This window comes from Panthera uncia, chromosome C2, assembly GCF_023721935.1.
Source record: "Panthera uncia isolate 11264 chromosome C2, Puncia_PCG_1.0, whole genome shotgun sequence".
Classification (NCBI taxonomy): domain Eukaryota; kingdom Metazoa; phylum Chordata; class Mammalia; order Carnivora; family Felidae; genus Panthera; species Panthera uncia.
Genome location: NC_064810.1, coordinates 79,730,442 through 79,802,530, shown reverse-complemented (window position 1 = coordinate 79,802,530; position 72,089 = coordinate 79,730,442). Strand labels below are relative to the sequence as shown.

Genomic DNA, 72,089 nt, shown 5'->3' with positions numbered 1-72,089 from the left:
GCATGTGTCAGAATTTCCTTCCTCTTTAAGGCTGAAAAATGTTCCATTGCATGTATATACCACATCTTGTTTATCCATTCATCTGTCAATGGACTTTTTTTGTTTTTTAAGAGAGAGAGATAAAGCAAGCTGGAGAGGGGGCAGAAGGAGAGAAAGGGAGGGAGGGAGGAAGGGAGAGAAAGAGAGAGAGAGAATCTTAAGCAGGCTCCACTCTCAGCCTGACACAGGGCTTGATCCCATGACCCTGTGATCATGACCTGAGCAGAAATCAAGAGTCAGATGCTCAACCAACTGAGCCACCCAGGCGCCCCTGTCAATATAAGCTGCTCTCACATTTTGGCTATTGTGAATAATGCTGCTATTAACATAGGTATACAAATAACTGTTCAAGTTCTTGCTTTTAATTATTTTGGGTAAATACCCAGAAACGGAATTGCTGGATTGTATGGTATACCAGTGCTATTCTGAAATGCATCTCAAAGGAAACAAAAAAAACTAAATCATCTTGGTTGATGAATTCTTCAAGAAAATGAAAAATACTGTTTTGTTCCTGAACTTATTAGCTTTACTTAAAAACAAATTTTTCCCATTCTGTGATGATGCATAGGGGCATGTGTACCCCAATGTTTATAGCAGTGCTTTCAATAATAGCCAAATTATGGAAAGAGCCTAAATGTCCATCAACTGATGAATGGATAAAGAAGATGTGGCTTACATATTCAATGGAATACTACTTGGCAATGAGAAAGAATGAAATCATGCCATTTGCAGCAATGTAGATGGAGCTGGAAGGCATTATGCTGAGTGAAATAAATCAGTCAAAGGACACATACCACATGTTTTCACTCATATGTGGATTTTGAGAAACTGAACAGAAGACCATGGGGGAAGGGAAGGGAAAAAAACGGATACAAACAGAGAGGGAAGGAGGCAAACCACAAGAGACTACTAAATACAGACAACAAACTAAGGGTGGATGGGAGGGTGGGGGAGAGGGAAGATGGGTGATGGACATTGAGGAGGGCACTTGTTGGGATGAGCACTGGGTGTTGTATGTAAGTCAATTTTACAATAAATTATATTCATTAAAAAAAAACAAATTTTGTGAGAACTCATTTAAAGGCTGTGTGAGGTAGAAGAAAAAGCATCGCAATGACAATGAGGAGAATGACTTTGTATTAATGTCCAATGTAACATTTTTTTTTTTACCTCTCTGGGCATTAAGGAGAGACAGTAGGAGGAGAGAGCGGTCTAGGTAATCCCTAAGGTCTATGGATTCTTTGGGTTCTAGGAATCTATGGAAAACCTTGGAGAAGTACTACGTTCCTTCATCATTTTTTACTTTCCTTTACTTCTGTTTAAATAAGCAGCATATTAAAAATTAAAGAACTGTTTCTAGTTAAAGAACTTAATGCATTCTTGAAACAAGAGTCCAAGGGCAAGGAGAACACTTGAGCTAGAAAAAAAATCATTGAGACTAATATAACAGGCAATAATCTTCCCTAGCAGTACATTGGATAATTGCTTTAGAATTTTCTAGAACGTAGTACCTGTATACTGAGTCACTGTGGATTCATTTAAGTCACTATGAATTTGTGGTTATTTTATAGTAGTTGATATCAATGCACACCACTGAGCTCAGAATCAACAGGGAATACCTGCCATGAAAAGTTTGAAACAACAGTTTGGTCCAAACAACACTTTAGTTACTGAGCAACAGACAGTCACCAAGATCCCTAACTGACAATGCGCTCAGAGTCAACATGCAGACCTGGCTACAAGTATGACAACACACTCAAACTCCAGCCATTCCTGGGCCTTTCCAAGACCCAAGCTATGGACGTTATTATTGTCTTTCTCAGGAAGGATTTGCACCTTGTTTTCCCTAGCTTCCCAGAACTCTATCTGCTTGAGTACCCATCAGGAAGCAGGCTTTCTACTCGAGGGTCAAGAGCGGCATTATACAGACAGAATTCCTCATCTATTTCCCCAGTCAATATTTCAACTACTTAAAGTAACTTCTATGGAAAGCTTCCCTTGCTGGGTACAATTACTTATATTAACCTATTCAATCCTTACAATTCTGGGAGTAAGGTGTGTTCTTGCTCACATTACAGGAAAAAAGAGAGAGGCTCAGAGAGGTGTTCTATCAAGAGCCACACAAGGGGCACCTGGTGACTCAGTCAGTTGGGCATCCGACTTCAGCTCAGGCCACGATCTCGCGGTTTGAGTTTGAGCCCTATGTTGGGCTCTGTGCTGACGCAGCTTCGAGCCTGCTTCAGATTCTATGTCTCCCTCTCTCTCTTCCTCTCCCCTCCCCCTCCCCGTCTCTCAAAAACAAATGTTAAAAAAAAAAAAAAAAGTCACACAGGTGCTAAGGAGCGCAGCCAGATTGAACTGGGTGTTCAGGCCCCAAGTCCAGGGATCCTTCCACCACACCATTCCCCCATACTCTCACCTCACTATGCCAACTGGACCACCCTGAAGAGAATATCTGAAGTCTCTCCCTCAAAAAGCAGGCCTTAACAATTTAACAACTTACGGCTTTTCAGTCAAATGTCAAGTGTACTGATCACATCATTTCTTCTCTTACCTTTATTTTGGCTGAGAGGCAGAACTTTGAAGGAACTAAGGCCAAGAGGAGAAATCTTAGATCAGTCCTTTCATTAAGAAGAGCTTTTCAGGGATAGGGGCGCCTGGGTGGCGCAGTCGGTTAAGCGTCCGACTTCAGCCAGGATCTCGCGGTCCGTGAGTTCGAGCCCCGCGTCAGGCTCTGGGCTGATGGCTCGGAGCCTGGAGCCTGTTTCCGATTCTGTGTCTCCCTCTCTCTCTGCCCCTCCCCCATTCATGCTCTGTCTCTCTCTGTCCCAAAAATAAATAAAAAACGTTGAAAAAAAATTTTTTTTAAAAAAAGAAGAGCTTTTCAGGGATAGAAACACCCACATTAACTACCTCCACCAACAGCAGACGGTGATTGGACCCCAGTATTTTTATCTACCCTCAAGCTTACTCCTGATCAGTCTACTGGTAGAAAAGGCATCCATCCAAGACTTCCTTGGACATTTTTAGAGACCTAGCCTATGTGAATCTTTCCTCTCCAAATTCTAAGAGTACATACAAATAGTGTTAATAAATATTTATTACATAATAGATTCAGGAAACTGTGTTTACCACAACCACATGCATTTTTCTATGGCCCTGAGACATCTGGGGCAATCCTAGGTTGCACACCACATTTATGATGATTTTATTGGACATGGAGCATAATATTATGATTTTAAATGACCATAGAGGTTTATAATTATTGTATCATTGATTTTATGATATATTATTGGTCCCATCTATGATTTATTTGATGCCAAGGCCTTGATCAGGAAGTTAACACCCAAATATGACATTATTCCTGTGGGAAAATACCACTGGCATAAAAACACTTGCTTTTTTATTAAGGCAGTGACATGAAAAATAGGGACTGCTTGTTCAATGAGACCCTGATAAGCAAAATATAAATGTAAATTTTTCTTTAGGTGAAAGAAGAATTATTTTGATTTATTTTTTAAGTTTATTATTATTATTTTTTAGTAATTTCTACACCCAGTGTGGGGCTCGAACTCACAACCCCAAGATCAAGAGTCACATGCTCCTCCAACTGAGCCAGCCAGGTGCCCCGGATTTATTTTTTAAGAGAGCTGCAGAGGATAATGTGGAGTAAGTTCCAAATTTCTGTTCCACCCCTACATCACTGGTTCTCAACTCTAGCTGGACATCAGAATCACCTGGGGGCACTTAAAAAATAGGTATGTTAGGCCTATCCAGGCCAAATAAATCAGAATTTCTGGAGATGAGCTCAGGGACTTCATTTTTCAAATAAAGCTCCCCAAGTAGTTACAATACGAATCCAGGATTCAGAACAATTGACCTATACCAGTGGCTCTTAAACTCAGTGTATCAGAATCACGTAAAGGCCTTGTTAAAACACAGATTATTGGACCCACCTAGGAATTTCTGATTCAGGAGGCCTGGGCTATGGTGGAAAATCTGCATTTCTACCAAGTTCCAGGTGATACTGATGGTCAAAAGACCACACAAAAGGACTGCCTTAAAGTTTCTCTAGCTGAACAATATTCTAAATTAATTTTATTCTAAATTAATTTGATGATTAATATATTAGACCACTCCTCCATACGGTGAGATCTAAGATTTTAGAAAGGCTTTCAACAGTGCAAGCCAAAGAAAGGATTTTCTGCTTAATCATCAGTTACCACAGATGACTTAGTTTATCAGAATGTACCATTCCCTAAGCATTTGAGTTACTAAAGTTAAACCAGGATAAAAATCGGACAATTCACTTCTACCATTAGCAAGCACCAGCTATGTGACGGCTGGGCACACACCGTGAGTAAATCATTATTTCCTAGAGCAGTGAGGAGACTATCAGACAGGCCTGCTGTGCACACAGCTAACTACACTGTCAGGCTGGTGACGGCTGAGGAAATAGTGAGAACCTGAGAGGAACATTTCAGAAGGAGCTGGGGGATCTTTACACAGGAGAGGACCTTACACCTGTATCTTCAAGGGGATCGCCCAGTTGCCAGTTTTCCACTGCCCAAACAAATTTAACAATAGCAGTGCAGTGTACTTCCTGCCCCACGAGGGTGCACCTGGACTTTGTCCTTGGGCATTAGAGGTGTGATCAGGAACTACAGGCTAATTTTACTACCAGCCTGAAGGCAGATTCTATGGTTTATCTACCTTTGTACTTTTTACAACAATAATTGCCTAACACATAATGCCTCACACATAAGTGTGGATGAATACCTGGGAGTAAGTGATGAAAAAATGTAATCTGAAAGGGAAACCTAACGCACCCAGGGATGCATACAGGTGGGGTGGGGAAGCTGGGGGTAGGTTCAATTTCAGGTTGAGAGTCTTGCTCTCTTCCAAACTTAACACACCACAGACATCTGAGAAGTATTCTTGACTAACCAGAAATATGGTAACCCGTTAAGCTGGTACAGGGACAGTAAGGGCGAAAAGCAGCAGTTTCCTCGTGGTTTGCTTCTGTGAATTTGGAAAGAGTAAGACTCCTCCAAACCTAGCTCATTAATGTGGAGACTGAGGGCTGGCTTCTTCTGCATCCTATATACTGTGCCCTGCACTCTGGCTAAACACACAGTAGGTGCTCAAGTAATGCTCTTCTGAGTTGAAATAACTTGAATTCCTTACTGAGTCTCAAAAACATTTTTTAAATTATTGGGACATTATGTGACATTCACCTGAGGTATTGAGAGCTGGCAGGCAGTGAATTTCAAAACCAAATGCAACATCACCAACTAGGTATGGAACTCTTACCCACCAGCCAGATTGAAGCACTATCAACAAAGCTTAGGTCTCTAAAGACCCCTGACAGAGAAAATAATCCAGAAGTAAAAGCTTTTCTCAAGATGAAAACACCCACAAACACTTTTTCGTTGCTAGAAGAACTGAAATGAATGTAGAAGTTAAACACCGGAAGTACCCTTTGGAGTGTTGATGTAGTAGGGGTTAGGAGACCACAGGCTCTATACCTCCCACTAGAACACAACTCCCAGGCAGCCTCTTCTACTTAACAGCTGGATATTGAAGGTTATCATCCTATCTCTAAAAATGTAGCTTGCTAGGCTCAATCTTAGAAGTTACCCACAGTATTTCCTTCAAAACTAAAATGTATTTAAATTTTACCTGTAAAGGTAGTACAGAATCAAATGTCAAATGATCAAATATTAATACAGCCCCCAGGGGCACCTGGGTGGCTCAGTCGATTAGGCTCCATCCAACTCTTGATTTTGGCTCAGGTCATCATCTCACAGTTCAGTTCATGGGATCCAGCCAGCACCCCCTCACCCTCACCCTCCCCACCGCCCCCTTCTGGCTCTGTGCTAAAACTGAGGAGCCTGCCTGGGATTCTCCACCCCCCTCCCTCCCTTCCTCCCTCTCTCGCTCTCTGCCCCTCCTCCAGCTTGAATGTGTGTGTGCACACTCTCTCTCAAAATAAATTTTAAAAAAAATTAAAAAGAATAAAATAGCCCCCAAACTAAAGTTCTATTGGATACTTTAAACAGCCTCCAAATTAGGGGCGCCTGGGTGACTCAGTTAAGCGTCCGACTTTAGCTCAGGTCATGATCTCAATGTTTGTGGGTTCCAGCCCCACATCAGGCTCTGCACTGACAGCTCAGAGCCCGGAGCCTGCTTCAGATTCTGTGTCTCCCTCGCTCTCTGCCCCTCCCCGACTCACTCTGTCTCTCTCAAAAATGAATGTTAAAATTTTTTTTAATATTACAACAGCCCCCAAATTAAAGTTCTATTGGGTTATTAGATTCTTCTTGATGAATATTAACCAAATAAAAGTACTGAAAGAGGTATTTCCATTTTATTAAGGTGTAATTACTCTGATCAAAATTACCTTCATTTTCTGGCAATTAAGTGACACAGGACTGCCATGATTTGAATTGAACTCTCTTCTGAATGGATGGATTTTTTTAACCGCTTTTTGTCATGTGAAAATTACAAAGGCATCATCCTAAATTCTTCTAGTACAGGATAATACTCAGATATTAAATTATTTGCATCTCAAGGGCACTGGAAACCTACAAAAAACTGAGATTATATTATAACCCACTGAAGAGTGAAATGTCATGAATTCTAATTGTTATAGCACAAAACTGGAATCTACTCTACCTTTTTCTTAAAAAGAGGGGAAGGGGTGCTTATTCAACCAAAGAATCAATACAAACAAGATCATAAGAGGGAAATTTAAAGTACTCAAGAGTATAAGCTATTTAAACACATTTCAGAAGTATTTACATATAACTGATATGATGAATAGAAATCATTTTTTATATCCAATAAAAAGGTCTGATAGGACTGCTCTTTAGCAAAATTTTGTTACTCAGGTTGCAATACTTAATTGAAGATAATATAAATTTTAAAAAAATCTGCCCATTCAGACATTTGATGAATTATCATTGATCTTCCCTAACCTGCATCAATGAAGCTTCAATGTATTTAATTCAAACCATAAACTCAGGTTGAGAACTGAACAGCATCAACCAAATTCAGAAAAATTGATACTTCTGTTTTCAGAGAGGACCCGATGCATCTGATGATGAAAAATGCCCAACAACATTCATTCTACATTATGTGGTCCCTAGGCTGTTAGACACAATAGTGAATGTCTGAGGGTCAGATAACAACTGAATTAGCCCAGAAGCACTTCTGAAAAACCAGGACATGTAAGTCTCCAAAAAACACACAACCATACACAAGGGCCACTACACATACCCAGGGACATTCAGAGGAATGATGTCCTAACTGGAACTATATGGACAGCTCTTATGTTGAGGTGTTTTGCAGGTAGAGACACCCACATGGCTCTGTGAGGAACCAGGCTCCATCACGTGACCAAGCAGGAACTATTCTCTTTTACCTGCAATTCTGCTTTTCTAAGACTTGGAAAACAAACCAACTGGAGAGGCAATTTGAGGAGGAATAACTGAGATTATATGAGATCCAAGCAGGTCATCTGAGGCACTTCAGCCCACTAGATGGCTTCTGACTGTTTCCCTCCTCCCTCTTCCCCAGGCTAGGATTATAACAAGAGGATAAGTCACTGAGGAAGAATAAGAAAAAATACACTTCTTTGGGCAAATATCTACTGGCATTTAAACATTACAGAAATAATAAAAAAGGTTAGAGTTACATATCACATTGGTCCTCTGAGCTCCCAGAATTGTTCATGCTCACCTTTAAACTCCTAACTCTTGAAGATGACAAAAATCTGAAATAAATCTTAAACTTGGTCCTTCCACTGAAGCAGTTGGTGGGGGGGGGGGGTCTCTCTAAAATCTCTGGAGAAAAAAAATTTTTTAATGTAATCATTTGATTGTTTTGTGAAAAAAAAATACATCAAGATTTTAAACTAAGGAGGGGTCAAGAACCCACTCAGGGGCAATCCTCTCTCAAAAAGGATAACTCAGAATAAACTTTGTTTAACTAGAATATACAGTGTGTAAAAAATTCAGTATTTACCCCAAAGGTTTTTTTTTTTTAACAACATAAAAAGTCTATCTTTCCTAGAGAGCAGTAACTCCTAAAGGACCCTAACACTCCATAAACCTCAGTCTACACAAATTCAGAAGGAAAGAACCAAAATAACTCCTCACTCCACACTATCATGTTATCAGGACCTTTAGGAGAAAAGGTTAAATGGGTTATGGGAATACGCAATGCAAGTAAAGTAAGCACCAAGATTCAATGAAAATTTAAAGATGGGCCTATTAAAATACTATATTTGACTGAAGTCATAGGACATTCTACAGGCAATGTTGATAGGATTGCATGAGTTTAGCAAGACACCGCTACAGAGTGAACCCTTCAGCACCAACATGGATATGACTAACACCAAAAACACTATCAAATTTCCTCAAGAGATAAATGTATAATAAAGGTAGATACCAAAGATCTGAAGGCCTGATGTTCTGCATTTTTAGTGGGGGAGAGAATTGGCCTTGTCTGGTATCAAAGTGACCACTGCATTTTGTCTCAGAAAGATTTACTCAGATTTGGTGTGGTAAATAGCATATTTCTTAGAAAACCAATGATTTTAAAGAAGGGTAAATATATTTTCCTCTTGTAGACTATGGCTAACCACAGTATGGCACAATTTTGGAGAAATCAGACCTCACCCATTACAAAAATAGCAAAAAGGCTATTTTACTGCTGGCAGAAAAGTAGCTAACATCTTTATTGATACAAGAACAGGGTTTTCAACTTTTCAATTAAACATTTAAAAACTCAGCTCTTTCAGATGAATCTGAAAGGAAAAAATTAAGTTGCGTTTTATAAAAGAGAAAGTAACTCACTCTTTAGAGGAGAGAAAAGAAAGAGTCAAAAAGGCGGGGGGGGGGGGAACACTTCGGGTTGAATGTTAAATATACGATCCCGTCTAAGTAATGTGAACAGTCTGGGCCTCAGTTCCCTAATCTGCGAAATAAGGACAGTAGTGTCTTCCTCACCCTAGAAGGTGTTGAGAAAAATTAAATAAGAATTATAAAAGGATTCAGTAATCCACAATTGTTATTACTGGTGTTTTATAAGGAATTCATTTTATTCCAAAAGGGGCTGAGTATTAATAGAAGATTATTCTCCTCAGTATACGCCCCAGACTAAGCAAGTCTCTCTTTGATTTGTTGACTTTTCCTGATTGACTTAGTTAAATCCTAGATGCTCCCCCCAATGATTCCCACCTCTTGGTATTCTCTTTTTGAGTAACTCCTTCCCACTGAGCATGGGGTAGACTAGTGTCTCATGTCTGACAAACAAAATAAGGCAGAAGTGCTGATGTGCAACTCACTGATTAGGTGGTACAAGGCAGTGTGGGGTCAGCTCTCTTGGGTTACTCTTGCTGCCATGCTGTGAGCAGACCTCAGGAGAGGCCCGTGTTGTGAAGAGCTGAAAGCTCTAGCCAACAGCCACAGAGAAACTGAGGCCTTTCAACAACCACATGAGCGGGCTTGATGGCAACCTCATGAAGGATGCTGAGCTAGAACCACCCAGCTAAACTGCTGCCATATTCCTGACCCTCAGAAAATGTGAGAGATAATAAATGTTTGCTGCTTTAAATTGCTAAGTTTTGGGGTAATCTGTATGCATCAATAGATTACTAATACAGAACAGCTGACAGTATCTTGTTTTGCAATTAACATTTAAGATCATTCATTTCCTTGGGTATGAATTATGTCAGCCATTGGTAAATTCTGCCATTTTTTGCACTTGTCTATTTTTTCCCACAACAACTTCAGATACTGTCTGCTTAACTTGATCATCTTTGAGTTACTACATAAAAACACAACTTAACTTGCTTGTATCTTCCTACTATCTTGAAATAAGAGGACTGCTATTTCTGTGTTTTGGTTTGTTTTTGTTTCTTAAAAAATATACATAGATTTTTCTTCTATTATTTTTTTTTTTAAGTAGGTTTCACACCCAACACGGGGCTTGAACTCACGACTCCAAGATCCAGACCCAAGCCGAGATCAACAGTCAGACACTTAACCGACTGAGCCACCAGGCACCCCTCCCAGCAGATTTTTAATGTAATTTGGGTTAGAGAAAGAAATACCTAGAGAGGAAGTTGTATTTTTGTGTAATCACATTGAGTCTAACAATACTAAGATCAACCCACCCTTAATTTTTTTAAAAAGACTGATTTGCAAAACTTATTCTGGTTACACCAAATCTAAAGTTCTGCTTTCCAATACTCATTTTGCAGCCCTGTACAACTGTTCTTTGCAGCATACCTCATGTTTTGGGTTTTTTTTTTAATTTTTTTTTAGTGTTTATTTATTTTTGAGACAGAGAGAGACAGAGCATGAACGGGGGAGGGTCAGAGAGAGAGGGAGACACAGAATCCGAAGCAGGCTCCAGGCTCCAAGCTGTCAGCACAGAGCCTGATGCGGGGCTCGAACTCACGGACCGTGAGATCATGACCTGAGCCAAAGTCAGACGCTCAACCAACTGAGCCACCCAGGCTCCCCACATACCTCATGTTTTAAAGGGCCTTTGTACGTAAAATGCCCATGAAGATTTCATTCCACTTAAGCCAAAGATTCAGTACAAAGACTGAAAAACCCATTCACAAGAGTAAAAACTTTGAACTGCTATTTCTCCCTGCCCTCAATTTGAAAATAAAAAGAAGAAATAAAAGCAAATTATTAATGATACATTATGGCTTTAATTTTTAAAACTTGAAAGATATTTAATGAGCAGCTCATTCCACTTTTCAAGGCATTCAAGCTGCAGCAGTGGAATTAAAAAATAAGACAAGAGGGGCGCATGGGTGGCGCAGTCGGTTAAGTGTCCGACTTCAGCCAGGTCACGATCTCGCGGTCTGTGAGTTCGAGCCCCGTCGGGCTCTGGGTTGATGGCTGGGAGCCTCGACGGCTCGGAGCCTGGAGCCTGTTTCCGATTCTGTCTCCCTCTCTCTCTGCCCCTCCCCCGTTCATGCTGTGTCTCTCTCTGTCCCAAAAAAATAAATTAATTAAAAAAAAAAAAAATAAGACAAGAGCAAGATCTCATGGAACTTCAAAATGGTAAGGTTCAAAAGACCAGTCCAAAAAACAGAGTTGGCTATTTTAATGGAACCGATGACCATTCGATCCTTTACAAATGAAGGAAGCCAAATGAAATCCTGAATTCCCAGACACCTACATGTCACTCTATTGTGCCTTACCATAGATGAACTGAGAACTCACATTCTCCAAGACATATACTTACCTCACCATTATAGTGACTGCTAATGAGCTATTTCATTCATGTAAGTTTTAGAATAAAAAGACACATTTTTAAAATGCTAATCCAACTGTCCTAGCAGCTTTTTTGTTTTGTGGTGGTTTTGTCTGTTTTTTGGCTTTTTTTGGTAAGGTCCCTTAGGTAACTGGTAGTTTTCATTTACTTTGGCCTTAATGAGTATTTACTGCACCCTGGACCTAGAAGCAGCATCTATATGGCTTTCAATTTTGTCAACTTAAATACAAGAAAGTGCAAGAGTAACCAAAACATTTTTCAAAATATTTAAAAGCCCTACTTTTCACCACTGAATTTTCCTGCCAAGTACACTCTATGCTTTAAAACTACCTGCCTTATCCTAGATGTTCACTTGGAGGCAGAACTCAAGTTCTTACTTAAAAAAATGTTTGCCAGACATATGAGAATCATATTTTCTTAGAAAGTGGTTTAAAACATTACCTATAGTTGGCCCAGTGTTTAACTGGAGAGTGTATAATTGAAACTTATGTGGAAATATGTTCCTCCAATTATAGGAAAACAGGGACTAATTTTTTCTCATGAACAGGCATTATGAAATAGCATATACATTAAACTAAGATTGTCACATATTCAGCATACATACATTCTAAATTTACAAAAGGATTTCAGGGGTGCCTGAGTGGTTCAGTTGGTTGAGCGCCTGACTTCGGCTCAGGTCGTGATCTCATGGTTCGCGGGTTCGAGCCCTGTGACCTACTGACAGCTCGGAGCCTGAAGCCTGCTTTGGATTCTGTGTCTCCCTCTCTCTCTGCCCCTCCCCTGCTAGTGCTGTCTCTCTCTTTCTCTCAAAAATGAACATTAAAAAAAAAAAGGATTTCAGATGATTTAATATAACAGAAACACAATAAATTATTACATAAAATTAAAAGTATAAGGTACTTTATTTTTTTATTTAAAAAAATTTTTTTAACATTTATTTATTTTTGAGACAGAGAGAGACAGAGCATGAACGGGGGAGGGTCAGAGAGAGAGGGAGACACAGAATCTGAAACAGGCTCCAGGCTCTGAGCGGTCAGCACAGAGCCCGACGCGGGGCTCGAACTCACGGACTGTGAGATCGTGACCTGAGCCAAAGTCAGACGCTTAACCGACTGAGCCACCCAGGCGCCCCAAAAGTATAAGGTACTTTATAATGGAAAAAAATTATTCCAGAAAACTAACTAGACTAAGGATGGTTGCTGCAAATGAGCTCCCAAAGAGCTATCATCATCATTAGATAAGACATACAAGTTTAACCAGTTTATGAAGAGAAGAACTTTTCCCTCTCACTCCCAGACAAGCCTTAAGGGTAGGAGATACTAAACATAATGGAGAGAGTCTTCAACAGTATTTTACAGAAGTTGCAGATTTTCATGGGCAGAGACTGCAAACCAGCAAGCCATGGGCCAGCTTCAACCCACAAGTTATCATCTTTTTGACCCTCACAGTATCTACAAAAATGTTTGAATTGTTGCCAATATTTAACATAAGAACTCTGACTTCCAGCTTCTTTTGAAAAACCAGGTTTGAGAACACTGGCCTTACATTTCCACATGGTAGTAGCTGGCTGAAGCCCACTGAAGAGATAGCCATCCTGTACTTCATAGAAACCCCTCCCCTCACTACCCCTTATATCACCTGCCAGTATTTGAGTGTGGATCCCGGTAAATATATGGTGGTTTCTTGTAACAGTCTTACAACAAAACTTGGATATATGATGTGACATCAGCAATCTTCGAAGACCAGTTTTCAGGAAGCTGGAACAATGGAGTACAGGGCAAAGAGCAGAGCTCAGAGGGGAAAGCCTCCATGTGCATGTCTGTCTGTCTGTCTCTCTCTCACACTCTCTCTCTCTCTCTCTCTCTCTCAGCATGAAAACCATCTAAGAGGCTCTTTAAATAACACAGAAAGCAAAGTCCAAGGACTTTAAGGACTGCCCCCAAGAGTCCTTGATCACAGGTTAAGAAATCACTGAGAGAATAATATATATTGTTTGAAGTAACATCCTGTTTTTGAACAAGACTCATGCATGCAGAACTGATACTGTGCAAGGATGTATTAGAGTATAATGGTTTATGTCCTTTCTGACTTCTTAGGAGTCCATTCACACCAGTCGAAAATATTTTGAAGATCACTGCTTCATACCTAGAACCACACCATATACCTTGCTTGATACCATATCAAGTAGGGATGCTCTGCTTGAAGAAGAGGCAGGTGGGCCAACCTGCTTGGACCTCCTGAAGCAAAAACTTGTTGTTGATGAGTGAGTGGATCCCATGTTACTAGACCCATCACTCAACAAAGTCAGTTGACGCTAATGGCTCTGTTGAGAACCGGAGTGCAACCACTGGCCAAGGAGTTCCCTAGAAAGTTCCTGACAGGCAAACATTCTGTGCTATTGATTATAGAAAAATCCAAAGATTTAGTAGTCTGGCATGCAGTTGGCAAAACAAACATTTGTTACTAAAGCAAAAGTGACAGGCCATTCCACAGAAAGTAGATTCAGAAGTAGCAAAGGTAGGGTCTAAACTTTCCTCAAGAAAGAGCTTTGGATCTTCGGGAATGCCTGAACAAGGAATGGATTCAAGGCCCAAAATTATATACTATATGACAGATAACTTTCAAACTATTTCTCAAAGTGGCAAATCCATTTTCTGAACCCAATTCTAGACTGAACTCCAATATATAAAACAGCAATGAATGTAGCTGTGTTCTGACTGAAAGTAGTTAAGAAGCCAGGGTCTCCCAGGTACATTGTCCACTCCTTCCTTCCCATAAATTTGACATCTCCTCAGAATCCTAAGGCTTTGTGGAACATACTGTTAAAAGTACTGCCATAAGAAATAAAAGCACTTTGGCTTGGAAATTTTTAAGGCTGTAGTGTTAACATCTTCACCATAATCATTACATTTGAACTAAAGCCACAAATTTTCAATATCAAAATTGTTGTTTTGAAATCATTATTGAAACAGACATGCACAGCAAACCATTAATACAAAAATCAATGAGCCAAAGAGCTAACTCTTCCCTGGCAAATCTCCTAAGATGTAAAAAGAATTATATTAGAACAAACCACCTGTTCCCAATCTTTTAGAACCCTTAAAACAAAACGTTGGTTTCACTTACCTACTTCATAAAATTAAATCCCTACCTCCTTTATTTAAAATAATTGAGTAACCAGCACTTCTGTCATCTCAAACTTTTTGTGAATAAAAAAACGAATGTAAGTTTTTAAAAATATTAAGGGGCAGGGGCGCCTGGGTGGCTCAGTCGGTTAAGCGGCTGACTTTGGCTCAGGTCATGATCTCACGGTCCGTGAGTTCGAGCCCCACGTCAGGCTCTGGGCTGACAGCTCAGAGCCTGGAGCCTGTTTCGGATTCTGTGTCTCCCTCTCTCTGACCCTCCCCTGTTCATGCTCTGTCTCCCTCTGTCTCAAAAATAAATAAACGTTAAAAAATTAAAAAAAAAATATTAAGGGCAAACAAATAAAAATAATATTCACCAACTAGTATTTCGGTTGAGGAGTATCTACTCCTTCAGAGGGAGACTAAATCCTACGTTTCTGAGCTTAAAACTTGGTTTCTAAAGATCCTTGATTTTATCATCTTTAGCAGCAGCACAACTCAAAGTTTTCAAAAGCTTATTTTAAAAATTCAGTGTCCTTTATTCAAAGACATTACTATTAGTATGAAGAGAAAGGAGGAAAGAGTACAGCTAGATCTAGGAGAAGGGCCAGATTATTTATGCATCCACAAATTTTTTTTCTATCCTTCAACAGTATTCAAAAAATAAAAAACAACAAAAAAGGTTTCCCTTTATTTTTTTTAATGTTTATTTATTTGAGAGAGAGAGAGAGAGAGAGAGAGACACACAGTGTGAGCGGGGAAGGGGCAGAGAGGGAGACACAGAATCCAAAGCAGGCTCCAGGCTCTGAGCTGTTAGTGCAGAGCTCGATGCGGGGTTCAAACCCACAAACCACGAGATCACAATCTGAGCCGAAGTTGGACGCCCAACCAATTGAGCCACCCAGGCACCCCAAGATGTTTTCCCTTTACAAAGAATAAATACAATCGCACTTTAGTGGGGCAGGAAAGTAGCCCAAACTTTCAACACTGGGAAATTCCTTCCCAAACTTTCAACTCCTCACAAAAAGCCAACATTTGACCCCCACTACCACTGAGGAATGTGTGTGTGGGGTGTGTGTGGGGTGTGTGTGTGGGGTGTGTGTGTGGGGTGTGTGTGTGTGGTGTGTGTGTGTGTGTGTGTGTGTGTGTGTGCGCGCGCCTGTCTGTCTGTCTGTCTGCCTGCCTGCTGCACTCTCCGGGTAAGCATATGCCACAGAACCCATACATTCCAACACATTGAGCAAGCGCACACATGCCTTCCTGGCTTCCCCAAACCCAGCCACCTAGGGGGCACTCAGCTGGAGGCAGGCCTACAAACCAAGCACCTTCCAGCCCTGCCCAGCCATCCTCACAGAAATGCAAAGAGGAAGGAGAATGAGAGAGAGAGAGGAAGTGGCCAGTACAGGGCCTCATAGAAAGAAATGCAAAACCTTTTGTGGGGCAAGCCAGCCACATACTCCTAGAGTTTTTAAATGTCAAAGAAAAGAACAAATTGCGTGAGATTTCCAGTCCTGCTGTCACCGCTGGAATCACTTACTGTCTTGTACACACTATCAGTGAGTACCAGTCTTTCCCCATGCTCTGGAATTAGAGAATGAACAAGCTACATGACACTGTCCACTCAGTCACCTGTGTTCCTATGGCTGCCTATCTCCTGTCCTCCTTCCTTTCCTCCCTCCTCCTTTCTTTCTTTCTAACTGAAGAGGTTAAAGTGCATTTTTTTTTCAGTGTTAAACTGTCTAATCTTCTATCTCCTACTCTCTCAAAGATGCACATTTTACTCCAAAATCTTATCCCCACAATGACAAGGAAAACATTCATTTCTCAAATATGCATTGTTAAAATCACAAAGATCAGGAGGGACTCAAGTAAAAGGTCTCCATATAACACAGTTAGTTACAGCCTGTCCTCACATGAGCTTTTTCAAAGTATCTTCTATTTTGTGAATTGGCTTGAGGTTAACCTGTCCACAGAATCCCCGTTCAATTACCTTTTTTTTTTTTTTTTTGGTGTGCTTTTTGAAGGCAAAGAAAGAGTAAAGAGAAGAGGTAGCAAGTTAATAGAAAGGTCTTCTCTGATAACATTTTAAGCTCTATTAGAGGTTCTTGACTGAGAAAAGTCATTATTTTTATTTTTAATTATAATTAAGTTCATAAAGTTATGTTATCAAAAAAATAACATCTATATCTAGATGCACAACTCTTGCATATCTATTTCATTGACAGTATGATTGTAACTTCCACCTTGTTTACCTAAAACAAAGTCACCAATGTACTGTATAGTAGGTTTCAGTATTGTATCAAAAAAAACATATAGATCTTCCTACTCCTTGTGCTTTCACTGTTTTCATGTGTCAAAAAGGTTTAAAATTTTCTAATGTTAATAAGATGAATCATCTTATGAAAAGCAATTTGTGAGAATCCCCCATTTTCCTTCTCTAAGCCATTTTTATGTACAGATAAAAATGAAAGCATGCCAAACTTTGTGCAACATTCTAGGTCCTAGACAAAAAAGGCTGTATTTTTCAGGATTTAAGAAAATATACTTGAGCCAAAGGCATGAATACAGACCTCTCCCCACAATGCATACACATTATGTCTTGGTTTTTTTTACACTTCATTTTCAGCCACAATGATTTTTTAAAACATCTATCTTTTATAATTACTAATGCCCCTACAGTAAGACTACTTCAGAAAGTGCCCTCCAATTATGACTAACACTTTCAGTTGTTTCTCAATTATATTAAATTAAATATATAGTGGACTTCAGCCTCTTATCTTCCTCAGCATATCTGTTGTATACATGTAGATTTTTTTGTTCTGCATTGGGAAAAATATACAAAGTTACCCTGTGACCTATGCAAACATTATCACAGCTCCTGCTGGAGGAGTAGTGCTGTTACTATGTTCCAATTAGGAGGCAGGAAAGGTAATAGGGCCACTGCTTCTTTGAAGCAAGCAGGTTTTGTCAGGTGAAAGGAGGGGCTGCTTTTGAGTCAGAAGCTTCACAGCCCTATCTGTAAAAGGGATGAGGTACAGATCTTCCCCAGCTGTGGTGAGGATAAAATAAGATACACAGAAGGCCTGGTGTAGCACCTAAGACAAGAGCTGCTTTTTATTTTATTTTTTTTCAATATATGAAATTTATTGTCAGATTGGTTTCCATACAACACCTAGTGCTCATCCCAAAAGGTGCCCTCCTCAATACACATCACCCACCCTTCGAGCTGCTTTTTAACTACTAGTTACCTTCCTTCGCCCATTTTCCAAGTCAGAAGTGCATAGAACATGCAACACCCTACACCAGACTATACTAACTTAAAGAAATGGGGGAGGGGGGTTGAAAATAATCTTTTCACCTATTGTTTTCTTGATCATGCCTTCCTCCCTCCACCACCATATAAATGATAGCACAAAACAGTTAAAGGAAACAAGAGGATAAATACAGGAAAAGTTTACAATTAAGGGGAAATGGACTGTACCTAACATGCTTATTTAGTATATGTTTTTGAGTGATTATGTCATTAATGAGGAACTCTGAAAACCTCATGGATGCTGTCCTACTAATACTCATTCCATCCCCACGGAGAAGCCAAAGGCCAGATTCTGTACAGAAACTGAAGCAGAGAAACACCAAATCGAGGGAAAGATCTGACAGTTACCAGGAAAACAAACCAGAACACAGTCCTGATCTCCAGCAATGGGTTGGTTAAAACCTGGGAAAAACCCACCCAAGCAATTCCCTGAGCTAGACTTTCCTTTTCCACATGGCTTCTAGTCTTAACCAGGGCTACAGCTCACTGCCTAATGCGTGCGGCTCAAGATGTCGAGAGATACATCTTCCCTGGCAGTGTTCTATTTCTTAACACAAGGAATGCAGCCACTGAAAAAAGCAATGTAACAACAACAGTAAAATCCAACCCCATTTCTGTCTATGGGCAAACATGGTGATAAAAGGAGGTAATGCTGCTGTTAATGTTTAAATTGACTGTTCTAATTATTTTTTTCCTAAAAAAAATAACAAAGTACAGATCATTCAGAATGATGTAAGAGTAAGATTGTTGCAAAGGGTCATTCACAAACAAATCTATTTTCAGTTATTTCCATTACTCTTGAATGGCACCTTTTGAACCATACAACACTTAGATTGACTTTTTTAATTTAAACAAGTGAAGAAAAAAAAGTCTCAGCACTGTGGACTGAGGATCAGAAGACTAGGATCTAGCCCTAGCTTTACTATTTAATGGGTATGTGTCCTCAGGCAAATTATTAAATTTCTCTGAAACTAAGTTTCCTCATCTGAAAAAGGGGATGATATTAATTGTCCCATCTTCTTCCCATAATTATTTGGAATAAATGAAATAATGTGAAGAGGCTGGGACATCATCAGTATTATATGAATATAAGATGCAGGCCCATAAAAAATATGTGTATCTCTCTGAGATAACAATAGCATTATTCACATATCAACGCATGGAATCATGAAACCACCTTTCTGAGCACATTTAAAACAAAAATTAAAAATCGAAGCTTCCCCCTAAGGCACACATTAATTATATGATAATGAGAAAAACTGAAAATACTATTCTCACTGCAATGGTCCTATGCATATTTTCCTGGTCATTAGGTAACAACATTTCTTTTTTTTTTTTTTTTTTTTTTTAACATTTTTTTTGTCAATGTTTATTTTTGAGAGACACAGAGACTGAGCATGAGTAGGGAAGGGCAAAGAGAGAGGGAGACACAGAATTCAAAGCAGGATCCAGGCTCTGAGCTGTCAGCACAGAGCCCGACGTGGGGCTCGAACCCATGCACCGTGAGATCATGACCTGAGCCGAAGTCGGGCGCTTAACCGACTGAGCCACCCAGGCGCCCCAACATTTCTTATGATATAGGTAAATATCAGAAAGTCTAAAATATGCATCAGAACTCTTTTCATTTATTGGACTTATTAAAACACCTCTTTTATGAAATGTTCTTGAGAGTAAACAATTCTAACTAATGTTCACATCTTCAGAATAAAGTATAGAACAGATAAATAGCAAGGAAATCCAGGAATAAATGAACAAAATGTATCTCAAAAATGCAACCTTATTATGCAGTGAGAAACAGAGGCTTGGGAAGGAGACATATATCTATTAAATGATGGGTTAGCTGGGTTAGCTTTTAGATTTGACTGCCTGCTATGAGTGCAAAAGCATCCATTTTCTCTGGTCTACTTAATCTTTACCTCCATATGCCACCAAACTTTACACCAAATTAAAGAAATAATTACTATATTCTCCCTCATCTTTAGAAGCCAAAGCACAACAGAATCTGAATTTTTCTATAAAAGAAAATAATTTTTCTTCACTATTTTATGGAAAGACCAAAGTACATGATCAAAACAGGAAAAGAAAAACCTTAAAAATAATGCTTTGAGCACTCTGCAATTTTGCTGCCCAAAATAGAACCCATAGAGTCCATGCCACCAAATGAAAATTATAACTTTGTAAGCATGAAGTTAAATTATAAAGTAAAAGATTTTTTAAAATATTTTAATGATGATAACTGGGAGGAAGCACTGTTATCTTTACTAGTAGGTGTTTGTTGTTTATTTGCTACTGTTTTTCTTCAGTGATAGTGTTTTGAATGACTACCCAAAGTAATTGGACTTGAATTTCAGTGTAAAAAGGATAAACTTTGACTAATAAACTATTTGGGCATGTTTTGTTCAACAGAACTATCCCATCCTTCAAATTAAGAAGTCAATCATAACTTTTGAGACATGATGCTTTTGACTAAAAGATTTAGGAAACTGGTTTAAAAAACCGGCTCAGCCAAGTCACACTACTCTGTTCTTCAACGCAGAAAAGAACAATGAAGACACGTTGGTGGCATCTAAGTGGAATTTTTAAAAATATATTTTGAAACTTATAGTTCAACTTTTTTAAGTCTCCAAAGAAACCAGTCTAATACTATGCTTCTAATGAAATTGATTCCGTCAGAGTACTTGTTATGTAAAATAATCTACTGTCTTCCACAGTATAGAATTCCTAAGTGAAAATGCATACTCAAATCTTTAATTTTCTAGCATTTATAAAAATGGCTTATAGATCATCAGAACCTTCACAGAGTCACTGAGCTAACTAACTCTACTAGTGAGAAGGGATATCCAAGCAAAAGAAAGGAAGAATAGATTGTGCATTGGATGGTCCTCCCAGCAGCAAGCTCACTGAAGAAGCCACACAGGTACCTGAGCCCTGGCTTCCACAAGGTTAAGCACCTATAAGAGTCATGCATCACTCAAAGCAAATACTGATTCCCTTTGTCACAAAGTTCAAACACCTAGCAATTTTCATTTGCCCTGTCAAGACTGAAATCCAGAGCAATCGTTGCTCAGTTAAAGATTTCCTTCTCTTCCCTCCTGATACCATCTGTCTGAAACTACTGTCCCCCACAAAGCACACACGCACACAGACACCCATGTGCACACACCCCACTGAATCACAGAGATGACACACTTAGCTCAAATAATATCCTCTCACAACTGACCAATTGCTCATCTACTTTTGAGAATTCCATTAGAAGACTTGGAAGAGTGATTCAGCGATAGACAGCAAATATTTAGAAAGCTGAGAAGTATCAAATATGTGTAAATAGTTCCTGTAGAAATCTGAGTTTCATAGTTTTGACTTTTAATAAATGTGCCCAAGTTCCTATCCTTTTATGCACATTTCAACATCATTTACATACCCCCCCACTTGAAAAATTGGATCAACCTCCATAAAATAAAAACATTTACTCAAAATAGTGAAATGTTGATTTTGATATGCAATTAGTTCCAAACTGCCTAATGTCCTTTATAAAAACTCTTCTTAAAGAAAATACATTATATCATTACGTATAAAAGGTGCTACACAAATATTACTAATCTTCTCTCATCTTTATGTAATCTCAGGTTGAAATAATAAAAAATAAAACTTTGAGACCATCCCTTACTGGTCATCTTATACCCAGCCATAATTACAAGGAAATATTATTTTAAAAAACACAATTTGACAAATGCATCACATATCACCAAATCACCTTTTAGAATTAATGTTTATGTAGCCATTTAAAACTTTCATAAATTGCTACAATACAAATTTAAAATGGAGATGAATTTGACAAATTGGAAAATCAAGCAGTACATAAAAACTATTTTGATTTGTAGATTTCAGTGGCTTTTAATATTTAACTAAATAAGGTAAAAACATCAAATGACCAGTTTTTTAATATTTGTAAGCTTGAATTTTAAACCTACACTACCACCTGAATTATCAACTGTTTTTTTTATTGCTTCTATTTTAATTCTAATACTTATCTCTTAAAGGTTACAAAAATGTGTAATTGTTTATGGCATAGCCTAGAACCATATGAAAAAATTATTAGCTTTTTTTAAAATGGGAAATGTAATGTCCAACTCAAAGCCAAATTAAAGTTATCTTACAGTTTGACATGTATTTTATATTAATATACATTATATCCACACATGGAATCTATTTAATTAAATTCAGGCATCAATTTTTAATTCAACAAATTCTTTAAATAGAAGCCTACCATATAATTTTAACCTAAAAAAAATCTTTTCAAAATTAAAAATTGATGCAGCAAAAGCCTTTGTTGCAGGAAGGGATTGAGGTTGGATGGGTTTTTTTTGTTTTTGTTTTGTTTTTTTTTTCTTTTTGGTATTTAATTCAACTATACACAATGTAGTACATACAAGCAAAATACAATTGAGATACTGTTTTCTTTAACATTCCTATAGGAGACTGAATTCATTTGCATTGGAGACAACACAATTACTGATTTTTAACTCATGAAAGACAAATTCATAGCTTTTTCCTACACTATCTCATAGTATTCACACCATCTCAGTGAAAGCATGTCTACACCACTTGGTTACTTCCTAGCAGTGGGCAGAAATCACATTTTTGAAAGTTTTGTTTCTCACAGAATCATTCAACTTTAGTTACAAAGCACATTCAGGTTAGCGTACATTCTAGCTCCAAACAATATATGTGATGTGGGTGCACGTGCGTGTGTGTGTGTGTGTGTGTATGCGTGTGCAAGTGTGTAGGTACATATACAGACATGTACATATATATTTTTTTCCAACTAAAAAGTCAACATGAAAAATGAAATTTCTGTCAAGGCATTTCCCACAACTTTTAACAGATTTTTAAACCAATTTCCAGTTTCTTCCTCTTTAAGCAATCTTTGATTCATATACACTACCAAGAAATATGAATAGAGAAAAAAGATCCAAAGATTTTTATTCAGCAGAGCCTGAAACCAACTTAGAAAGTAAAAAATAGGTGGTGTGTCTATGATTTACATTACAATAATTTGCATCTAATAAGAATGAAACACATGTGCCAAAAAGAAAAAAAAAACAAGAGTCTTCTACTTCTGATGACCCTGAGAATATAATGGTTATATAGTCTGTCTACTATAATAGCACATATAAAATGATGCTAGAATGACATTTAACAAAAGACCCAATTGGTAAGCAAATGGCATGCCAATAATTTCATAACTTAAGATAAAAACATCTCCTCCCAAATTATCATTAGCTTTAAAAAGTCTATTTGGAATGTAAATATTAAAACTCATTCCTGAGAGCAGAAAGAAATCAGAACAATATAAAGAAAATGAGCACTCAGTTGTTGAATGATTTTTAAGTAAGCAAGCAATGAGGATGAATTGTTTTCTTCACATTTTCACTTCAACTAACACAAAAACCACATATAGAACTGACTTAACGCTGACAAATTTGCTTCTAACTTGTTAAATTTCATGGAAATGCAACAAAGGAACACCAAAATAGTCACCATATAACATAAAAGCTTTGGTTTCAAATGTCACAGTACCCTGCTTTTTGAAAGCCAGCACCGTGGTAGTGCCCTGTACATGAGAACATACAGCTGCTTCATCCCAGGGGTCTGAGCTCAGTACACAACACCAGTCATTAGACATCTCTCCCTTAGCCTGCAGAACAAGTAACTAATTCCTGCATTTTAAACCAATAAAGTAAAGGGGGAAAAAAAAAGAGTAAAGCCATCCAATCAGAAATGATGCAACCCTCTAAAACAGCAGCTTATGCATACATTTGGTATGTCAGACGTCCTCAGTGTAGTGAATCATACACAGCGCATTTTAATCTACCTCCTAGGTATTTTATATTGCCCACATGTTCAAAGAAATCTTGTACTAATAAGGCTGTTTAAGTCCTAGTTTGTTCTTTATTTAACTAATACTAAAAATTGGGGACATGCTTTTAATTCTGAACTCTTACATAAACACAACAAAATTAGTTAAATGACACTCTGGCTAACAGCAAATAACTCCTGCATTTTGAAAGAAAAAGTTTAGAAGAAGTATACTTGTGAGAAGTCTTAGGAGATGTTAGTAACTTTAAATTAGTATTTTACTTACATTGCAACATGAGATAATGCACTTCATAACATGAAATGAGACACCAACTCACCAAAGTTAAAATTCTAGTGATTTTTTTTTTATTAATTATAACCCAAAAAAGGACTCAGAACAGCTATACAGCCAATAGAATTAGGCATTTATAGAATAATAGCCCTTCAAATGTTTTAGGTGGTTCTTTCAAACCTTGTTCAATATTTTCATCAAATTTTCAAGTGTTGTAAAAGATGAGTGATTTAAATTTCTTAATAAATACTTAATACATCAGAAAGCTTCAACTTGGATTTCTCAGGTAAAAAAAAAGTACACACACACATATATATATATAGAAGTATACAAATTTAGAAGAGTTAACTGAAAAACCAATCAGCTACACATTACATCTGTTCCTAGAGAGAAAAACTAGCTTTATATTTCATTTGAAACTGCAAATCATAACTTTTGCCTTTTTTTAAAGGCATAAGCTTTCTGATACGCCACAATCATTTTCAAAGAAGATATTCTGTTGCTTAGTTAAAATAAAAGTATCTGAAAATGAGCCCACAGTTCTTTAAAACCTCTTCAACAAAACATCTAAGTATTTATAAAATTATTATGGTTTGTTTTAGAATCTATTCAATCCTGGCAAAAATCAAGTAAGTGGTTGCACTATTGAGTAGAAAATGTAAAGGTGGCAAATCAAAGACTTAAAAGTTTTCAATCCAGCTACTTAATGACTAATGGTGAAGAAATGTATGTGAACGGGATATAAACTAAGTTACAACACATGGGAGAAGAAAAAAAAAAAATCTAGAATGAGTAATAAAGGGGCCCAATTTAAAGTCCACAATAAGCTTTAAACAAAGATGTTCTCCCTCATTCTCTCCTCACAGAGATATTTCTCTTGCAGGCAAATCACTGTGGAGAAATCCAACTTCCACAAAATTCTTTACTCCTTCATTAACAACAGTGCCCTTAAATGTAGCTACAGAACTCATAGAGATACTTGTTTAGCTTCAAACATATCTCAAAAGCAACAACAACAACAACAACAACAACAAAACGCTCAGAAGCAATATTCAGTAGTCTCAGGGACTAAAAAAGTCTGGCTTTTTAACTGCCACCCATTCCAAACAACCCACTTCTTTACAGTGCTATGCAAAATACTGACCTCTTACTGAATTATTTTATTATTCAACATTAAGCTATCTAAAAAAGAAAACTAATTAATCGCGAAGTTTAGTTAAGCAATTTAGTTGACAAAGTAAATATTTACTCTTAACATCTCACAGGAAGTCTTGACAAGCATTTGTAGCCACTGTGCTGGGGGTAGGGGTGGGAGTGAGGGGTGGGAGGCAAGTTTTGATAAACAAGTTTAACGGTCCCAGCGAATTTCACACAGCTAGAGTTCGCCACCCCCCACCCCCCAATAAGGCACCAGATATTTTCCAAGTACAGTAAACACCTTATATAATGAAAGTAAAAAATCTAACTTTCTAAACTGCGTTATCTCCACCAACAAAACAAACAAAAGCAGTTTTTTAACTATAAAAGCACATTTTAAAAAAACTGAGTGTACTGTGGTATTTATACGTTAAGCCCTATCACAAAATAACTAAGCAAAATATATTTACCTGAGCTTTTTAGAGACTGAGTAATCAACTTCCATGATTTTCCCATGCAATTCCACTTTACCTTTAAAACAGAAATTAAAGCACTCAGAACCTTCCTTAGATCAAACCGGCGGGGGTCTAGGAGGGGCACGCACAGAACTCCACGCTCGGGCTCCGCCTTCGGGCGCCCTCAAGGGGTCTCCTACCGGGCTCGAGCTGGGCAAACTTGGTTGCCAGTGGGAAGCAAGGTGGGCGCCCCGTGTCTCGGGACGAGGTGGGAAGGGCGCGAGCCCGGATCCGACCCCAGGTATAGCTGTGGGTGGCATTACCGGAAAAACAAATTTAATAAAGAGCGGCGCCAATTTGAAAGGATGAGCTCATTTGAAACTCAAGCTGCAGGGCTGGCGCGGCCCCGCTCCTCTCCCGGCCCCCACCTCTCCATTCCGCTAACCCGGGCCCCGAGGGCTCCGCTGCGCTCCCCTCCCTGACTTCTCCACCCGGTGGCCCGGAGAAGACGCACCGAAGCCCCCCACCCACCTCCCCCCACCCCGGGGCCGCAGCTGCGAGAGCCCAGTCCCGGCCGGCTCCAGGGTGTCACCTTGGCCTCGCCGCCGCCCCGCCCCCACCCCGCGCACCCGTGGGGAAGGGTCTTCCGCCGGGCCGGGGCTCGGGGGGCACAGGCTCCCGGCCTTGGGGCGAGCGCGGCTCCGAGCGGTGCGTGTGCGAGAGGGAGAGTTGGTGAGTGCGCGCGCGCGCGAGTGTGTGTGTGTCGCTCTCCGTCTCCCGTCTGGGCTCCAGCGCTCTCGCGGGCCCCCCGGTCGCCTCTTTCCCGGTTCTCAGCCCGGGCCCCCACCGAGTTGAGACAGGGCACCTCGTAAAAAGGTGCTTCTGGCCGAGCGGGAGGCGGGGGGACAGGCGGCGGAAAGCCCCCAGCCCCGAGTTCTTCTCAATAAAATCGGACAAAAAATTCAGAGAAAAATAGGAGCGCTTGAGAGACGAGCGAGAGGGGACTAAGGTTCGGGAGAGGACCGAGAGAGATGTGCCGTCGTGCAGGGATTGGGGTTGGGGGAGTCCCGAAACCTTGGAGGGGATCATCAGGGTGGCGCCGAGGGGGTGCCGAAAGTGGGGGACCGCGAGGCGAGGTGGGGAGGGGGCTCCAAAGGAGAGTGCGGCTCAGGGGACGCCAGAGGGCGAGAGGTCCCGGGCACGAGGCAAGGATAGGGGTAAGGTCCGGTCAAGAGAGAAAGAGATGCAGGATTGGAAGGGGGTCCCTGACAAAGGGGGTGACGCGAAGGTCAGGGAAGAGAGGGAACGGGGGTTCTCTGAGGATGGGGGTGGGGAAACTCTGGAGAGCAGCCCGGGAGCATAGGGAAGGAGGGGTGCCCCCAGAGAGCGAGCGAGCCCCAGGCACCCTCGGAGCCGCACGGGGGTCGCCCCAGGGCTGCGGCTGGGAGGGCAAGGGGGGAATCCGGAGCGGTGGGGGGAGGGGAGCGGGCCGTCCCGGGAGCGGGCCGGCGGCGAGAGTTGAGGGTCTGGTGCGTGGAAGTGAGTGTGCGGGCGCGGGAGCCCCCGCCGGGCGCCGCCCGCCGGGCTCGGCCTCCCTCCGGGCGCCGTCCCGGCCTGAGCTGGGCGAGGCGGGGGGAGGGGGCAGCGGCGACTGCTCACCCGAGAGGGTCTCGATGGCGCGGATGGCCCAGTTCTGGTCGGGGTAGTCCACGAAGGCGTAGCCGGACTTGAGCAGGACCTGTCCCGCCAGGGGCAGCTTCCTGTCCCCGAAGAGCTGCCGGAGGTCGTCGGCGGTGACGGCGGGGCTCAGGTTCCCGATGTAAAGCTTGTTCATCATCCGTCTCTTCCCCGAGAGCCCGCGGCTCCCCCGGCCCGGTACCCGGCGCTCCTCGCCTCCTCCGCTGCCCTCGTCTCTCCTCCTCCTCCTCCGCCCCCCCTCCCCGCCCTCCGCCCGCCCGCCACCCACCCCCACCCTCAGCCTGGCTCCCCCCACCGCGGCCGGCCCGGCCCGCCCGGGGGCAGAGGCGGAGGCGGGGACTCGGCGCGGCTGCCTCCTCGGGGCAGAGTCCCGGGCCGGGCGGCGGCGCGCGGACAAAGCGCTCTCTCTGCCTCCCTCTCTCTCCCTCTCAAGGCGGTGGCGGGAGGAGGAGCAGCGGCGGGCGGCGGCAGCGCACCCCGCGTGTGTCTGTGTGAGAGTTTGTACGGGCGTGTGCGCAGCCGAGAGTGAGCGAGCGAGCGCCCCCTCCCCGCCCCGCGCAGCCGAGCCCCTCGCCCCCCGCGCGGCTACCCTGGCTTCTGCCGCCCGCCGGGCGGGCGGAAGCGGGTCGCGGCCCGGGGCTGGGGCTCCCGGGCGCCAGAAGCCCGGGCGGGCGCGGCGCGGAGGCCAGGCGTGCGGCGGGGCGGGGAAGGCGCGCCCCGGCCGCGGGTGGGAGTGCACGAGGGGGCGCGGGGGAGCGGCCGCCCGCTGCAGGCGTGGGAGGGAGAGGGGCCGTGAGAGAGCGTGGAGAGGGGTGTGCGCAAGGTGGACCGGATGTGAGAGTGCGGCTGCCAGGGCCCGCGGGAAGGTGTGTCTCGGAGGTGAGAGGCGAGGGCAGGCTGGGAGACAACAACTTTCGCGGCGAGTTGGCCGCGTCTGGCGCCCTGCGCGGTCCCGGGCGGAGCGCTCGCTCGGAGACCCGCTCCTCGCCCGGCTCTCCGGGGCGACCGGGCGGCGCGTGTGGTCGAGGGATCGCGGACGCGGGTCGGGACGCCTGGGGCCCGGGACTGTGCACACTGGAGAAGTTGCCGCCAGCCCTGGGCCTCAGTTTCCCGGCCCGTTGGGGGAGACGGAAGGCCAGAGCGTAGTCACGTCCCCTCCGCCCGCACCCCGTGCGCCCGGAACCCCGCGGCGGGCGGCAGCCTGACGTTGGCAGCTGCTCTCTATTCTGGGAAGTGCCGAGGGCTTCCCGAACGGCCGCTGCGAAGCCAGGTGGCGGGTGGGGAGGCCAGCGGGGAGGGGGCAGGGGCTGCGGCCAGGAGGATGGACGCTTGCTGCTGGATTTCGAGGCCGGGTTCGGTCCCAGAGCAGGGGTGGTGGGAGGCGAGGGTGGCTGGAAGCGGAGGCGCTTGGGCTGTGTAGGAGTTCCCCAACCGCTGGGAAGGGCCCGGAGAGGAAAGAGGTCCTTCCAAGCGGAGGAAACAACGTGACCGACGGAAGAGGCAGGGTTGCGTTGATAGCAGCCCGAGCCGAGGGGCTAGGGAAGGAGCCAGAAGGGCTGGAGGCGGTTGGGAGTTCCTGGGCCCGGCTGGAAGTCTGGTGGTTAGAGCCTAGTCCCAGCCAGGAAATAAAATTCTGCAGGGAAGAAGAAAATTGGCAGGTTTCAGTTGTGAAGAAAGGGCAGAAGATGATTCCAAGATCTGGACTTGTGGGGGCTTTAGTGGGGGTGATGGCTTGACGAGAGAAATAAGAGTTCTTGGGGACGTTGGGGGTCTCTTGATGAAAATGGAACAGCTTCAGATCTCTTGGCTGGGTCGTGATGTACTGTCTTTCCTAAGCTTTTCTATTAACCAAGGGGTAGGAGGGAGCACGGCTTGTTTGTTTGTTTTGTCTGTTTGTTTGTCTTTTTAAAATCATGTTTCCAGGCCCCTTTCTTTGAAGACTGACTGTGAGCCTGGAGTTTGTATTTTCCTTAAGTACTCCCAGGTAATTCTTGTTTGGGACGCCCTGGCAGGTGGAAGGCCTATAGGCTTAGAACTCAGACCTTCCTCCTTTCTGCCCCCAGCTGTGTGGCTTAGAACGTTCCAGCATCTGTGAGCCTAAGTTTCTTCATCAGTAGGAAGGAAGGAAGAAAGAAAGAAAAGAGAAGAAAACAACCAAATCTTGAAGGGCTGTTTTGAAGTCCATATGAAAGATAATTGAGTAGGGTGTTGAGACAGTGGCAACACATTTAATGCTTTTCTTAGGAGCTGATGAGCTTTAAAATATTTTCTTTTGGAGAGGGAGATCTCCTTAAATAATTCGTTGTCCAGAGGAGAAAGAATGGATACATTTTTACCTAGATATTGCAGTTATTTGAATTCTGGCTTTGCTCTCAAATATTCTCAAATTTCCTCTCTCTAAAAAAGGATTGGATTTTACTGCTCCTGGAGTGGGATAAACTGAGTGTAGATGCTTTCCTACTAAAATGTACTGGAGAATCATAAATGAAAACTGTGTGTATATAAACCTATGCAGACCAAGAGGTAATGATCTTCAGATTATTTACACAGATGCCCCTAATTGGTATTTATTTCCAGTAATTCAAATTTGCATCTTCTAAGAGAAATGAGAGTGGCAGGGGTACTTAATCTTGCTCTTCTCTGAAAGGTTAGTAAAGCTTTTTGTGTAATTTTTTCAGGCATATCAATTCCTTGGTCCTACTGCAAAACCACAAACGTTTTAGCATGGATTCTGTAGCAGGCAGCAAGCATCTAAAGATTCTTAGCCAAGGTGGCTTCTGGTGAACTCTCTTAGCATGTTTCACCTGGTCACTTTGAAAATTGTTTCTGAGAAGTAACTGTTCACTGCTGTACTTTGTGTCTTCTGTCATGCCAGCATTTTGTAAGGAGGACATGTTTCCACCATCCCTCTGATTTGTAGCACCCACAGTTTCATATCCTAGAATGAGGGTTGCTCTTTCACATGGTAGAGAACAGGACAGCCTCAACTTGGAAAACCAGAAATCCAGAAGTCATTGCCCCTGCCTGACAAAACTTTATTTTCTCCTGTTTTCTCCTGAGTTTCCCTAACTTATCCCCTCCTAGAGAGTTGAAATGGAGATGAGTCTAGACTGAATTTAAGCCTAATAAGCCAAGATTTTTATGAATGTTTAACTGAGGTAAAAAATTTGGAGACATTTTTATATTAGGCATATTACTTTTAGGCATATTAACCTTTTCCTCAAGAATGTTGAAGGCAGTACAGATCCTCGTGTTTTTTCAGTGATTCCTTTGGGCAAGCTTGCAGTGGGGTAGCTGGGACAAGATTTCCTAATGTCACTCTGCAGGTAGGAGAACTGAGGTCCAGAAAAGTAAAATTTCTTCCTGGTCATACAGAGAGATTGAAACAGGACTGGAAAGCATATTTTAGCTAAACAGAGTCTGTGAAGTGTTAAGTCTTCATTTTGGACTTTTTTAAGTTTTTTTTTTTTTTTTTTGATGATCTCTTCACCCAACATGGAGCTCGAACTCACAACCCCGAGATCAGGAGTCACATGTTCCACCTGCTGAGCCAGCCAGGCACCCCTTGGACTTTCATGACCAAAATATTTCTGTCTATCGACAGAGCACCTTCTGATAGCATCACTGTGGTCACCTTAACCTTCTGAATCTACAAAAACACACCAGAAATGTTTTTGCTCAACTAATGATGGTGGTCTGAACGGCCAATGGTGCTAGGTAATGCACGGAGTTGGGTGGGAAAATGAAGCCTGCTTGCCAGAAGGCTGGGGGGAAAGCAATATTTGGAGCCAATTCAGTATTTGGTGGCATTAGCACCTGTTTGCTCATTGGGAATGATGTAGTGGTAGGGTAAGGTCTTTTAGCAGCTTTTCTTGAGTTAGTAGAAGAAAAATTGTTTGACCTTATTTGAGTTAATTCACCTCTCTGAGTTTCAGATTCCTCATTTGTAAAATAGTCTAACCTACTTCAACATAAACTCCAGCTTCTCTGTATTTTTCATATTTTTTTCAAATACTGGGCTGTCTCAGCTCTACTTCTTTGCACATCTCCTTTCTCTGGAATGTTTGTTCCCCTGGTAGACTGCCTCCTCCCTTGACTTGACCCCAGAATACACACAGCACTTCATACAGATAAGAAATATATTGTCTAGTGGTGATCGTTGCATGACGTTGTGAATATACTAAAAGCCATTGAAGTGTGTGTTTTAAATGTGAATTTTTGGTATGTGAATTGTCAATTTTTAAAAATTATATGAGGAAAAAGAAGTCTTCTATATGGTGAATTTCTAGAGAAATGAAATTTTGTTGTTTTTTTTTTTCATCCTTTGGCCAGTATCAAACCTTGCACATAATAGAAGTTCAGGTAATATTTATTGTATAAGCAATTTGCTTATACATCCTTCGAGATTTGCTCAAAGGATTAAATGAAGGCATATGAGATTGTACCTATCTTGTGCAATGCTTACCATGTAGTGGGAGGAAATGTTCACTTTTCTCCCCTCATTGAATCCATTCATTTATTCATGCCATTACACACTGTTAGGCACTGAGGATACAGAAATGGATAAACATTGTCCTATCAAAGCATTTAGGATCAGTGGGGGGTGGGGGGAAAGGGGCAGAGGCAGATATATAAACACTTTATAGAATGGCATTAGAGATGCCATAAAAGACTTTGAGCATAGAGGAAAGATCATCTCATTCAGTCTAGGGTCAGGGAGGGGATCGTCATGGAAGAACTGATATCAGAAATGGGTTTTGAAAGATAAGCAGGGATTTGTTAGGACAGGAGAAGGAGTCTGCATGCTGGGCAGAAGGAATAACAAATGCAAAAGCATAGAGACATAATAAAGCATCTGCTCCACACCTAAAATCAGATTCAAATGTTGACTCAGAAACAACTTTGAGAAAAAGAGAACAGAAAATAATGCCTCCCACCAAAACAACAACAACAAAAACAGTTTCCAGAATTAAAGACCTAGTTCTTCAGATTGAAAGGGTTTATTGAAAGCACAGCAAAAAAGATCAGAGCCGGTCACCTGGCTGGCTCAGTTGGAAGAGCATGCAACTGTTGATCTTGGGGTCCTGAGTTTGACCCCACCCTGGGCATAGAGTTTACTTGGGAAAAAAAGACATTCAAGGATTCAGATATATCCTCATTTTGAGGGAAGCTACCAGAGAATAAGTGCCAGCCAAACCATGGAAGAAGAAGATACGAGGTTTGGGAAATCTGGAATCCAACCCAGGAGATGATGAATAGAAGATCCAGAATGCCACCAATGCAGTTTTCCAAAGAGCAACCAACACAGATTGGAACAAGAGGATAGGCGGCTAAGTAAGAGAGGACCTCAAGGAACGAAAAGATGGAACTTCTGTATGAACACATAGTAATTGTTTCTAATAGGATGCCAAGCATGTTGGAGCATTTGGGGAAAAAATCATAGGTATATGGAAAACTAGGCAGATGGAAAAGGAAATCATTAACTCTAGGAAAAACACATAGTCATAGAAGAAAGGAGCAATGGTCATAGGCTCAACAGTGAAAATATTTGTATAGTCATAATGTAAACACTGGTATATTATCCAAACTGCATAAAGAGAACCTACAAATTAGAAAAAGACAACTGTTAGAAAAATGGGAAAAAACATGAATTAACTAATTCACAGAAAATGAAACAACTGGACAATAAGCTCAACTCTTGAGAAATTGAGGAAATTAAAACTATTCACAAACATTAACTTGGCAAAAATTATGAAATTCTGAATACAGGGATTGGTGAAGATGTACAGCATCAGAAACTTCCATCCACTGCTGGTAAGAGTGTACGTTGGTATAATTCCTCTGAAGAACAGTTTGTCAATAGTAGGACCGAAGACCTAGGCCCATAGCACTCCCTGGCAATCTCCTATTCTCCTAGATCACCTTTATGTATCTCACCTCTCTCCACATCCTCTACCCTCCAGTTGCTCTTCATCCACCCTAGGTCTCAACTGATAACCTTGCTCTCTGTTTCACCAAGAAAATAGAAGCAATGAGAACGCTTCAACAAATTTATCAGCCCACATACCTGCATCTGTGCCCGTAGACACTGCCTTCTCTCCTATTGCTGTGGACAACCATGCATGATCCAAAAAAGGGGGAAAAAACTGATGACTCCAGAGAAAATGAATAAACATGCACCCCCTTTGACCTATCAATTTCTCCTCTAAAGAAATTCTATATATGCACAAATATATACGAGGTTCATTTTTGCATGAGGATTAATGAAGAAATGGAACCCAGATCCGTCATCAAGAAAATGGATTTTTTTTAAATTGTGGTATAGTCATAAATTGAATATTTTACATCAGGTCAAAGAATGTGCATGTTCATTTTTTCTGGAATCCTTAGTTTTTCCCTCTCTTCTGGATGAAATCAATGTAATAGACTACCTGTATCAATGTTAAATACCAAAATATATCTTGCTGAATGAAAAGTTATATTGTAGGAAGAAGTGTTTGTTATGAACCACTTATAAAGTCTGAAAACATGCAAAACAATTCTATTGCTGATATGAACATATTTATATGGTATAAATGTATGAAAACATGCATAGGAATGACAAACTTCAAATTTGGGATGATTACCTCTAGGAGGGAAAAAAAATGAGTAGATGGCAAGGTATACATGGAATTTCCATTGTGACTGGGTTTTGTTTTTGTTTTGAAAGCTGGATGGCAGATAAATGGGTGCTCTTTTTTACCTCTTCAGTAGTAAAATTTTTATTACTGTCTGGCAGGGGATGATTCTTAAACCAGATTAAACATCATAACCACTAGAAAAACTTTAGACATACAGATTCCCAACACCTACCACTAGAACTCTTGAACCCAAAATTTCAGAGATGGGGCCCAGGAATCTACATTTTTTAAAAACCAAAAGTTGTTTTAGTTTAAACATATATAAAAACTTGATATGTTTATGTATACACATATGTAAATTTATAAGCATACATAACGTATATATGTAATGTTGGACTTGCAGGAAGGTGGCAAAAATAGTACAGAGATGTCCTATGTACCGTTTACCCAGATTGCCCAGATGTCAACATTTTATCACATTTGTTTTATCCTTTTCTCTGAAACATTTGAGAGTAAACTGCAGACAGAATGTCCCTTTATGCTTAAATACTTCAGTTTATATCTGCTTTAAAAAAGCAGTCTTTACATAACCCCATTATAATTGTTAAAAACAAACAAGAAATAAACAATACTATTATCTAATCTACAAACCTTATTCAGACTTCACCAATTGTGCCAATCATATTTGTTAGAAGAAAAGAAAATTCCAAATCATTTGTTACATTTCACTCTTTTGTCTATTTCCTTCATCTGGACAGTTCCTTAGTCCTTTGTTTTTCAAGACTTTCACATTACTGATTTTAAAAAAGCTTACTTATTTGTAATGCCCCTCAATTTGGGTTTGTCTGATGTTTCTTCATGGTTAGATTTTAGTTCTAGATTTCCTTGCAGGAATACCACAGAAGTGATTATTGTACGTTGTATCAGTAGGCTTAGGATACTGATCTGTCCCATTACTAACTTTGGTGATAAAATTTTGCTCATTTGCTGACAGTGGTGTGCACCAGGTTTCTCTATTATAAAGTTACTCTTGGGGAGATACTCTGTTATTCCTCATAATTTCAACCACTAGTTTTAGTATCTATTATTGATTCTTGCCTAGACGAATTATTATTATGGTTGCCAAATGGTGATGCTAATTTCATCATTCCTTTTGTATTAGTTGGCTTTCTACTGAAAGGAAGAGGTTTCCTTTGTCCCCCATTTAATACATCAGTATGGATTCATATTTTATTCAAAGTGTTATAAACTTTTACTGTCGTTAAGTATTCTCAGATTGTCCTGCTTTTAGCTAGTAAGAACCCCTTCAAGCTGACTCGTGTAAACTTCTGACTTTGTTCCCAGTTTGTACTTTCTCTGCCTCAGTCCTATATAATCAGCTATTTACCTGGGGAGCCCTGGTGCTTCTTTAGCAGTGAACAGTATTTAGAAACAAAGATCTGCATGTTAGATATGCTCATTGCTTCTGGAATATTGTTGATTCTAGACCCTCTCAACCAAAAAGTCTAAGAGATAGATTATGTAAATATACACACATGCAGATCTATGTATGCCTGTCTATACTGACCAATTTATTGCTATTTTAAAAATCATGTGTTCATATTGATACTTCTGATTCTAGTGAAACACTATAGGGTTCATTCTGTTCTCTCCCGCTTCATATTTGTAACTCTCAACGATGAGAAAACTGGCTCCCGTTATCCACAATATATTTACTTACTTGCTTCATCCTTAAATACATGGAATTGCTAACCAATGCCTTCATGAAAAAAGAAAGTCTATTAACTGATTTCCTGTTATCTAATATTAGTTTAGAATTCTTTTGTGTTTAGTCTGAGAGTATACAGTCCAATTATAGTGTTCAGAAGTTACTTGTGTTTTATTTCCCCCTTCAGCGTAGGCTATTTTATTCATTTGAAATTTGGTTGGTTCATTTGTTTTGCACATTTTAGTTGCCCTCCCCATCATTGTTAATTTTCTTTTTCTTTTTTTCTTTGTTGTTGCTTTGAGTATATAAAACATTAACATGGTTCCACAACACAGAAGGTATAATTAGATGATTTTCATTACGTCTATTCTACCCAACCCATTCCTACCCAGCCCCTGACAGTAACCAGTCTTTTTTTTTTTTTAATATTTAAAAAATATTAGTTTCGGGTATACAATATAGTGACTCAGTTCTGTATATCATCTGGTGCTCCGCATAACAAGTGCACTCCTTAATCCCCCATCACCTATTTAACCCTTCACCCACCTCCTACTGGTAACCATCAGATCTCTATAGTTAAGAGTCTTGTTTCTTGAGAAGAACCAATCTTAATACCTCTGGATTGTCTTTCCTGTGGTTTTTTTTTTGCACAAATGAACATACATATGTATGGTTATTTTATTCCCTTTTTTTCCCATAAAAAAGATCGCGTACTGCAGATACTGGTTTGCACTTTGATTTCTTCACTTAATTTATCCTGGAAGTCACTCCATATGAGTTCATAGAGATCTTTCTCGTTCTTTTTTATTTAATACCTGCTTAGTACTTGTATGCCATATATATGTGCATGTCAATGGTTTCCAGTATTTTTTAATTTTACAAACATTGATGCTATGAATAATAACCTTTACATTTTTGTGTTGTTGGATGTTTATCTTCAGGGTAAATTCTTAGTGGGATTACTAGGTCAAAAAATGATATGCATATGAGTGTTTTAAACATATGTTGTGAAAATTCCCCTCTATAAAGGTTATACCAATATGCATTCTCATCAGCAGTGTATAAAAGTGCCCATTCCCCTACAGCCTGCCAACAAGGTGTGTGATTATACGTTTTAATTTTTGCCAGTCTAATAGGTGAGAAATGGTATCTCAGTGTAGTTTTAATTTGTATTTCTCTTATTATGAGTGAGAAGGAACTTCTTTTCATATGTTTTAAGAATCACCTTTATTTCCTTTTTGGGGGCATATTTTCTGTTCATGTCTTTTGTCCATTCTTCTGTTAGGTTTTGATCTATGTTTCTCCTCAATTTTTTTCTTTTTTTTTTTAATTTAATGTTTATTTTATTTTTGAGAGAAAGAGAGAGAGCCAGTGGGGTAGGGACAGAGAGAGAATCCCAAGCAGACTCTGCACTGTCAACACAGAGCCTGATTCAGGGCTCAATCCCACAAACAGGGAGATCATGACCTGAGCTGAAATCAAGAGTCAGATGTTTAACTGAGCCACCCAGGTGCCCCTCTCCTCAATTTTTATGAGTTCCTTAAATGTGAGAAATGGCAGCCCTTTATCTGTGATACATGTTGTAAATATTTTCTCCCAGATTCTTTGACTTTGTTGATGGTGTTTTTTGCCATGTACAATTTTTTGCTTTTATGGAGTCTATCAATCTTTTCTTTCATTCCATTTGATTTTGAGTTATAGTTACAGAATTTTCTTCTACACCCAGGTTAGGAGGAATTCACTCGTTTTTTAAAATAAAATTTATGCGGCTTCATTTGTATATTCAGATCCATTTAGAATTTGTTCTTGTGTATGGTATAAGGTATGGATCTAAGTTTACCCTTTTTTCCAAATAACTAGCTATTCCAGTACTATGTATTAAAAAACCCTTTTAGCTGGGTATTCCTTTTAGCTGGGTATTCTTAGATTCCAACTTTATCACATACTAGAGTTTCATAGATACTTGGTTCTTTGTCTGGATCTTCTTTTCTACTGGTCTGTTCATTTGCCCATACCACACTGTTTAGTTAGAAAGGCATTATAGTACGTTTTCATGTCCAGTGTACCTAATCCTCCTTGTGGCTTTTTCTTTTGTTTTGTTCTTTTGTTCATTTGTTTTTCTTTTTAAAACTATTTTCCTGGGGCGCCTGGGTGGCTCAGTCAGTTGAGCGCCCAACTCTGGCTTAGGTCATGATCTCGTGGTTCATGAGTTTGAGCCCCACGTCAGGCCTTGTGCCGACAGCTCTGGAGTCTGGAGCCTGCTTCAGATTCTGTGTCCCCTTCTCTCTCCGCCCCTCCCCTGCTCGCTTGCTCTCTCAAAAATAAGTAAACATTAAAAAAATATTTTTAAATAAAAAAATGTTTTTAAGTATATTCCTGCTACTTTTGCATGCATGTTTTTCTTTTTTCTTTTTTTTGTAATTATTACTTTTTATTTTAAGTAGGCTCCGTGCCCAATGTAGGGCTTGAACTCACAACCCTAAGATTAACAGTCACGTGCCCAACTGAGCCAGCCAGCCCACCCCTGCATGTTTCTTTTTCTATTTGAAGTTTAGTGCTAGCTTGTCAAGCTCCATAAAAAGTTGGTATTTTTTGAGATTGCATTGCGTTATAAATTAACTTAAGGATAACAGACGTCTTTTTGATGTTGAATCATCCTATCTAAGAACAGAAGCTGTCTTTTCATTCACCAGTCTCATCTACCAAAAGACCTTGCTTTCTAACTGTGTTGTAAAGAGGGAAATGTGGAAGGGTTAAGTGTCATTGACCTCAATGGGAAATCCATCTAATAGATAGATAATGGCCAAAATTGATAAATCAAGGAAGGATATAAGCAAATTAGTTCCAAATACATAGATAATTACCAAAGGTAAGAGCTATGAGAGTGAGAGTCCTTTCTCTTTTCCTTCCTTCCTTCCTTCCTTCCTTCCTTCCTTCCTTCCTTCCTTCCTTCCTGAGACTTTTGGTACATGTGTTAGTTAGGATCCTGGTAAGAAACATGACACTCTCAAGTGATTGAAAATCTGATAAAGCACTATTTATAAGTGTTGGGTGGGGTTAGGTGGTATAAACAAGGGCCGGTAAAACTGCCCTGCTCAAGCAGCAACTGGAAGGTTAGCCTCAAGCATGATGGGAGGGAGGGACAATTTGGTGGAATCAAGAGATTTGCAGGAGAGGCAGACTACCTAGTAGAAACCTCAGACTTGGGTAGAACATGGTCACTGCTCACTGCAGCTTGACAAGTTGGAAGCTGAGGGAATAAGTATCGTCTTACTCTTCTCCCACTCCTGCCTGTGCCCCCTAATGGCTGAACCAAAGCAGAAGGCAGAGTGCAAGGGATCCCATTAGTGCCATTTGTAAGAGGCAGCTTCCAGCACATAATAGGGCAAGGAAGTGTGAGGAGTGGATTTGGAGGGGCACATGGAAGCTATCCAAGCAGTGGTATAATGCATTTAAGTGTATAGATGTACAGCATATAATAAAATGATAAAATAACAAAAAACAAAGCAACTTTAGTCAATGAATCTATGGTCTAAAGGAACATGAGTCAAGTAATGATAATAAAGGTAGAAAAATGGTAAATGCCTGAAGAGATTGGGGATAGTCCCAGTGAGGGAATCTGGCAGATTTTCTGGAAGGGAGACAAACATTCAGTCCAAAACAGTCATGTCAGCAGAAACACCAGGAGCCTCTTGTTTTATAATTGGATGTTCATTATTGGTACAGTGGCCTTTCAAACTCAGCATGTAAGTAAACACCCTCTCCCTGCCTACAGGCCATGGAAGTTTAGTCTGTAGTTCATGGTTTCTTATTTATACTGCATTTGGCCTCCTTGGTATTCTACGCCTTCTCTATGTTCTCTGCCTCCTCCCACTATACACTGCTCCTTCGAGATAGGGAAACATTGTGGAAAGTGCTGAATTTAAAGTCAGTAGACCTAGAATTGAATTCCCTAACTTCCACTTACTAGCTGTGTGACTTTAATAAAGTTGTGTAGCCTCTCTGAGCCTCAATTCCATTTTGTAAAAGGAGAACAATACCTACCTATGGAACTACTATTTATCAAGTGTCTGGCACCAGGCCTGTCACTCAGATGAGGATATTGTGGTCTTACTACACAGACTGTTTTGCTTTCCCTCTTCCTCCTGACGTTCTTGACTTTGAGCACCTTAGCATCACTACAATGGGAGTTTCTCTCCTGGCAACTATTTGAAACAGGAAAAGTTTCTAGACAAAGTTGGAAAGGATTTTAACAGTAACCTGGTCCATCTTCCCAGAGGATGCAGGAGATCCTGACATAGGCTTTCTGATAGATGAGTGTCCCAACTCGGCCCATACGAACTAGAAGCACACCATGTCCTGGAGCTGCCTGTTACTGGAAGATTGGTTGATTGGAAGAAAGATTTTCCTTGAGTTGGGCTGAAATCAGTTTCCCAGCCAATTATAGACTCAAAGCCATTTAGAGCAAGATCTTCCAGCCCACTGGCTTATGTTAGAAAGGAAGAATCCGAGACTTAGGGAGGTGAGGCAAGGCATTGTTCTTTGTGGAGCTACAAAGAACAGCTTCCTCCAGGTCTTGTAGTGTTATCAGTCATCATAGCCTCCAGTTCTTTCAAATACCCCATCCTTCAATTTCCCCCACATAAACGAGGGTCTGTTCTTCACTCTATCACCCACCATTGCATATGCAATTCTGTGATGCCTAGAACTGAACCTGATTCTTACTGTGATCTGGCTTCAGCAGGGTGAAATGAGACTATCTGTGAGTCAGATCTGGGACAAGGGATGGCCATTAGACCTAGAAAGGCAAGAACTTGAGCTAAACAAAACCAGCAGGTAACCTATGGCAATAGGATTGGTTGCCATTATTCATAACCCTCTTGGCTATGGCCCTCCTCACCGGACACTTACAATTTATATTGTGTGTTTTTGGAACATCTGTGCCAGGTTAGAGACGGTGCTCAGCAATTTTTGTGAATATAGATTTAATTTTAACTTTTTCTCTAACAAATACACCTAAAAAGAAAGGGGGTTGGAAACAGGGGAACATGTCAAAGGAAGAAATAGACTTGTCCCCAAACCAGAGTTGTTAATTAGCAGTTTTGCCCAAATGAAGTATTGGACTTATACATGACTTTAAAATAAACCTAAGCAGGGGTGCCTGATCGGCTCAGTCAGTTAAGCATCTGACTTCGGCTCAGGTCATGATCTCACAGTTCGTGGGTTTGACCCCTGCATTGGGCTCTGTGCTGACAGCTCAGAGCCTGGAACCTGCTTCAGATTCTGTGTCTTCCTCTCTCTCTGCCCCTACCCTGCTCCTGCTGTCTCTCTCTGACTCCCAAAAATAAAGAAATAAATGTTAAAAAATTTTTTAAATATAAACATAAGCGGGGCGCCTGGGTGGCTCAGTCGGTTGAGCATCCAGCTCTTGATTTTGGGTCAGGTCATGATCCCACGGTCGTGGGATCAAGCCCTGAGTTAGGCTCCATGCTGAGCATGAAAACTGCTTGGGATTCTTTCTCTCTCCCCCCTCGCTTGCTTACTCTCTCTAAAAAAAAAAAAAAATAGAATAAACCTAAGCAAAATTTCTAGAAGTCCAGCATTGTTGGCATTTTCTGGTAATGTTGATAGAGAAGACACAATATGGTACTGCCTGGTATAATTTTGTTCAAAGCCAGGGAAATTATCTCTGGTTCTCAGTGTTTCTAAGAAGAGGAAGGAGGAAGCATGGCTGGATGTATTACTGTATTCAACTGAATAATCCTCCATACCATGTTTCATAATTGGTTTTTGAGATTTTCTTTTCTAAATATTAAAACCCAATGACCATTGATATTAGAATGGGTAGACTAAATTCTAGTTTTTTTTTTTAATTTTTTAAAATGTTTCTATATTTTTGAGAGTGAGAGGGGAAGAGTACATGTATGTGCATGTGCAGGGAGGGACAGAGAGAGAGAGAGAGAGAGAGAGAGAGAGAGAATCCCAAGCGGGCTCTGTGCTGACCACAGAGAAGCCGAAGCTGGCTTGAACTCACCAAGTGTGAGATCATGACCTGAGCCGAAGTCAGATGCTTAACTGACTGAGACACCCAGGCACCCCTCTAGTTTTTTTTTTTTTTTTTTTAAGTTTATCTATTTTGAGACAGAGAGAGAGAGAGAGAGAGCACAAGCAGGGGAGAGGGAGAGACAGAGAGGGAGAGAGGGAATCCCAAGCAGGCTTTGCACCTGATGCAGAGTGCGATCTCACGACTCTAGGGATCATGACCTGAGCTACCCAGGTGCCCCTAAATTCTAGTTTTAATGGGAGGTATCTATTTTTTTGTTATGTTTATTTATTTTTGAGACAGAGAGAGACAGAGTATGAACGGGGGAGGGTCAGAGAGAGAGGGAGACACAGAATCTGAAACAGCCTCCAGGCTCTGAGCTGTCAGCACAGAGCCCGATGCGGGGCTCGAACTCACGGACCGTGAGATCATGACCTGAGCCGAAGTCGGACGCTTAACCGACTGAGCCACCCAGGCGCCCCGGGAGGTATCTATTTTTATATCCCAGGTAACTCAAGTTTTAAACATTTATTTTGAAACTTTTTCCCATTTTAGACAAATTGGATATATACCCTCCTGGGTAACTTAAAAAAAAAAAGTCCTTCTTTATATGAAAGACATTTTTAGCAATCACCCCAGAAGTGATCTTCAGGAGCAGATGATCTGATTAGCTAATACCAGCAAAAAGAATAGCTAAGTACTATGCCAAAATGAAAATTGTTGTTTTTGTCAGAAGTTTAATATTGCTTATATGGACAGTTTTAAATAACACACATGCAGCTGCTTATAGGCAATTTTTTTTATGGTTGTTGCTAAATTAAAAAGAACACCTAACATAGACCTATTAGCAGCCCTCACCAGGTCAGTGCAATAAACAAATCTCTAACCCCTGCCTCTAAGGAAATGTATCCTGGGCTCGCCCTAGACTGAAAGACTAAATGTAAAAGTCAGTCAAGACACCAGTGAGCATCTTTTCACTGCGCTCCAGTCAGAGGAAGGAGGGTTTCTGCAACTTTATAAAATATCAATTTGCTTTTGGTTCAGTCCACTGACTATGCATTGTGGTTCTGATTGTTTTTTAAAAGAATAGTTTATTAAATCTTACTGTAGTCTTAAGTATTGTTTTTCTTACACGCAAAACATTTTTTTTCTGTGATAAGGCATCATCAAATTGATAATGGAAGTCAGCGGGAAATATGATTAAATTTCAAAACTAGCATTATGCCCAACTCTAAGCTTTTCATCTGGTCTGGCTGGCTTTTCAGAGAGAAGGGAAGAGGTTGAGGTACAAGTGGATGATTACTGTATCTACAAGGTTTATGATCGTATTCAACTTAGCAGTTGTCAGACTTTTTGAATCCAGCAGTAAAGAATTTTGAATTGTCCAACTCAGTTACTCCTGCCAGAAACAAAAGGCACAAAGATTGATGGCAGGGATGATGCTTTTGATGAGAGATTAAAGCTCTTAGAGTACACTTACTAAACTCAGAAGCCAAACAGTGGCCACCGTCACGTGATAAACATAAATTTGACATGGAAAAGACACAGCTTTAGAAACAGAAAACCTGGAGTCTAGTCCTCACCACTTCACTCTTAGGAATTTGGGACAGTTCATTTAATCTGAGTCTCAGTTACCTGCAGAAGGCAGAGTGCTGACTCTAATCATCTTCTGGGAGTGTCCTTCAGCGGTAAGATCTATTAGCAGAATTCTTGGGAAAGTAGCTGTCTTAGTTTCAGGAAATACCATGATAAGCCCCTAGGGCGTAAGGGCTGGCTAGGGCTCAGGCAACCAAAAAGGGCCAGAAGGCTGCACTTACAGAAGCAGGAAATTAATTTTTCTTGGGGGTCAGGGTGAGGAGAAGGTGCTCCCTACAGGATGGGGGAATGAAGAGAGGGGAGGAGTTGGATAGTGTGGGAATAAGGGCCCTGCATGCAGTAAAAGCTAGGGAGAAACCAGTAGGGAATGATCAAAAGGACGTTTATGAACCAGACAGCCTGAAATGTCATTTTAAGTGCTTTGTGGCATAATGGGCAGCGTGACCCTTCCCCCAAACCCTCCATGTCTTCATAAACTTAAACACACTAATGTTCTGTGAGAGTGGCAGCTTGCTGAAAGAGGAGCAGGGAACCATATGGACATGTTGGAGAACAGAGATGGTCTCAGAAGAACCAGAGCTGGGAGGAGAGGGGCCCTCCAAAATATATACCTTTGTGAATCAGCAGAAGGCTTGGTGGGGCTGTGGACCTTGGGTGGGCACAGTGGGGCCCCGGCCCACCTGATCTAGACATGAGCAGAGCCCAGCGAACCTTTGGATTGCCCTAATGATGTGGAATCTGCAGGCTGCGCTCCGAATACTACTACCGGCTTCATCTTCAGTGTTTTCCCTCTTCTCACATCAGTGTGAATTCCTCTGGTCACCTCTGTGTACCAGTAATTTGATTAGAACATAAGGTGTTTTCCCGTTACATCATTTTCCTCTTCAGCATGTTTCTGAGCCCCCTCTGTTGTCCTGAAGTTATTTTCTAGCTGGACCTCATTTTGTTGTTTTGTTTCTTTTCCTCTTTTTCTTAGAAGTGTATTGACAGAGGTTCTGGTTTATTTCCTACTCCTCTCTTCCATTTGTCATTCAGATTTTTATATCCACAGATTTTATTGCTTCCAACTTCAGTTGTTAAAAGAAATTTATATTTAAATGTGCCACATTTGATTCTGTTCTGTGACAGTTTCACATTCTCACCCTAAGTGAAAATAATCCCTTTAGAGTTCCATCTTAAAGCACTAACAACACTATGTAAAGATTATGCTAGTGTGAAGAGTGAATTGGTATAACCTTTTTGTCAAGCAGTTTGGCAAAATAGTGCTTAACAAGAGCCTTCAAAATGTTTATACCCTTTGGTTCAGTGATCACACTTCTAGGAATCTTTCCACTGGAAATAATCAGAAATATGGTCAAAGAATTATGTATAATATGTTTATTGCAACATAATTCACTTGAGATAGGGACAGATTGGAAGCAACCCAAATGCCCAGCAAAAGGAAAATAAATTTACATCCATATGATAAAAATTATGCGGCAGTTAAAAACTATGCTTTTCCATGAACCTGGCAGGCAGTTTAAAATATGTGGATAACCATTCAGAGTATCCAGGATTTTCAGGAAGGAAAAGAGTGGCTTGGGTCCCTTTAGGAATTTAATTTCCTCCACTGACTATGAAAATCAGACCATCCTAAAGGTGGGAGTGGGGAACTGAAGCCCAGTTCCAGGAGTTCTGTCTTTGCAAGTCTGGGGGCCTTCAGAGTCCATATTTTTATGGAGGTTTCCATATAATTCTGTCATGAGCACAGCCTGAGACACACCCCCACCCTCACCACTAGGACCTTAACTCTGATAAGAATTGGGGAGCAGAGCAGAAGAAAAAATGGTTCATTCCCAACATTTTTACTGTCTGGGGAAATGCTATTTTAAAGTTAAAAAATTTTTAAATATATTGTATTATTACACATTTGTGGGGAAATTAATATATGCATAGAAAAAAATAAACATGCCAAAATATTTATAGGGTTTAAATTAATAGAATCATGGTTCAGAGAAGTGAGGGTATTTGCCCAAGTTCTCATCGGTAGCAAAATGCTGGAGTAAAGATTCAAACCCAAGTCTACCTGACTATAAAGTCCATGCTCTAACATCTGCTGAATGTTCCTTAAATTAAAAAACCATATGGAGGGGCACCTGGATGGCTCAGTCGGTTAAGCATCTAACTCTTGATTTCGGCTCAGGTCATGATCTCACAGTTTGTGGGGTCGAGCCTTGCATCCAGCTCAGCGCTGACAGCGTGGAGCCTTCTTGGGATTCTCTTTCCCTCTTTCTCTGCCCCACTCCCCTCCTCTCTCTCTCAAAATAAATAAACTTAAAAAAAAAATTAAAAACCACGTGGAAGGGGTGCCTGGGTAGCTCAGTCAATTAAGCTTCTGACTTTTGCTCTTGGCTCAGGTAGTCATCTCACAGTTGGTGAGCATGGGCTCTGTGCCAACTGCATGGAGTCTGCTCAGGATTCTCAATCTCCCTCTATCTCAAAATAAACATTTTTAAAATGTGGAAAATAAATACAACTGTGATACCATAAGTGTGGTAGATTGAATTATTAGTCCCAATTACTCACTGCCCTGTAAGAGTGTTTTACATTCATACCCTTGTTGTGGCCTCATGATGGATAGAATGGATTCTATGTATTTTGGTATGAGGCTTGACCAAGTGACTTGCTTTGGCCAGGGGGTTAAGGATGAAGTAATGCAAAGGAAGGCTTCAAATGGACTAGCACATTTGAGCCTTATTTCTTGTACTCCTGCCTTTTGCCATGAGAACAATCAAGCAACCTCTGATCTAAAGGGAGTGAGAAATACATGGAGCAAACATAGACTCAGGCTGCAGCATAAAGCTTAAATCCCAGCTAGTCTGAAGGTACACAGTTGTTTTTTAATATTTTTTTAAATATTTATTTTTGAGAGAGACAGCGAGGAAGAGGCAGAGAAAGAGGGAGACAGGATTCAAAGTGGGATCTGTGCTGACAGCAGACCCGATGCAGGGCTCAAACTGACAAACCATGAAATCATGGCCTGAGCTGAAATCGGACGCTTAACTGACTGAGCCACCCAGGTGCCCTTGAAGATACTTAGTAAAAAATAAATGATTATAGTTTTAAGTTAGCTATGAATTGTTATATTTTATATAGAATTATTATGGCAGATGTGAATCATAAAGATGTTCGTATTAAGCAATAAAACTGAATCTCTTGATATGGCAATACAAGTCCAAATTTGGTCATACAAATGTAAGGTCTACAAGTTCTTACCATCTGGGAAAGGGATAGCAAGGCCTTTTATTTAATGCAGACTGCTTCATTACTTGGTATGAGAGCTAGTCTCCAGTGAGGAGGGAAAAATTCACATAGAAATGCATGGCATTCGAGAGAAAAGGAGCACAAACCTCAAATCTCTCAAGTTCTAGGGTAGGGAAAGCCAGTTGTTGTGGGCCAGGCCCAGAGTAAGGATGAACAGTAAGAAAAAGAGAAGGAATAAGCTGGTTTCCAGAGTTCATCAGGAAGCCCTTTTCTTTTAGGTCATGGAAATACATTCTGCTCATGAGGCCACAGCAAGTGTATGAATCTAAAGGATATAAGGTTCTAGGTTCAGTAGCCTTTGAGGTTGGAGTTGGAAGATCCTGAAACCAAGTCACTGTGGGCATCTTATGTGAGTTTTAGAGAACTGTGATTCAGTCTGTGAATCTTTAAGTCTAATCACTCGTCCCACATTTATGTTCCCTATTCACATTTTTTTAAACATTTCAATCAAAACAAAATAAATCTAAGAGTTTCTCTAAATGTTTAGTATTATTTAATAAGAAATATCTATGAGTAAGCAAATTATAAAACATAAGATTTTATACCTTTTTTTTGCAAATCCCACTCCTGAAAATATATCACTTAAAAATTTTTTTAATTTTTTTTTTTATTTTTGAGAGAGAGAGAGAGAGAGAGAGAGAGAGAGAGAGAGAAGGACCATGAGTGGAGGAAGGGCAGAGAAGGAGACACAGAATCCAAAGCAGGCTCCAGGCTCTGAGCTGTCAGCACAGAGCCTGACGCAGTGCTCAAACCCATGAGGTGTGAGATCATGACCTGAGCCAAAGTTGGACACTTAACCAACTGAGCCACCCAGGCGCCCCATCCTGAAAATATATCCTAAGCATATGATTCAAAACAAGAGTACACCATTGGTTTTTTGGCTTAGTGGCTTCTGGCAGACTCAGTCTTCCCACACACTACTATAAATTGGACAAAATACAAAAGCACAAAACCTGAGGATATTGGAGAGTAATCAAAAGGAAGCAGATTCTGGAAATACTCAGAGAAAGAATGTCGTAGAAAATTACCCACTTTTGGAGCTTTTTGACTAAAGACAAGCCACAGTCAGCTCTGTCTGATCTGACTAAAACAGAACTCTTTCTGTCTTTCTGATCTAAAGCATCACAGGACAAAGTTCAGGGAAATCCCAGGTACTGGAAAGGGGAAGGTGGAATCTCAGAAAGGGGAGAGTCATGGAGAGAAGCCCCTAAATTCTGTGTATAAGCTATCCAAATCTCTGGTTGACCCCTGAACCACATATGCCTTGGAGATACTTGGGTTTAAGAAGAACTGAATTGACATTTGAGCTGCCTTCCAAAAGGTAGAGTTTACAGCTTAAGTCCAAGAAAACTGCTAGTTGATTAAAAAATCCTTTGGAGAAGTATAGCAAAATCTGGAATTTCTACAACATAGCATTTACGAGATCCAAGATATATTTGCAGATACAGGAAAATGTGACCCATTCTCAAAAGAAAAGATAATCAGCAGAGACCAATGGTGAGAGGACTCAAATGCTGAAATTAGCAGATAAAGATTTAAAAGTTACTATAACAACAACAAAAAGTTGTTATAACCATGTTCAAAGGAGTAAAGAAAAAATGTGCTCCTGATGAAGGAAAACATAAGGAGATGCATCCAAACTATAAAAAAAAGTACTAAGTGGAAATTCTAAAACTGAAGCATACAATATCTGAAATGAAAAATTAACTGGCTGAATTTAGCAGCAGGTTTTGGATGGCAGAGGAAAGATCCAGTGAACTTGAAATAATGCAATCTGAATAACAAAGAAAAAAGGTGGAAAAAGAAAGAAAAAGCCTGCAAGACTTGTGGGACAATATAAAAAATTCAGGATATGTGTTATCAAAGGAAAGTCAGAGTGAGGTTAAAAAAAAAAAACTTTAGTAAATAATAGATAAAATTTTCCTGTATTTGGTAAGAGGTAGAATTTACCAATTAAAGTCAGTGAAATCCAGGCAGGGGAAATAAAAAGAAACCATGCTTACAAACACTGTAGGCAAACTGCTGAAAAATGATAAAGGGAAAAATCATGAAAACATTGCATGCAGAGTTAAATGAAACAATGCTTCATTTAACTGCTGACTTTTAGTGAAAACATGGAGACAGTAAAACATTTTTTTTTTTGTACCTTTTGATCACTCACCCTTTTGCCCACCTTCCACCCTCTGCCTCTGGCAACCACCAATATTCTTTGCATCTGTGAGCTTGTGGGTTTTTTTTTTGTTTTTAATTCCACGTAAGAGTGAGATCATGCAGTAATTTTCTTACTCTGACTCATTTCACTTAGCATAATGCCCTTAATGTCTATCCATGTTATAGCAAACAGCAAGATTTCCTTCTTTTTTATACACACGCATAGATATAGATATAGATATAGATATCATGTTTTTTGTATCCATCAATGGACATAGGTTACTTCCATATTTTGGTTATTGTAAATAATGCTGCAGTGAGCATAGGGGTGTAGATACATTTTGAGATAGTGTTTTCTTTTACTTCACATAAAAACCCAGTAGTGGAATTGCTAGATCATATGGTAGCTCTATTTTTAATTTTTTGAAGGGCCTCCATACTGTTTTCCATAATACGTGCACCAATTTACAGCCCCACCGATAGTACTCAAGGGTTACCGTTTCTCCGTATCCTTGTCAACACTTGTTATTTCTTGGGGTTTTTTTGATAACAGTCATTATAACAGGTGTGATATGTCTCATTGTGGTTTTGATTTACATTTCCCTCATGATTAGTGATACTGAGCACCTTTTCATGTACCTGTTGGCCATTTAATGTCTTCTTTGGAAAAATGTCTATTCAGTTCCTCTTTTATTTTTCCCCATCATAGTAAGTGTACTCTTTAATCCCTACCACATATTTTGGCCATCCCACCACCCATTTCCCATCTAGTAACTATCAGTTTGTTCTCTACAGTTAAGAGTCTGTTTCTTGCTTTGTCTTTCTGGTTTTTTTTCCTTTGCTCATTTGTTTTCTTCATTGTACAGAAACTTTATTTTGATGTAGACCCAATAGTTTATTTTTGCTTTTATTTCCCTTGCCTCAGGAGACATATTTAGAAAAAATGTTGCTACGGCCAATGTCAAAGAAATTATTGTTTGTGCTCTCTTGAAGGGTTTTTATGGTTTCAGGTCTCACATTTAGGTCTTTAATCTATTTTGGGGTTATTTTTGTGTATTGTGAAAGAAAGTGGTTCAGTTTCATTCTTTTGCATGTAGCTGTCCAGTTTTCTCAATATGATTTGTTGAAGAGACTGTCTTTATCCCATGGTATATTCATTTCTCCTTTGTCGAAGACTAATTGACCATATAATTATGGGTTTATTTCTGGGCTTTCTATCCTATTCCATTGATCTATGTGTGGATTTTTGTGCCAGTACCATACTGTTTTAAGTACTGCTTTGTAATATAACTTGAAGTCTGAAATTGTGGTACCTCCTTTTTTGTTTTGTTTTTTTTTTTCAAGATTGCTTTGGCTATTTGAGGTCCTTTGTGGTTCCATACAAATTTTAGGATTGTTCTGGTTCTATGAAAAATGATGTTGGTATTTTTATAGGGATTGCATTAAATCTGTAGATTGCTTTGGGTAATATAGACATTTTATTTTATTTTTTTTTAATTTTTTTTTTTAGCGTTTTATTTATTTTTGAGACAGAGAGAGACAGAGCATGAACGGGGGAGGGGCAGAGAGAGAGGGAGACACAGAATCCGAAGCAGGCTCCAGGCTCTGAGCTGTCAGCCCAGAGCCCGACGCGGGGCTCGAACTCACGGACCGCGAGATCGTGACCTGAGCTGAAGTCGGACGCTCAACCGACTGAGCCACCCAGGCGCCCCTAGACATTTTATTTTATTTTTAAAGACTGTATTTTGAAGTGATCTCTACAGCCAATGTGGGGCTTGAACTTAAAACTCTGAGATCAAGAGTTGCTTGCATACTCCACTGAGTTAGCCAGGTGCCCAGGATAGTATCGACATTTTAACAATATTTGTTCTTTCAACCCATGAGCATTTATTTGTATTGTCTTGAATTTCTTTCATCCATGTTTTATAGTTTTCAGGGTACGAGTCTTTTACCTCTTTGGTTGAGTTTATTCCTAGATATTTTATTGTTTTGGGTGCAATTGTAAATGTGACTGTTTTCCTTTTTTAAAAAAATTTTTTTAATGTTTATTTATTTTTGAGACAGAGAGAGACAGAGCATGAGCTGGGGAGGGGCAGAGAGAGAGGGAGACACAGAATCCGAAGCTGGCTTCAGGCTCTGAGCTGTCAGCACAGAGCCCGATGCAGGGCTCAAACTGGTCAACCACGAGATCATGACCTGAGCCAAAGTCGGAGGCTCAACTGACTGAGCCACTGAGCACTCCTGTGATTGTTTTCTTAATTTCACTTTCTGCTGCTTCATTATTAGTATATAGGAATGCAACAGATTTCTGTATATAGATTTTGTATCCTGTGACTTTAGTGAATTCATTTATCAGTTCCAATAGTTTTTTGGTAGAGTATTTAGGATTTTCTATATATGGTATTATGTCATCTGCAAATAGTGAGAATTTTACTTCTTCCTTACCAGTCTGGATGCCTTTTTATTTCTTTGTGTTGTCTAATTGTTGTGGCTAGGACTTCCAGTACTGTGTTGAATAAAAGTGGTGAGAGTGGACATCTTTCTCTTGCTCCAAACATTAGGGGATAAGCTCTCAGTTTTTGAGTATGATGTTGGCTGTGTGTTTTTCACATAACGACTTTATTATCTTGAGTATGTTCCCTCTAAACCTACTTTGTTGAGAGTTTTTATCATGAATGAATGTTGTACTTTGTTGAATGCTTTTTCTGCATCTATTGAAGTGATCATATGGCTTTTATCCTTTCTCTTACTGATGTGATGTATTACCTTGATTGTTTTGCAAATGTTGAACCACTCTTACATCTCCAGGAATAAAGTCCCACTTGATCATGGTAAATTATTTTTTTAACATATTGTTAGATTCATATTGCTGATATTTTGTTGAGGATTTTTGCATCTATATTCATGAGAAATCTTGCCCTGTAGTTCTTTTTTTGTAGTTTTACTCTGGTTTTGGTATCAGGGTGATACTGGCCTCATACAATGAATTTAGAAGCTTTCCTTCTTCTTCTATGTTTTGGAATAGTTTGAGAAAAGTAGGTATTTACTCTTCTTTAAATGTTGTAGAATTTATCTGTGTAGCTGTTTTATCCTGGACTTTTGTCTGTTGGGAAGTTTTTTGATTACTAATTCAGTTTCATTGCTGATAATTAGTCTGTTCAAATGTTCTATTTCTTCCTGCTTTAGTTTTGGTAAGTTATAGGTTTCCAGAAATTTATCCATTTCTTCTAAGTTGTCCAATTGCATATAGGTTTTCATAACATTCTGCTGTAATTGTCTGTGTTATTAGTTGTTATTTCTCCTCTTTTTTTTTAACATTTTTATTTATTTTTGAGAGATAGAGACAGCGCAAACTGGGGAGGGGCAGAGAGAGGAGTCACAGAATCTGAAGCAGGATCCAGGCTTTTAGCTGTCAGCACAGAGCCTGACACGGGGCTTGAACCTACAAACCGTGAGATCATGACCTGTGCCAAAGCTGGACACCCAACCGACTGGGTCACCCAAACACCCTTATTTCTCTTCTTTCATTAGTGATTTTATTTGGTCCTCTGCCTGTTTTTTTATTTAGTTTTGGAACTTTTACTTTTTTATTGAAGTATAGTTGATACACAATGTTACATCAGTTTCAGGTATACAGCATATTGATTCAAGTAGTCTATACATTATGCTATACTCACCGCAAGTGTAGCTTTCATCTGTCACCATACAACACTATTATAATATCATTGACTATATTACTTATGTTTTACCTTTTATCCCCATGACTTATTCCATAACTGGAAGCCTATATATCCCACTCCCCTTCACCCATTTTGCCCATTCCCGCACTGTCTTTTTCATTCTTGCCTCCTGTGACATAGGTTAATTGATCACACAAGCATGGGTTTATTTCTGTGCTGTTTTGTTCTATTGATCTGTGTCTCTCTTTTTGTGTCAGCACTGTACTGTTTTGATTACTACAGCCTTGTAGTATATCTTGACATCTGGGAATGTGATACCTCCAACTTATTAACAATATTCTTCCAGTCCATGAGCATGGAATATCTTTCCATTTCTTATTGTTGTCTTCAGTTTCTTTCATCAGTATCTTAGAGTTTTCAGAGTTTTCACCTCCTCAGTTAAGGTTTTTCCTACAGATTTTATTCTTTTCAGTACAATTTTAAGTGAGATTGTTTTTTTAATTTTCCTTTCTGCTACTTCATTAGTAGTGTATAGAAATGCAACTGATTTTGATATTTTTTATCCTGCAACTTTACTGAATTCATTTATTCTAATAGGTTGTGTGTGTGTGTGTGTGTGTGTGTGTGTGTGTGTATGGTCTAAGGGTTTTCAACATATGTCATTTGCAAATAGAGACAGTTTTACTTTTTCTTTACAATTTGGATGCATTTTGTTTCTTGTCTGATTGCTGTGGCTAGGACTTCTAGTACTATATTAAATAAAAGTTGGGAAAGTCAACACCTTTGCCTTCTTCCTGATCTTAGAAGAAAAACTCTCAGTTTTTCACCACTGAGTATGATATTAGTTGTGGTCTTTATTATGTTGAGATATGTTCCATCTAAACCCACTTTGTTGAGAGTTTTTATCATGCAGATGTTGAATTGTGTCTAGTGCTTTTTCTTCATCTATTGAGATGGTCATATGATTTTTATTTTTCATTTTATTGATGCATTGTATCATATTCATTGATCTGTAAATATTGAACCATCCTTGCATCTCTGAAATAAATCCTACTTGATCATGGTAAATTATCCTTTTCATGTATTGTTGAATGTGATTTGCTAATACTTTGTTGAAGATTCTTATATCTATATTCATAGGGATATTGGCCTGTAGTTTCCTTTTATTGTAATGTCTTTGGTTTCGGTATCAGGGTAATGCTAGCCTCATAGAATGTATTTTGGGAGCTTTCTTTCATCTATTTTTTGGAATCCTTTGAGGAGAATAGATATTAGCTTTTCTTTAAATGTTTGCTGGAATTCATCTGTGAATCCATCTGGTCCTGGACTTTTGTTTGTTGGGAATGTTTTTATTACTGATTCCATTTCATTACTAGTAATTGGTCTGTTCAGATTTTCTCTTTCTTTTTGATTCAGTTTTGGAAGAATTGTATGTTTCTAGGAATTTGTCCATTTTTTACTAGGTTGCCCAATTTGTTGGCATATTGTTTTTCATAGTGGTCTCTTATAGTCCTTTGTATTTCTGTAGTGTCGGTTATTATGTCTTCTTGTTCATTTATGATTTTATTTATTTGGGTCTTCCCTCTTTTTTTTCTTGATAAATCTGGCTAAAAGTTTATTCATTTTGTTTACCTTTTCAAAGAACTGGCTCTTGGTTTCATTGATCTTTTCTATTTTGTTAGTCTCTATTTCATTTATTTCTGCTCTAATCTTATTCCCCCCTTCTACTAACCATGGATTTTGTTGATTTTTTTTCTAGTTCCTTTAGGTGTAAAGTTGGAGTGTTTATCTGAGATTTTTCTTGTCTCTTGGAGTAGGCCTTTATCACCATAAATTTCTCTCTTAGAACAATTTTCACAGTGTTTCAAAGATTTTGGACCACTGTGTTTTCATTCTCATTCTCATTTGTCTCCATGAATTTTTAAAATTTCCTTCTGATTCTTCATTTACCCATTAGTTGTTCAGTAGCATGCTGGTTAGCCATCACAAGTTTGTGTTTTTAAATTTTTTTTCCTATGATTGATTTCTAATTTCATATTGTTGTGGTTGGGAAAGATTCATGATATAATTTCAGTCTTCTTAAATTTACTGAGACTTGTTTTGTGGCCTAATGTTATCTATCCTGGAGAATGTTTTATGTGCACTCGAAAAGAATGTGCATTCTGTTGTTTTTGGATGGAATGTTCTGTGTATATCTATAAAGTCCATCTGGTCTAATGTGTTGTTCAAAGATACTGTTTCTTCATTTTCTGCCTGTATGACCTATTCATTGATATAGGTGGGATGTTAAACTTCCCTATTATTATTGTATTAGCATCAGTTTCTCCCTTTATGTTTATTAATGTTTGCTTTATGTATTTAGGTGTTCCCCTTTTGGGTGCATAGATATTTACAATTGTATTCTCTTGTTGGATTGATCCCATTATTATGTAATGACATTCTTTGTCTCTTGATACAGTCTTTGTTTTAAAGTCTATTTTGTCAGATGTAAGTATTGCTACCTGGCTCTTTTTTGCTTCCATTTACATGGAGTATCTTTTTTTATTCTTCACTTTCGGTCTATATGTGTCTTCACATCTGAAGTGAGTATCTCTCTCTCTTTTCTTTTTTTTTTTTTTTTCATGTTTTCCTTTTAATTGACTACTTAATTCACATTGTTTCTTCTCTTGGCTGTTATTTTGGTAACAATTAGGTCCCCACCTCTCAAGAACATTGTTTCCCAGCAGGCTGACACAGAGCCATTGTGAACACAGTCCCCAAACTAGGGCTTTTGGAATAACAACGAAGACAAAAATAGCCTTTCTTTTCACCTAGGAAGGGATTGTGAATCAGAGGGTCCAAAGCTCCAGTTTCCAAACACAGAAAACACTGGGAGTCGAGGTAAAAATGGAAACCAAAAGGCATCAGAAATGAAATATAGTATTCCCTCATATATTCAAGGTCAGGATGGTTTTCGAGAAAGAAGTATCTGATCATTTGGCCTCTTGTATTAGGAATGGCCCCACTCCAGCATTTTTAAAGAAAGATGTTCTTGTTTCTATTTCACTTCCTAAAGGGGTATGAAATCTAATATAATCAGTAAGAATATATCAGCTCACTCACAAGATACTCCCAGATAATGTGCTGATCATAGCACATTATTTCAAAGTGACAAAATTCAGGATAATCTGAGAAAAGAATTCAAAAGTGACAGCTACATTTGCTGATAGGTTTATGTGAGACACACATACATGTTTTTCCAGTGTATATGTCAAAAGACCAAGACCATCAAGATCATCAAAATAAGTTATTTTGTACATTATAATGCACAGAACAACAGAGAGAAGGACAGTTTCTCAGAGAATGACCAAAAGGCATTTTGCAAAAGGTTCATATCACTCCTAGGCAGAAGGACTGGAGCCCAGTGCCTTATGTCCTTTTATTAGTTTGACCCCTCCTCTTCTTTGGTTGCAGTGGCCTCAGTGGGAGCTGTCTCTTCTAAACGTTCTGCTGACTTTTCTTCTTCCTCCTCCACCTCCTCCTCATCCTCTTGGGAATAGAGGTCGGGTATTTCTGCATACATTCCTGCATGACCCAGAACTGGTCTACACAGTCTGACCCCTTGACATCCTCTGTGCTATGGTAGAAGCAGGAAAAGGCTGACTTGAACTGTTCCTCATAGGGGCCACTGGCCATTCCCCAAAGACATGGGCAGTTCCAATTAATGTCTTCATTTGGCAGGATCAATCCATGCTCTTCATACGGATCATTGGGGTCATCAGCCACCAGCTCTGCTTTGCTGGAGTTTCATGGTCTTCTTTGGTCACAAATATAATTAGATCCTTCCCTTCCTGCCAGCAGTAGGCCATGGTTTGCAGCTCAGGCACTCAGACCTCCCAGCAATAGTGGTGGGGGTAGCACAAGCAGAGGAGGGCTCACAGCTATGACCTCTGAAATGAGTCTCTTGTAGGAAGCATATAGATTATTGTTTTTTTAATCCATTCCACCACCCCCATGTCTTTTGATTAGAGCATTTAGACCATTTATATTTAAAGTAATTATTGATAGGAATGTACTTATTGCCATTTTGTTACTTTCTGGTTGTTTTTATAGTTCTTTGTTCCTTCTTGCTCTCTTTCCTTGTAATTGATGGCTTTCTGTAGTATTATGCTTGCTTTTCTTTCTCCTTATCTTGTGTGTATCTGTTGTAGGTTTTGGGCTTGTGGTTGCCATGAGATCCATATATAACATTTTAAGTATATAGCAGTCTATATTATGTTGGTGGTCACTTAAGTTTTAACACATTCTGAAAGAACTGCTTTTTTACTCCCCTGTCCACCATGTCTTACTTATATGTTGTCATATTTTACATCTTTTTGTTCACAACTTCTTTATTTCTAATTATGGCCTTTTCTTTTCCACTGAAAGAACGCTTCTTGTTAGTGGCGATGAGCTTCTTTAAATTTGTTTGTCTGGAAAACTCTTTATCTATCCTTCAATTCTGAATGATGACTTTGCCAAGTAGAGTATTTTTGGTTGTAGATTTTTTTTTCTTTCAGTACTTTGAATATATCATGCCATTCCCTTTTGGCCTATCAAGTTTCTGCTGAAAAATTAGCTGATAGCCTTATGGGGTTTCCCTTGTATGTAACTTCTTCTCTTTTACTATCTTTAAAATTCTCTTTATCCTTAACCTTTGATATTTTAATCATTATGTGTTATGGTGTTAACATCTTTGGGTTTATCTTGTTTGCAATTCTCTTTGCTTCCTGAACAAGGATTACTATTTCCTTCCTCAGGTTAGGGACTTGTTAACTATTATTTCTTTAAATAAGTTTTCTGCTCCCCCCACCTCCTTGTGAGACCCTTATAGTGCAAATATTTGTTCATTTGATGTTGTCCGACAGATAATTGTTTAAAGTTATTTCTTCCTTTTATTGTTCAATGTGGATGCTTTCCATTACCCTATCTTTCAGATCTCTGGTCCATTCTTCTGTATCGCTAATGTACTGTTGATTCCTTCTAGTGGGTTTTTCATTTCAATTATTGTATTCTTCAACCCTGATAGGTTCTTTTTTATGTTTTCTCTCTCTTTGTTGATGTTCTCACTGAGCTCTTCCACTCTTCTCTCTAGTTCAGTGAGCATCTTTATGATTATTACTTTAAACTCTTTATTCAGACATATTACTTTTCTCTGTTTTATTTAGTTCTTTTTCTGAGGTTTTTGTCTTGCTCTTTTGTTTGGAGCATATTCCTCTGTATCATTTTGCTTGACTTTCTGTTTGTTTCTATGAATTAGGTAGAATAGCTGCTTTTCCTAACTTGAAGGAAAGTGTCTCATTTTGCTTGATTTTCTTATGTTTGTTTCTATGAATTAGGCAGAATAGCTGCTTTTCCTAAACTTGAAGGAATAGCTCTTTCTCCTAAATTTGAAGTATGGTCATCCCCTCTGTAGACTATGTATGCCTGGTGATTCTAGCTGTCTGGAGTCTTTGGGTGCTCCATGCTGAGGCTGCCCTAGTGGGAAGGCCAGAGCTGATGTGGATATAGGCTGGGACAGTCCCAGGGCTCTCTGTGCAGAGGGTACCTTGGCAGGACAGCTGAAGCTGAAGTGGTGCAAGTCAGGAGGTCCTGAGGTTCTCCCTACAGAGGGCACCCTAGCAGGACAGCTAAGGCTGAAGTAGGTGTGGGCTGGTGCAGTCCCTTGGCTCTCTATGCAAAGGTTACTCTGGCAGGACAGCTAAAGCTAAAATGGGGGCAAGCCAGGGTGTCCTGAGGCTCTCCATGTGTGTGTGTGTGTGGGGGGGGTTCCCTGATGGGGTGGCTAGAGTCAAAGTGGGACATGGGCCAGGAGGTTCCAGGGTGCTCTATACAGAGGATGCCCTGGGAGGACAGCTGAAGCTGAAGTAGATACAAGTGAGGGCTTCCCAGGACTCTCTGCACAAAGGGTGCCCTGGTGGGGTGGTTGGAGCCTAGGCAGGAATCAGCCAGGGTTTTCAGAGCACTCTGTGCCAGGGGTGCCCTAGCAAGCTATCTGAAGTCAAAGTTGTATGGGCCTAGAGTGTTCTGAAGTGATTTGTGCCTGTGTCATTGTGTCACGATGGCGGTAGTGAAAGCTAACAGGAGGTATCCCAGTGCGCTGTATGCTGGGGTGGCCTCAGTGGGATGGCTGGGGCCAGTTTTGGCCAGGGACCCAGGACTCGCTGAGATGAGACGCTGGCTGGGATATCTGGACCCTGCTCCTGTCCATACTATCTAAGTGGAAAAGGAACACAACTGTGGCATTAGCCATCCCTTCTGACCCTGAGAGAGTTCTAGCAGCTTTCCCATCACTTCACAGGGTTCTAGGGCTGGATCTTTTATTTTTTATTTTTTATTTATTTATTTATTTTAACGTTTATTTATTTTTGAGACAGAGAGAGACAGAGCATGAACTGGGGAGGGGCAGAGAGAGAGAGAGACACAGAATTGGAAGCAGTCTCCAGGCTCTGAGCCATCAGCCCAGAGCCTGACACAGGGCTCGAACTCACGGACCGTGAGATTGTGACCTGAGCTGAAGTCATACGCTTAACCGACTGAGCCACCCAGGCGCCCCAGAGCTGGATCTTTTATATTCCAGTTTTTTTTTCCCCCCACAGCTTTTTTTTTTCTTCTGTGCCCCAGAGCATCCAGGGCTGGTGTGAACTATAGGCCCAGTGCTCACTGAGGCAACAGGCATGCTATGGCACCTGCACAGTTCTCCATCTGTGCTATCATGGTGGAGGGGGAGCCTAAACTGTGGCATTCACCAGCACCTCTGACCTGGAGAGAGTTCCAGCAGCTTCCTTGCTGTTTTACAGGGTTCTAGGGCTTCCTTTATATTCTAGTTGCCTTTTTTTTTTTTTTTAATTTGAGGGAGACAGCATGAATGGGGGAGAGGAGCAGAGGAGGGAGGGAGGGAGAGAGAGAGAGAGAGAGAGAGAGAGAGAGAGAGAGAGAGAGAGAATCGCAAGCAGGCTCAACATTCAACACGGGGTCAAACATGGGGCTTGATCCCACAACACTGGGATTATGACCTGAGCTGAAATCAAGAGTCAGACATTAAACAGAATGAGCCACCCAGGCATCCCAGAACAGCGGCAGTTTAAAAGGGCAACTAGGGGGTGTCAGCCAGTTGAGCAACCAACTCAATTTCTGCTCAGGTCACAATCCCAGGGTCGTGGTATCGAGCCCTACGTTGGGCTCTACGCTCAGTGCGGAGCCTGCTTGAGATTCTAGCTCTCTCTCCCTCCACCCCTCTCCCCACTCACATACTTTTTCTCTCTCCAAAATAAAATAAAATAATAAATAATAAACTGCATCTTTTCTTCCATGCCCCAGGGCAGATGAATCTGCTCATGTTCTCCCTATACTCTCCCTCCCCTCTGCAGTTCGTAGCATGATGGGGTGGGGGAAGTTCCCTTCCTTACCATGCTTTCATCACTTTTGTCTGTTCTCTGTATGGTCTCCATATCTTTTGTTGTACAGCAGTTGTTATTGAGTTGTATGAGTTTTTAACTATATTTTGGATAGTGACCCCTTATCAAAGATATGATTTGCAAATGGTTTCTCCTATTCTGTAGGTTGTCTTTCATTTTGTTGATCTTTACAGAAGCTTTTCAATTTGATATAGTCCCACTTGTTTATTTTTTGCTTTGTTGCATTTGCTTTTAGTGTCAAATTGTAAAAATCATCACCAAGACCATTGTTAAGGAGTTTACCCCCATGTTTTCTTCTAGTTTTGTGTTTTCAGGTATTATGTGTAATTAATCCATTTTAGTTGATTTTTGAATATGATGTAAAATAAGGGTTCAGTTTCACTGTTTTGCATGTGGCTGTCCAGGTTTTCCAACACCTTTTACTGAGGAGACTATCCTTTCCCCATTGTATATTCTTGGTGCCTTTGTGATAAATTAATTGATCATATATGTATAGATCTATTTCTGAGTCTCTTCTGTTCCACTGATATATGTGTCTGTTTTTATGCCAATACCATACTGTTTTGATTACTACAGAGTTGTAATATAATTGGAAATCAGCAATGTGATGATTCAAGTTATGTTCTTCTTTCTTAAGATTGCCATGGCTATTCTTGGTCTTTTTTGTCCCCTATAAACTTTAGGATTGTTTGTTCTATTTTTGTGAAAAGTACCATTGGAATTGCTTTGGATATTATGTACATTTTAACAATGTTCTTGTAATCCATGAGCAGATAATATCTTTGCATTTATTTGTGTCTTCAATTTCTTTCTTCAGTGTCTTATAGCTTTCAGTATGCTGAAATATAGATATGTATTTTTTCAGTTTTCACCTATTCATTATATTTATTTCTGGATATTTTATTCTTTTTGATCCAGCTGTAATTCAGATTTTTAAAATTCTCTTTCTGATAGAAGTGAAATGTATTTTTGTATATTGATTTTATATTCTGCAACTTTGCTGAATCCACTTATTCTAACAGTTTTGGGTGGGATCTTTAGGGTTTTCTATATATAGAATTATGTCATCTGCAAATAGGAAATTTTACTTCTTCCTTGCCAATTTAGATGACTTTTATTTCTTTTTCTTGCCTAATTGCTGTGGCTAGGACCTCCAGTACTATCTTGAATGAAAATGGTGAGAATGGACATCCTTGTTTTGTTCCTGATCTTACAGAAAGAGTTTTCAGTTTTCCACCATTGAGTAGATGTTAGCTGTGGGCTTGTTATATATGCCCTTTATTATGGTGAGGTATGTTCCCTGTATACTCACTTTGTTGAGAGGTTTTGTCATAAACAGATGTTGAATGTTGTCAAATGCTTTTTCTGCATCCGTTGAGATTATCATATGATTTTAACCTTTCATTTTGTTAGTGGTATATCATCACAGTGAATGATTTATGAATGTTGAATCATACTTGCACCCCAGGGATAAATCCCACTTGATTGTGGTGAATGATCTTTTTAATGTATTGTTGAATGTGATTTGCTGATATTTTTTTGAGTATTTTTGTTTGTATGTTCATCAGGGATACTGGCCTGTAGTTTCCTTTATTTGTAGTGTCTTTGACTGGTTTTGGTATCAGGGTAATGCTAGCCTCATAGAATGTATTTGGGAGCTTTCTTTCATCTTCTATTTTTTGGAATCCTTTGAGGAGAATAGATATTATCTCTTCTTTAAATGTTTGGTAGAATTCATCTATGAATCTCTCTGGTCCTGGACTTTTGTTTGTTGGGGATTTTTTGATTACTGATTCAGTTTCATTACTATTAATTGGTCTGTTGAGATTTTCTTTCTTTCTGATTCACTTTTGGAAGATTGTATGTGTCTAGGAATTTATCCATTTCTTTTTGGTTATCCAATTTGTTGATGTATAATTGCTCACAGTAACAACATTTTTTAAATGCTAGAGAATATTGTCAACCCAGAATTATATTCCCAGCAAAAATATCTTTCAACAATGCAAATAAAAAGATACTTTTTGCACATTAAAAATCAGTTAATTTTTTTACTGGGGCTCTCCAATAAGAAATGCTAAATGAAGTTTTCAGACAAAAGGGAAATGATCCTAAGATGGAAGGAAGGAATGAAGAACATTCATCTTTAGGAAGGAATGAAGAACATAAAAATGGTAAATATCTAGATAAATATAGAAGACTATTTTCTCCCTTTTAATTGTTTAAAGATAAGACTGTTTAAAACAAAATTTAACAATTTTGTGGGATTTATAAGGTACACAGAAGCAATACAAATGGCAAGTGTTGCATAAAGGATGATGGGAGTGGGTAAGTAAATGGACCCATGTAGTTTTAAGGTTCTTCCTTTTACATAAAGGGATACAATATAAACTCTAAATTAAGCTGCATATGTTAAGGATGCCTACTGTAAACCCTAGAACAGCACTGAACAATAATGCAGAGTATGTAGTGAAAAAATTAATAGGTTAAAAGTATTTAAATATTTAAAGGACAGAAAACATCAAACTGAAGGAATTAACAAAAAGCAGACCCTTCAGTGCCTCTAGGACAAAGTCCATGAGGCTTCCATGGCCTGGCTCCTGCCAACTTTTCTGGCCTCATCTCTCTGGCCCACTAAGCATTCCCCATATTAAGTTGTCTCTACTTCCCCCCATTCTCCCTCTCCTGTCTTCTTCCTCTCTTATCATCTCCAGCAAGGGACATCTTTCCCACAGTCCTTTCCCTTGGCTTACTCTTCATTCTTCAGGCCTCAGCAAGGTGACACTTATTTCAGAAAGCCCTTCTGGGCCAGGTTTTCCTTTCTGTGTCATCCATTGCCACCCCCCCACCCACCCCACCCCCCGCCACACACACACACACACACACACACACACACACACACACACACACACCCTTCATCACTTCACTCACCTGGATTCTCTGAAATTTCTGGCTCATTATTCTGTGTCCCTAAACTGAACTTCACAAGGGCAGGGATATGTATGGCCTCTTCTGCTCACCATTCTGTGCCATGGCCTACAAAGTGCTCAGCTCATAGTAAATATTCAGTAAACATTTGTCAAGTGACTAAAAGAGTGATTAAATGAATTAGTAGAGAAGGTGGTTAGTGATTTTTCTGCCTAAGAGGGAGTCCCTATGCTGAGGAGGTACTGTCACAAAAAATAGCAGCAAGGGGAGCTGAGGGAACAAGCCTGTCAGAAGCACTGAGGCAGTGCATGTTGGCGTGAAAGATAACCAACTTGAATCATTGAATAGAAAAAGTACAGGATGATATGAGTAGCATGCTGTCAGTTGTGTGATACAGGTATAGTCTACTTCCTGAAGGATGTACAAGAAATTTGTAATAGTGAGCTTCATTGTGGAGGAAGGAAAATATTTTCAATTTGTACAGTGTTCATGTACTGCTATTTTAAGATAAATAAGATTTGAGGCACCTGGGTGGCTCAGTCAGTTAAGTGTCTGACTTTGACTCAGGTCATGATCTCATGGTTCATGAGTTCGAGCCCTGTGTCAGGCTCTCAGAGCCTGGAGCCTGCTTTGGATTCTGTGTCTCCCTCGCTCTCTGCCCCTCCCCCACTCATGCTCTGTCTCTCTCAAAAATAAACATTTAAAAAAATAAAAATAAATAAAATTAAAAACAAGTAGATTGTGAATGTAAAGATTTTATGTGTAGTGCTAGCCATAATTGGAATAAATAAAAAACAACCTGCATGTCTGTATTAGGATTTTCCAGAGAAACAAAGCCAATAGTGTGTATATGTGTATAAAAAGATTTATTATAAGGAATTGGCTCATGCAGTTATGGAGACTGGCCTAAGTCCTAAGATCTGCACAGTGACTTGACATGCTGGAGACTCAGGAAGAACTGATTTTAGTTTGAGTCTAAGGAAATAAAAAGCTGATGTCCTAATTCAAAAGTGGACAGACAGAATTTTCTTACTTAGGGTACAGTCAGCCTTTTTCTATCAGTCCTTCAACAGATTAGATGAGGCCCACCCACACTAGAAAGGGCAGTCTGCTTTACTTATTGTATCAATTGAAATGTTAATCTCATCTAAGCACATTAACATTCAGAATAATGTTTGACCAAATATTACCTGGGTATTCCATGGCTCAGTCAAGTTGACACATAAAATTAACCATCCCAATGTCCTACAGTAGGGTAATAGAATATAACACAGGCCTTAAAGTGCTAATTGTAAAGGCTAGGGAAAATGAGCATGGTAGGAAACTAAGTGGAAAAAAAAAAAAACACGGAATACTGGATTGTACCTACAACTGCAACTGTGAAATATGTGCATGCATGGATAAAGAATAGAAGGGGATAGGAAGACATAGAAGTAGCTTTTGTGTTAAGTTGCTGAGATTATGGAGAAGATTTTTCCTTACATTTTTCCTTTAGTTTTTTAATAATATAATTTTTTAAATGTAAGAAACCAGAAATCCCAGATGTAAGATTGTACAGGAGGATGGAGTAGTAGTAAAAAAAACAGTGCCTGACACATTGTCTGTACTAAAACAACTATTGAATGAATGAGCAATAGTTACTGTCCTCAGCTGGCTTCCCCAGAAGCAGACCATGGGACAAGGATTTGAGTGCAAGTAATATATTTGGGAGGTGATCACTGGTAGGGCATAGAGAAGTGAGACTGGGAAGGGAAAGAAGCCAATACAGTGCTCTTTAATGAGAAGTATGACTGGTGACTATTGACTAACAATCCATTGGAGACCTCTGGGACAATATGTAGAATTGGCTTCGCTTTGTTTCACTCAGAGAACAAGAAAGGAGTTTTAATCTAAAGACTCCCATTGGTTGAAAGGCTGCTTCTGGGGGCATTAATTCCTTGGCATTTGTAGCCTACCCCAAGCTAGGGCTGATCGCACTTCTGTGGCTAGAGAAAGCCTGCAGGCAGTCACAGGTGCTTGAAGTGAGTAGCTGTTAGTTATATGGGAACAATGAGTTCTAAGGGCAGGGAGCGGGCACTGACAACATCTGCAAGTTACTGTCATTGAACACCTATGATTCGGGCACTTGGTGAACATTGTCTCCAATCCCCACCCCAGTTTTACAAGATGATTATTCTATGTTTCAAGTGAAGAAACTGAAGCTCAGAGAGGTTGTGACTTACTCAAAGTCATGCAGGGCAAGGTACTTGAACTATAAGCCTACTATGTTTTTCACTTCCTCCTGCTATCTCCCAGTAAACTCGGCACTGGAAACTTCCTAGATAAACTCAACAAAAATTTTTTAAAAATAGACAATAAAAACCAAAATGGTGATAGTTCAAAGTAGCAATTTAGTAAGATCCGCTTCAAAACAGCACACCTGTCTGTGCCCACCTGTGCAATCCGTAAGGATTGAAATCTCTGACAGAAAGAGAAAGCACAAAAAAGAGGACATCTACCAGGGCAGAAGCAGCATTCCCAGCTAAGAATAAGGCTGGGGTCAATAAACTTGTACTTACTACTTTCTGAGAGCTCAAAGAAGAAATCATGACTGCAGAAGGAAATTTATGGGTACTATTAGAAAAGCAAATCTGCCTTTGTTACTTTCTCCCTCTGAATCCTTCAGTGACTCCCAACTGCCTTCAGTATTCCCTCAGTAGAGCATACGAGTGATTCAAGATTTGGTCTCTGCCGACCTTTCTATGCTCACCTACCCCTCACTCACAGCCATCTAACACCACCTGCAGTCCTCCCACTAGCCCAGCTCTGTCACACCCCAGACCACTTGTGAAGGCTGGTCCTATTACCCTGAATTTTCTTTTCCTCTCTTTTCCACCCAGCTAATTCCTACTCGCTATTCAAGGCTTAGTCACTATGTTTTTTACTGAAGTTTCTTAATCTTTAAAAAAAACATACCCTTGGGGAGCCTGGGTGGAGCCCTGCTCATGTGCTCGCTCTCTCTCTCTCTCTCTCTCTCTCTCAAAAATAAATAAACGTTAAAAAAAATTTTAAACCATACCCTTAGCTGATATATGTATGTGTATGTATGTCTGCATTTCATACCAGCCTTCCCCTGAGACTCTGATTATTCCTCTTTGAGAATTGCTGATATGCAGAATATATCCTCTACATCTGAATATCTATCATCTGGAGTGATTTTATATTTACTTTATGTAGTCTGTCTTGTCAGAACCATACTTTTTCACTTCCTCATTTATTAAATAATGTTAATATTGAATGCATTTTTTTGAGCCTTTGCCCTTCAATGCAAAGATTCCCCATCAGCTTCCATACTCCTTCCTCCGACCCACACCAGATGGGAATTACTATTCTATGGGAAATTTCTCAAGATGTCAGCCTAAGCTAGGTGGCGCTTTCCTGTACACAGATTATCTTATATATACACCTTTATATTAACCCTTTCATGCTGTTGTGAATGTGTGGATATAATTAGTAATTTTCCACTGAGTTCTTTTTTTTAAAGGGAATAAACATATTAAGTTTCCACCAAGTTCCAGGCACTGTCTTAGTTAAACGAGTAATCCTCAGGAGGAAAAAGAGGACAAGGGCCTATGTAATTTTTCAAGCAAGGTTCCAACTAGTTAGTGATGAAGCTGTGATTCTAGGTGCAGTTTGCCTGATATTGGAGTCTATGCTCATTCATTAAAGTGCATTTGTGCTTGAAGGAAAAGCTGTGTCTAAGCTCTGCATCTGTGTGCTCAGCACTGTGCCTGAAACAACCAGACCCATAATATTTTGGGGGTGAATAAATGAGCCAAAGACATCAAGCAAAGTAATACAAATCTGAATAGATATCACTGAACAAGTAAGTGATGAATCCACACCAACCCAGAAACCTAAATCTCAGGGCATGTATACGAAAAGATGCAAAACAAACCCACATCAGAGGGAGAGGCCGCAGTAAGAGCTCCAGTCGACAGACTCCACAGAGCCCAGCCTCAAGGCATCCCAGGTAGGCCACCAGACATATGAGTGAAGAAACCATTAGTCTCAATGAGGCCCCAGACATGTGGAGAAGAGATAAGCCCATTCTGCTGTGCCCTCCCTGGATTACTTACCCACAGAATGCTGTGCATAATAAAATGATTACAGTTTTACACCATCAAGTGTGGGGTGATCTGTCACATAGCAATAGAATAATCAGAAAAATATCCATTCATTCCTTTTCAAGATACCTCTTTGTCAGGTGTTTAAAATTTTTTTAAAAAGATAGAATTTTGTGAGTTGCAAATAGAAACTGAGAAATAACTTTTAGGAACCTATGATAAGAGTGACTTTAAGACCTGTCCTTGCGATGTTGGATAAGAAGAAATCTAAGAAAACTGAGTTATTGTATAGTAAGTTTGACTTTTCTGTTTGAAGGCAGAAAGAAACCATGGCATGACTTACAAAATCACCCACATTCAGAATTTCTATCATATCCCTGACTTGTAAAGATCACAGTAAGAACAGTGGAAATCAAAAAGCACATACGTGGAGAATAAAAATAAAGATACAGAGACTCAAAAGAGTTAAGTGAATTTAAACATTAACAGAAGGGGAATTTTAATATTGTAGATATAACCCAGCCAAGGGCACAGTCCATTAGTGGTCATGAAATCAAGTTAGTAGCTCTTGACCAGCTTTTTTATTTTTAAATTAAATATAATATACTATAACATAATGGAATAGAAAACATCAGGGGTGCCTGGGTGGTTCAGTCAGTTAAGCATCTGACTTCAGCTCAGGTCATGATCTCGTGGTTCAGGAGTTCAAGCCCTGTATCGGGCTCTGTGCTGACAGCTCAGAGCCTGGAGCCTGCTTCTGATTCTGTGTCTCCCTCTCTCTCTGCCCCTCCCCGACCTGCACTCTGTCTGTCTGTCTGTCTGTCTGTCTCTCTCTCTGCTCCTCACCTGCTCACACTCTATCTCTCTCAAAAAAACCAGAACATTTAAAAAACATTTTTTAAAGAAAACACCAGAGTTTCATCATAAGGTTGCTTAGCAAAAATGCCATATTGCACCAATTGCAATGAATGGGGTTAGAGAGAGGGATGTGATGAATTCATGAGCTCATTAGCACTGGGTCATTTGATCTTTTGTTCCCTGGTATATTGTGATAAATTTGACTATCAGAATGGAAGGGTTAATGTTGTATAGTTGCAGCTAAGTTTGAAGCAAAGTTTAGTATGATTTTATTTGCTGTTGGCAGAATTATTGATACTTTCTAATGGATTTTAGATAAGAACTTTGTGTTTTTCAGAAAAGGCATTATTATCAATGCAATATATTGAGTTTGTAATGATTGTAGCATTTTAACTGAACTTGTACCAAATGCTTTAAAATTGATTATTTAAAGAATAAAATTTATTGTTTAATAGTAAAAAACGATGAAGTGAAAAATAGAGGCACGTTCAAGTTTAACTGGTGAACATAATTGTTAATGGTCCAGCATTATGTGCAGCTCTATTAAGAATTACACTAGTGTTTCTGTAGATCATCCACATCATCAAAGTTGGAAGCTTAACGTTGGTGAGAGACCAACACAGGTTCTAATGAGAGACAGATAGGGTTCCCAGCTTGTTCTTGCTCCTCCTGTCAGCCTCCCTGACTTCAGGCCCAGCACCAGATGCAGGGGTAACTGATTGACACTGACTGCTTACCCAACTAGTTCCCAATTATGTTGGGTATAAGTCTTATAATAAATCCTTTATATCACCGAAAGTGGTTCTTTCCTGATTGAACCCTATCCAATAGCTCTCCTTTGTTTCTTTTCTTTTTTTCCTAGCAATTCACTTATCCTGCAGAGTTTTCCATAGTCTGGATTTTGGATTTTGCTGATTGTGTCCCTGTAGTATTGTTTACCATGGTCCTCTGTCCAATTTATTTCCTGTAAATTGGTAATTAGATCTGCAGGCTTCATCAGATTGAGGTTCAGTTTTGGGGGTGGGAGGCAAGATATAAATAGGTGTATTTTTCTATCAGGAGGTGTATAATGTCTCGTCATCTCTTTATGTGATACTAGTAATCACTGACAATCAATACCAAGACCCATCATTTCATTATTATTTGCGAAATGGCAATGTTATCTCATTCTTCACTTATTTTTTTTAATGTTTTTATTTATTTTTGAGACAGAGACAGAGCATGAGCAGGGGAGGGGCAGAGAGAGAGAGGGAGACACAGAATCCAAAGCAAGCTCCAAGCTCTGAGCTGTCAGCACAGAGCCTGACACGACGCTCGAACTCACGGGCTGTGAAATCATGACCTGAGCCGAAGTCAGATGCCCAACCTCCTGAACCACCCAGGTGCCCCATCTCATTCTTCACTTATTATCTGCCATATTTATATAAAGAGAAATTTTTCTTCAACTGTTTGTTTACCCTCAGGTACAGTTTGTACAGGAAAAAACAAGATAAAATACAAGATTTCAAAAGAATATTTTGATTCCCTAGCATCTTCCAAAGGTGACTAATAAGTTTTGTTGTTGTTTTTTAAAGGATCATTACAAACTCATGAACATATTTGAAGTATTTCAAATAATTCCATTCTTTTTTTTTTAATGTTTGTTTTTGAGAGAGTGCATTTGCGCAAGCAGGGGAAGGACAGAAGATCTAAAGTGGGCTCTGTGCTGACAACAGAAAGAACAACGCAGAGCTTGAACTCATGAACTGTGAGATCATGACCTGAGCCAAAGTTGGATGCTTAACCAACTGAGCCACCCAGGTGCCCCTTCTTTCTTTTTTTTTTTTTTAAGCAGGCTTGAGCTCACAACCCTGAGATCACAAGTCACATACTCTACCAACTGAGCCAGCCAGGCATTCCCCACCCCCTGCCTCCAATTTATTATTCTTGTGGACATTTGGGCAACTGAGCAAATGTCCCATTTGGGGGCAATGGATGCCTCTTAAAATTGGTTCCTAGGTCATTTTAACATACCCTCCCTTGCTTTTCTTTTCTTTTATTTCTTTTTAATGTTTATTTATTTTTGAGACAGAGAGAAACAGAGCATGAACGGGGGGAGGGTCAGAGAGAGAGGGAGACACAGAATCTGAAGCAGGCTCGAGGCTCTGAGCTGTCAGCACAAAGCCCAATGCGGGGCTCGAACTCACGGACTGTGAGATCATGACCTGAGCTGAAGTCGGATGCTTAACCAACTGAGCCACCCAGGCGCCCCAGGACCGTAGGATTTTGGCTTAACCTCATCTATCTGAATCCAGTTCTCCTTTTTTTCTCACACTGGAATACCAACATAATCACTTTTTTGCTTTATCCCGCATACACACACACCAGTCTTAGGATAACAGTACTGACGCTAACACAAGCATTATGATTACCAAAAACAGTTTAAGATTTTTTTCAGTTTTTTGTAAGGTATATCCCACCAAGAACATACAAAATAGAGTTTTAAACCCATTTGAAATAATTCATAGTTCTGTGTTTATCCTGTTCATTCAATATAGAGTTAGGTTTATTTGTTTCATTTTACTTCTGATTTTTAGGGATTGCCTTTTAAAACCACACACCTTATAATTATGTAAAATGTTTACATGGTTCCATTATCAAATGTATCAAACAAGATATATTCAGAAAGTTTTAGTTTCTGTCCCTTTTTTCTTTAGTCTTTCCATCCCTCTAGCATACCATGCACACTTGTTTTGGTTGCTTTTTTTCATTTACTAGTACGTCCAGAGTATCACTCTATAGTAGTGTATAAATGTAGTCCTCATTTATTTTTAACTCTGCGTGGTATTCCATTATATATATATATCTCATATATAGTTATTTCCACCATTTCTTTCTAAAAGAATATTTGGGTTATTTCTTTTGTTATAAATAATCTGACCTTTAAAATTTTTTTGGTTTTTTCTTTGCAGAGAGGAGATTTTTTTTTTTTAATTTACATCCAAGTTACTTAGCATATAGTGCAACAATGATTTCAAGAGTAGATTCCTTAATGCCCCTTATTCATTCAGCCCCTTGCCCTCCCTGCAACCCCTCACCCAACCCTCTGTTTGTTCTCTATATTTAAGAGTCTCTTATGTTTTTGTCTTCCTCCCTGTTTTTATATTATTTTTGCTTCCCTTCCCTTATGTTCATCTGTTTTGTATCTTAGAGTCGTCATGTGAGTGAAGTCATATATTTGTCTTTCTCTGACCAACTAATTTTGCTTAGCATAATACCCTCTAGTTCCATCCACATAGTTGCAAATGGCAAGGTTTCATTGTTTTTGATTGCCGAGTAATACTCCATTGTATATATATATATACCACATTTTCTTTATCCATTCTTCTGTTGATTGTCATCTGGGCTCTTTCAAAACTGTGGCTATTGTTGATAGTACTGCTATAAATATTGGGGTGCATGTGGCCCTCCGAAACAGCACACCTGTATCCCTTGGATAAATACCTAGTAGTGCAATTGCTGGGTTGTAGGATAGTTCTATTTTTAATTTTTTGAGGAACCTCCATAACGTTTTCCAGAGTGGTTGCACCAGCTTGCATTCCCACCAGCAGTGCAAGAGATCCTCTTTCTCTGCATCCTCACCAACATCTGTTGTTGTCTGAGTTGTTAATGTTAGCCATTCTGACAGGTGTGAGATGGTATCTCATTGTGATGATGAGTGATGTTGAGCATTTTTTCATGTGTCAGTTGGCCATCTGAATGTCTCCTTTGGAGAAGTGTCTATTCATGTCTTTTGCCTATTTCTTCACTGGATTATTTGTTTTTTGGGTGTTGAGTTTGATAAGTTCTTTATAGATTTTGGATACTAACCCTTTATCTGATATGCCATTTGCAAATATCTTCTCCCATTCTGTCAGTTGCCTTTTAGTTTTGCTGATTGTTTCCTTCACTGTGCAGAAGATTTTTATTTTGATGAGGTTCCAATAGATCATTTTTGCTTTTGTTTCCCTTGCCTCTGGAGACATGTTGAGTAAGAAGTTGCTGCAGCCAAAGTCAAAGAGGTTTTTGCCTGCTTTCTCCTCAAGGATTTTGATGGCTTCCTGTCTTATATTTAGGTCTTTCATCCATTTTGAGTTTATTTTTGTGTATGGTGTAAGAAAGTGGTCCAGGTTCATTTTTCTGTATGTCGCTGCTCAGTTTTCCCAGCACCATTTGCTGAAGAGACTCTCTTTTTTCCATTGGATATTCTTTCCTGCTTTGTCAAAGATTAGTTGGCCATACGTTTATGGGTCTATTTATGGATTCTCTATTCTGTTCCATTTATCTGAGTGTCTGTTTTTGTGCCAGTACCATACTGTCTTGATGATTACAGTTTTGTAATATAGCTTGATGTCCAGGATTGTGATGCCTCCTGCTTTGGTTTTCTTTTTCAGGCTTGCTTTGGCTATTTGGGGTCTTTTCT

The 72,089-nt window shown here is 39.8% G+C and overlaps 1 protein-coding gene and 1 pseudogene across 2 annotated transcripts in view; both read right to left on the bottom strand.

The window, feature by feature from the left end:
- Positions 1–27,487, bottom strand: part of IGF2BP2 (insulin like growth factor 2 mRNA binding protein 2) — a 157,614-nt gene extending 130,127 nt beyond the window's left edge. The window contains exons 1-2 of one of the 2 annotated variants that reach the window (XM_049628424.1): positions 27,184–27,487; positions 25,540–25,600 (exon numbers count right to left, since the gene is read on the bottom strand). In XM_049628424.1, the coding sequence (XP_049484381.1) occupies positions 25,540–25,600; positions 27,184–27,361 (239 nt within the window). In that variant the 5' untranslated portion in view covers positions 27,362–27,487. The remainder of the gene's footprint in view (positions 1–25,539; positions 25,601–27,183) is intronic. The other variant, XM_049628425.1, reaches the window with a different exon arrangement.
- Positions 27,488–55,628: 28,141 nt separating this feature from the next.
- Positions 55,629–56,171, bottom strand: LOC125922114 (mitochondrial intermembrane space import and assembly protein 40-like; annotated as a pseudogene).
- Positions 56,172–72,089: the final 15,918 nt, after the last annotated feature.